The 71,860-nt window shown below is 44.9% G+C and overlaps 3 protein-coding genes and 1 pseudogene across 4 annotated transcripts in view; 3 read left to right on the top strand and 1 right to left on the bottom strand.

The window, feature by feature from the left end:
• Window positions 1–10,238: 10,238 nt before the first annotated feature.
• On the top strand, window positions 10,239–26,028 carry LOC127051407 (olfactory receptor 1019-like; annotated as a pseudogene).
• A 13,323-nt stretch (window positions 26,029–39,351) lies between these two features.
• Window positions 39,352–41,089, top strand: LOC127051408 (olfactory receptor 1019-like). The gene is made up of 2 exons (XM_050953668.1): window positions 39,352–40,263; window positions 41,060–41,089. Exons 1-2 carry the CDS (start codon window positions 39,352–39,354, stop codon window positions 41,087–41,089), a joined length of 942 nt encoding a protein of 313 aa, XP_050809625.1.
• A 3,019-nt stretch (window positions 41,090–44,108) lies between these two features.
• Window positions 44,109–47,888, top strand: LOC127051709 (olfactory receptor 1052-like). 2 transcript variants are annotated; one of them, XM_050954376.1, is made up of 2 exons: window positions 44,109–44,139; window positions 46,972–47,888. In XM_050954376.1, the coding sequence occupies exons 1-2, from the start codon at window positions 44,109–44,111 to the stop codon at window positions 47,886–47,888; spliced, it is 948 nt and encodes a 315-aa protein (XP_050810333.1). The 2 variants fall into 2 exon arrangements, with proteins under 2 accessions (XP_050810333.1, XP_050810334.1); XM_050954377.1 differs by lacking the exon at window positions 44,109–44,139 and adding an exon at window positions 45,390–45,431 and having other exon boundaries at window positions 46,962–47,888.
• Window positions 47,889–71,689: 23,801 nt separating this feature from the next.
• LOC127051409 (olfactory receptor 4S2-like) overlaps window positions 71,690–71,860 on the bottom strand; it is a 933-nt gene continuing 762 nt past the window's right edge. Inside the window, exon 1 of the mRNA XM_050953670.1 lies at window positions 71,690–71,860. This exon is cut by the window's right edge and continues 762 nt beyond it. Within this exon, the coding sequence (XP_050809627.1) occupies window positions 71,690–71,860 (171 nt within the window).

Raw genomic sequence — 71,860 nt, forward strand, 5'->3', positions numbered from 1 at the left:
AAAGACGTGGAACAAAACCAGTCCCAATCAAAACAAACTGGCCTTATGTTCCCAGAAATCAAACCCTTTATCATGTATTGACTGCCTTGTCTATACAATGGGTCAGATTCTCAGATGGTCTTAACTGGTGTTGCTTCATTGATGTCAGTGTTTACATGCAGAATTAAGTCAACCAAGGATTTGGCCCTAGGCTATTTCTTTTGCTATTTATTAAGTATAAGCATAGTTATTAAGAACATAAGCATGGCCATGCTGGGCCAGACCAATGACCCATCTAGCCCAGTATCCTAGACAGTGACTGGTGCCAAATGTATCAGAGGGAATGAATAGGGCAATTATTGAGTGATCCATCCCTTGTTGTTCAGTCTCAGCTTCCGGCAGTCAGAGGCTTAGGGACACCCAGCGCATGGGCTTGTGTCCCTGATTATCATGGCTATTAGCCATTGATGGACCTATTTTCCGTGTACTTCTCTCATTCTTTTTTTAACCCAGTTATACTTTTGTCCTTCACAACATGCCGTGGCAACACCTTCCACAGGCTGACTGTGCATTGTGAAGAAATACTTCCTTTTGTTTGTTTTAAACCGACTGTCTATTAGTTTAATTGGGTGACCCCTGGTTCTTGTGTTATGTGGAAGGGTAAAATAACACTTCCATATTCACTTTCTCCACAACGTTCACAATTTTATAGATTTCTAATATATCCCTCCTCAGTCATCTCTTTTCTAAGATAAGCAATCACAGTCTTTTAAATATCTCCTCGTATGGAAGCTGTTCCATACCCTTAATCATTTTTGTTGCCCTTCTGTGCACCTTTTCCAATTCAAGGTCTGGGGTTGGAGTCAGGGCTGCCCCCCTGGCTCCACACAGCGGGGGTTAGTGTTGGCGGCGGGGTTGGATCAGGGCTGCTGCCCAACCCCACACAACAGGGTCTGGGGTCCCTGCTGCTCGGCCCTGCCACTGGGGCTCTGCTCCCAGCCCTACTGTGTGGAGGGGTCTATTGGCTGGAGGAGATGGGAATAGGGGTGTGGGGGGGAGGGGTAGGGGGTAATGTGGTTCTCAACCTGTGGCCCAGGTAACACACTGTGCCCACAGTGATTAACAGATTGAGAACCCTTACACCAAAAATCACAACAGTATTTAAGTTCACACCTCAACTGCTAGAAGAGGGCCTCATCCTCCCTGATTGAACTAACCTTGTTATCTCTAGACTGATTCTTGCTTGCATATTAAATCTGCCTATGGAAATTTCAACCACATACATCTGACAAAGTGCGTATTCACCCATGAAAACTCATGTTCCAATACGTCTGTTAGTCTATAAGGTCCCATAGGACTCTTTGTCACTTTTTACAGAGCCAGACTAACATGGCTACCCCGCTGATACTTAACAGTATTTCAGTTACTCCAAGACCCAAAGGACCAGTCCCTTACCCCAGGATAATCGCACTTTAGATCTTACTCCAAGGACCATGCTTGTAGCCAATCCTATACTAACCTAAGTAAATATGTATTAACTAAGCAAAAGAAGTGAGAATTATTTACAAGGTTAAAGCAGGTAAACATACACACAGAAATGAATTACAGTCTTATACCACAAAAGGTGTTAGAAGCTTCTGTAATATGCAAGCTCTGTATGTCCTTTAGGGCTATCCAAGCCAAGCACTGGGGATCTTTTGTTTAATTTCAGTAATCCTTGCCCCTCAGAGTCCATGCAGCATATAGATACAATTTTTTATTGTCAGGGATTTTTATTCTCTTCACCCAGAGATCAAGCTGATAGGACGAGTCCACATGTCTGTTTCCTCTTCATGTGTGTTGCGGGGGAGCAATCAACAAAGTGTTTTGTCCTCTGATGTTCCAGAATGGTTTGTCTGGTGTCTCTGGGCCTTCCTTTGTTGGGCAGGAGATAACACTTCCTGTGGCCACTTGGTAATACTTCTCTCCTGACCTGCGGTTTGCGGTTTCAGAGAAAATACATAAATATTACCTTATAACATAGGCTACAGGTATTATAAGTGAGATTAATGCACATAGCAGCTTACAAACATTTCATAAAGTCTAAACACATTTTTATAAACCTAATATTTATTTTAACAATGCTCACACAAACAGGTGAGCCAGACTTGTTTGTCAGTGGTCAGTTGAGGCCTATGGGCCTTGGCATGAGCTGGCACCTGGTCTGCCAAGTTAATACTCACCATTTGTCTATCTTGTCTATAAGGATTGTTAGCTCTTAGAGTCAGGGACCTTCTCTTTCTTTATGTTTGCCAAGCAACTAGCAGAAGGGGTATTTGACCTCATTTGGGACTCTTGCAAAATTCAAATATAACAATAATAATTAGAAAAAAACAATGAAGAGTACTAGTAGCACCTTAGAAACTAATAAATCTATTTGGGCATAAGCTTTTGTGGACTAAAACCCATTTCATCATGGAAAATACAGTAGGAGGATATATATAATAGTACATGAGAAGATGGGTAATAATTAGTTAGTCAAAACTAAAAAGGTACTTTTGGAATCTTTTGCAATTTTTTTCATCAAAATTTCAAAGTTTTGAAAAAAGCAAAGCCTTCCATTTATGTGTTGACAAACAGCAAAAGCTTCTGGTGAAAGTATTTCAAAACTTCTCATAAAAATTGTTGAAATTACAAAAATGTCAGTGAGCTCCAATTATATAGTATATTAATGATTATGTGTCTCCTAATATACTATGAAAATGAGGGATCGTTATGGAGATTAGAGATAGATAGATAGAGCTCTACTAAACTTCATTTCTTTCTTGCTTATTTTGGCAGACAAATTGACTCCACAGTTTTAAAAGCTTTAAAACACTTATGTGTTTTTCCCAAAAAGAGAAGTTAAAATTATTATCTCTTGAATAGTCTATGAGACACAGACTAAAAACTCTTAGCCCCACAGAGCTCATGCAAGTTGTGCAGCACCAGCAAAAGATGGAGATTTCCCTCTGATGCATCCATATGTGTCACTTACTTTAGTGTCCCAACAAAGTGATAAAACCATTCCAACCACCAGACAAAGGTGGGAGCTGGACTAAACGATCCACTCCCAACTTCCTTGCTAACATCCTACATGCATCTGTAATGCCATGATTCTTCATCTTCCTATGCACAGTAGAAGCTTCCTATGCACAATAGAAGCACATGTGCAACAATACCTGGGTTGGGTCATCAGTAGAGCTGGTTGGAAATGTTTAAAAAAATGAAATGTTGATGAAGCTTTCATTAATAAACAAAGAAATAATAATAATTAATAAATAAAACTCTAAAACATTTTTTTCTGTGCTTGTTTTTTTGCATTTTTTAAACTACCTTGTCTGTCTAAAGTTCACATATGGCCCCCCCGTCACCATCATATCTGAGCACCTCACAATATTTAATGTATTTATCCTCACAACACCCCCGTGAGGTATGGTTACCTCCCAGATGGGACAATGAGACATAGAGAGACACTAAGTGACTTCCTCCACACGGGAAAAGTCTGTGGTGGAGCAGGGAAGTGAATTCAGATATCTGAAGTCCATGTTTCATTCCTAAACACTGGCCTATCCTGCAGCTCTAAAGGTCTGTAACGACTGAATTGAGAACTGAGTTCCAAAGCACTCTCTAGATGAGGAGCTACCTCTGATTGAGATAGCTGCAAAGTACAGACCTCAACCCTATTAGCCAAAGGACTAGTCCCGCTAGTTGGCAGCAATAGTGACCAGTATTACTCTGTGGATCAGCCACATAGTGTAATCCAGACTCACTAGACCAATGTGTTACACATACAGTAAACATATGCATTCTAAGGTCTCCTTTAGACCCCTCTCAGACAATGTCTTTCATTGCTCAATGGTCTCAGTTCCCATCACAGCAGTCCTTGTAGGCACATTAGACATTTATTCATTGGTGTTGGGTTCACAGAAGATTAATCAAAATGCAGAACCAGTATGTATCAGTGAACACACGATGCCCTATGTATAGGATCTAGCTACCAGCAGGAGAGAGAGCTTCCTGGACATAACAACCATATAAAGCAATGGATGACAGATGGCCACATATTGGTCATACACCATCGCTGCCAAGAGAAAGGACTCTGTGACTACAAAGATGAGGAAAAGTTACATTTGTGCTGCACAGCAAAGTAGGAAATGCCTTTAATCTCAGATAAGAAGTTCACTAGCATTTTGGGTGTGATGGAGGAAGAATAGCAGATGTCAACAAACGACAAATGGCTGAGGAAGAAGTACATGGGGGTGTGAAGCTGAGAATCCATCCTGGTTAACACAATCATCCCAAGATTCCCTATCAGGGTGATAATAGATCACCAGGAACACTACAAAGAGGATGATCGGCAGTTCTGTATGACCTGTAAATTCCAGAAGAATGAACTCAGTCACCACGATGTAGTTTTCCTCATCCATTTCTGTGTTACATTTGTGTTATCTTCTGCTGAAAGAACCAAGAAGACAGATAGTGAAGATGAGCTGATCTGGGTAAGTGGGTGACAGAAGGAGCTAATATTAAATCATCCCTATCAATAGGAAAAAAAGGAAGTATTAAGGAAAACCTGTGGCAGATCAATGTGTTGTTACTGCTCCATTCACCAATTAATATGTATCTTCAAGAAAGGTGTCTCTTCAAAGGCCACATTTGTAAATCTATCTTTGTAGATCCTCCTTACAAAAATAAACTTGTAGATGACAATACACTGATTGATCATGCCTCACAAACCATCACCATTGCGCCAACAGTGAGATACAGTTATGGAATTACTTTTAGTGTAGATTAAAAGGAAGGTGAAAGAACAAGGTTAAAGCAGGTAAACAAACACACACAAATGAGTTACTGTCAGGTTTTCAAAGGTAATAGAAGCTTCTATGGTGAAAAGCTCTCTATGTCCTTTAGGTTAAGGAATCTTTGCCCCTACAAGTCCAGACAGCATAGAGACCAAGTTACTCATTATCAGGGGGGTTTATTCCCTTCACCCCAGAATCCAAACTGATGGGATGAGTCCATATGCGTGTCTGAACCCTGTTTGACTAGGTAAATTCATGGAGTATAGGTCCATTGATGGCTATTAGCCAGAGTGGGCAGCAATGATGTCCCTAGCCTCTGTTTGCCAGAAGCTGGCAATAGGCAACAGGGGATGGATCACTTGATGATTACCTGTTCTGCTCATTCCCTATGGGACACCTGGCATTGGCAACTGTTGGAAAACAAGATACTGGGCTAGATGGACCTTTGGTCTGACCCAGTATAGCCATTCTTATGTTCTTATGTTCTTATGTTTCTCCTTTCTAGAGGGAGAGAGAAATGCAGTTGACAAAGTCTCTGTCCTTTGATGCTACAAAATGGTTCCTTTGCTTTCGATGTGACATCTTGGATACCAGTCGAGCACTTTACCCTAATTAAGTCTTCTTTTCCTGTCTGGTTAGTTACACAGTGTGACACATGGCTAGAAAGGGTTAAACACCCTGCAAAATAAATAACCCTCAAAAGACTGTGGAGAAATAAAGTTTGTATTTTTGTGTATTTACATATGTATGAGTAGGGTCAACAACGTAATCAAAGTTACTGTCTATGCTGTATTCTATCATTTAAATGAATTGTAAACACGGGATATCTCAGTATTCATCTGTCTTTGAAATGTACTGTGAATGGTGGAGGAACAAGCAAATGGCCTTGTGTTAATTTGTATAGCTAAGTAGAGGTGGTGGACCTCCTTCAAAGTCATTTTAATAGCCTCTTGGTCTCTGAGGAAATCCCAACTTGTCAAAGAGCACAGAAATTGTATAAAAGATCCTTGGGTCCTGATTCTGTCATCTCTGATCTTTTTAGGCTTCATCAGGGGAAGTTTGAGTCATAAGACCCAGGTCCTAGTTATGCTGGTACACCCTGAATATGAGATTTGGAAGAATTATAATCTATGAACTGTTTCTGAAAGAACTCTTTGCAACTATAAAGCTCACCGTCTCAACTATGAATCTGAACCTCAATGAATTGAACTCATGTCTGTATGTATATTGATCTTTTAACCATACTCTCTCTCATTCTTTAATTAATTTTAGTTTAGTTAATAAGAATTGTCTGTAGTGTGTATTTGGGTTAGATCTGAAATATTCAATAACCTGGGAGGTGGTGTCCGATCCTTTGGGATTGGTAGGACCTTTTCTTTTATATAATGAAATAAGAGTTAAGAAATTTTCATATTTGACATAGTACCTGTGTCATGGTACAATTCCCCACTCTGAACCTTAGCGTCCAAAAGATGGGGTACCAGCATGAATTCCTCTAAGCTCAATTACTAGCTTAGAACCTGTAGCGCTGCCACCAACCAGGAATTCCAGTGCCTGGTACACTCTGGTCCCCACAAAACCTTGCCCGGGGGGCCCCAAGACCCAGACCCTCTGGATCTTAACACAAGGAAAGTAAACCCTTTCCCTCACCGTTGCCTCTCCCAGGCTTCCCCTCCCTGGGTTACCCTGGAAGATCACTGTGATTCAAACTCCTTGAATCTTTAAACAGAGAGGACAATTCACCTTCCTCCCTCCTTCTCTTTCCACCTCCCAGACTCTTCCTGAGAGAGAAAGTAATCCTGGCACAGCCTCTCTCTCCCCCTTCCCTCCTTTCTCCCCACCAATTCCCTGGTGAATCCAGACCCAGTCCCCTGGAGTCTCACCAGAATAAAAAAACAATGAGATTCTTAAACAAGAAACTTTTAATTAAAGAAAGAAAAAACAGTAAAAATTATCTTTGTAAATTTAAAAAAATGGAATAGGTACAGGGTCTTTCAGCTATAGACACTGGGAATACCCTCCCAGCCTAAATATACTAGTACAAATTAAAATCTTTTCAGCCAAATACACATTTGGAAATAAAGAAAACAACCATAAGCCTAATTCGCTTTATCTACCTAATACTCACTAGTCTAAACTTATAAGAGCTTGTATTGGAGAGAAACCTGGTTGCACATCTGATCCCTCTGAGCCCCCAGAGTGAACAACAACCAAAACTAACAGCACACACAAAAACTTCCCTCCCTCAAGATTTGAAAGTATCCTGTCCTCTGATTGGTCCTCTGGTCAGGTGACAGCCAGGCTTACTGAACTTGTTAACTCTTTACAATCAAAGAGATATAAAGTACTTCTGTGCTATTAACTTTTCTTATCTGTTTATGACAACCTGGATGGAGACTTGAGGCTGGATCACTTTAAGGGAACTGTGTTGTTTGGATTTCTGAGTAACCAGTAAAGTAACAAAGAAGCTGTTTTATGCTGGCTTGGTAAATCTAAGTATTGGAATATACACCAGTTTTTTGGGGTTTGGCTGACCCATTCTATTCAGTTCACCCTAATTGAGTGACCATAGCTGGCTCCCCACTAAGACGCTGGTCACACAGAGTTGCAGAGGTTTACCATGCAAACACTCTATATAACTTTATATCATAGAATACGCATATTATAAGTAGGACTAATACTTCTAGCACCCTACAAGCAGTCCATAAAGTCTAAACAGTAAGCACATTCCTATAGTATTAATATCTATTATAACAATACTAACAAACTTGTTCTGGGTTATTTCCGTTCACAGATAAGTCCTATGTGACTTAGGCTTTTATTTTACAGTGGATACCAAAAGGCTAAATTTTCCACCATCTCCTTAGGTTATCCATTCCAGAGCTTCACCTCCCTCCTAGTGGAATGGTATTTTAGGGGAGGGATAGCTCAGTGGTATGAGCATTGACCTACTAAACCCAAGGTTGAGAGTTCAGCCCTTGAGGGGGCCATTATAGGGATCTAGGGCAAAAATCTGTCTGGGATTGGTCCTGCTTTGAGCAGGGGGTTGGACTAGATGACCTCCTGAGGTCCCTTCCAACCCTAAAATTCTGTGAAAAGGTTGCTTGGCGAAAGGTTAACAAGCACTAATGTAGCAGATAAGGCACTAGGCTGAGACTCAGGAAACAAAGGCTCTGTTCAAAACTCTGCCATTACCATCCTATGTGATACTAGACAGGTCACTCAATGCTTCTATTTCCCCTCCCACTCTATGGGCTAAATATAGGTTGTAAGTTGGGGCCAAGACTGTTTCTTGCTATGTTTGTACAGGTTCCTGACAGAATGGGCTCTTAGCTGGCACTACAGTGTTATACATCATAGAACATGGGGCAGGAATGAGAGTGTCTGTGTAATCTTAGCTGGCATCACTTGAGTACTTGACTATGCAGCTTTGATTTATTTTGTAAAGGTAAAAGCAGCAAAGAATCCTGTGGCATCTTATAGACTAACAGACATTTTGGAGCATGAGCTTTCGTGGGTGAATACCCACTTCGTCAGATGCAATTCACCCATGAAAGCTCAGGCTCCAAAACGTCTGTTAGTCTATAAGGTGTCACAGGACTCTTTGCTGCTTTTACAGATCCAGACTAACACGGCTACCCCTCTGATACTTTGTAATGGTGTTATTAATAAATCCTCCTGAGCACAATGGAGATAATGTGCTCAGGGATGGTGGACTGCCATGAGGTCTTTCATGGAAATATGAAAAATATATGTAAAGGCTTCCATATCAAACAGCCTGGACATCCCTGCTAATTAAAAAATGGATGTGCATCCTCATAGGAAACTCAGTATCTCAATATAACCAGACAATACAAACAATATTATCCAACTCCTAGCTGGAGGCTCTCTCATCAGTCCAAAAAAGTCAAAGTCATTTGGCAGAATTCTGCTAGGCAATTGTTTTGATGGTTGCACACTTAGGATCATAAGCCACCCTGCAAGAAACAAAAATATTGGTTTGCTAAAAGTTCGTGACAAACCAAGGGTGAGCAGCTTAATATTTCTGGATGTTCATGACTGCCAAGTCCTAGACAGTTGGGGTAGATAGAATCCTTTGTATTATTTTGTGAAATTGCTGTTCATCTGGCACTGTGGATGTTTCCCCCTCTATCAGCCCAATAATGTCTTCTATGACCTGTTCTTCAAATTCTGCTGTCACCATGACACTGCCGCAGCCCAACAACTAGCTGTTGCACTGCTCAGTTGTTGAGAGGTTTAAGAACAATGTAATAATGTCTTGAGTTGTTTTTTTATTCCGCCTTCAACTTCATATTATTCCTTTTTGTCCTACCTTCTTCTGGGACTGCATGGAATTCCCTTTTTTCAAGCTAGGGAACTCCACTGAAGCCCTTTTATGTGAGCTTTCCCCTCTTTGTCTTTTCTTTTCTAGTTTATATACATTCACAATTACTACCCTCCCCTTTTGTTTCCTCCTCCAGATCTTATGCCGCTTCCCAAGATTTTATGTTGTTTCTTTAGTTCACAGCAAGGTCTTTTGGGTCACACTTAATAGTAAGTTTATAGCTGTAAACAGCTTATTGAAGTCTATAAATCTTATAAATACGCCACAGATATGAGTAGTTGTATATAGTTGGTTATATATATCCACATCAGCAGATATTATAGACGGATATAGGCCATAGTAATAAGCAATTCATTCACTTGCTGGACTGCATAAAATGTATAACACTATTAACCACTAACATCACATTTATTTGTGATTTCTTAACTCTTCATGGCCTATTTATAAATGAAGGCTAAATAGACAGAGTAAAAAATTCAATAGCTTAGGTGAGTTAGAAACCTTAGTCCCATTTTCAAGTGATGTAGGTATGAAGGGCCATTTTAAGAAGTATTTTGGCACCTAAAGCTGCAGATAGGTGCTGAATGGGATTTTTTCAAAAGCGGCCTAGGTACCTTAACCCCGCATTGATTAGGTGCCACGGGTGCTTTTGAAAATTTGGCTGAGCAGGTATCTGCATCTTTAGGTGCCTAAACTCCTTTAGAAATGTGGCTCTAAGGAATCCTAGTCCCAAGTCCTAGTCTGGATGTGGGAATGCCTTGGAGTCAAGGAAGAAAGATTTATAACAAGAATTTGAAACCAGGTAACATTACTGAAAAAAAAATAAACAGAAATCTTCCTAGCTCTGTACTCAGCCAAGGGCTGAGTGCCGGACGTGGACTTCATCTTTTTTTATTACCCCCACTGCTCCTTAGAGTCTTCTCTTAGAATCATTCCCTTGGGCAGATCTAGTGGGAACAGATGCAAAGGATTAAATTTGATTTTAAAAAAGATCACGTAGGGGTCTTTTCAGTTTGCTAGAAGACACCTTCTTCTCTTCTCTGATTATCATGTTTTCACTCTGTCCCCAGCAGGTAAATCTCAGGCAAGGAATGGCTGGGGACAATGATATTGCAGTAACAGAGTTCTTCCTCTTGGGTCTAACAGACCAGCCCAAGCTGCAGGTCACTCTTTCTGTGGTGTTTCTATCCATATAGATCTTTATCGCCCTGGTGGGAAATCTGGGGATGATCATCTTAATCAGGACAGACCCACGACTCCATTCCCCCATGTACTTCTTCCTCAGTAACTTGTCCTTCATAGATATTTGCAGCACTTCAACCATCACCCCCAAGATGCTGTCGACCTTATGCAATGAGAAGATCATTTCTCAGGGTACGTCCACACTACAGCTTAAAATCGATATTAGTAAAATCGATTTTATAAAACAGGGTTTATAAAATCGATTTTATGCGTCCACACTAGGGCACATTACGTCGGTGGTGTGCGTCCATGGTCCCAGGCGTCCATCGATTTCAGGAGCGTTGCACTGTGGGTACCTATCCCATAGTTCCTGCAGTGTTCCCTGACCCTTGGAATTATGGGTTACTACCCCAGTGCCTGATGGGGCTAAAATCACTGTCGTGGGTGGTTCTGGGTACAGCCTCACCCCCTCCCTTCCTGAAAGCAGCAGAAAGCCATTTCGCGCCTTTTTTACTGGATGAAGTGAGCAAACGGCATTTTACAGCAAGCATGGACCCTGGTCTGATCAGTACCTTGATCGTGGACGTTGTAAACAGTTCACGCATTCTCGTGCTGTCTATGCTGAACCATGAACAGCAAATGCAGGAGAGGAGGCTGCACCGACGGCAGCGCGGCGACGAGAGTGATGAGGACCTGGAGACTGAGTTCTCTGAAACCGCGGGCCCCTGCGCTTTGGAGCTCCTGATGGTAATGGGGGAGGTTCTACCCATTGCTCGCCGATTTTGGGCCCGGGAAACAAGCACAGACTGGTGGGACCGCATAGTTTTGCAGGTGTGGGACGATTCGCAGTGGCTGCGGAACTTTCGCATGCGTGAGGGCACTTTCATGGAACTTTGTGATTTGCTTTCCCCTGCCCTGAAACGCCATAATACCAAGATGAGATCAGCCTTCACAGTTGAGAAGCGAGTGGCAATAGCCCTCTGGAAGCTTGCAACGCCAGACAGCTACCGGTCAGTCGGGAATCAATTTGGAGTGGGCAAATCTACTGTGGGGGCCGCTGTGCTGGAAGTAGCCAAAGCAATCATTAAGCTGCTGCTACGAAAGGTTGTGACTCTGGGAAACGTGCAGGTCATAGTGGATGGCTTTGCTGCAATGGGATTCCCTAACTGTGGGGGGGGCCATAGATGGAACCCATATCCCTATCTTGGCACTGGAGCACCAGGGCACCCAGTACGTAAACCGAAAGGGGTACTTTTCAATGGTGCTGCAAGCACTGGTGGATCACAAGGGACGTTTCACCAACATCCACGTGGCATGGCCAGGAAGAGTTCATGACGCTCATGTCTTCAGACGCACTACTCTGTTTAAACGGCTGCAGCAAGGGACTTACTTCCCAGACCAGAAAATTACAGTTGGGGATGTTGAAATGCCTGTAGTTATCCTGTGGGACCCAGCCTACCCCTTGATGGCATGGTTCATGAAGCCATACACAGGCAGCCTGGACAGTGGTCAGGAGTTGTTTAACTACAGGCTGAGCAAGTGCAGAATGGTGGTAGAATGTGCATTTGGCCGTCTCAAAGGTCTCTGGAGAAGCTTACTTACTCGCTCAGACCTCAGCCAAACCAATGTCCCCTTTGTTATTGCTGCTGTCAAAGTTAGAATCAGGACTCACAATTTGTCAGACCACTTTGTTTTATTAGCACAGCGCTCTGCCAATAACATTCAGAATATGTGAGCAGCCATGCAAGGCCAAAACAGTCTTATTTATACAGATAAAAGAGCGGGAATCAGACAAAGGAACAAAGAAAGCAAAACTGTAAAATTCACCTGGGGCACAGCATGCATATCCTACTTCCTTACTAACTCTTTATGGATCTGAGGCTAATACTTCACCAATTGCCCTTAAATGGTGCAATTGTTCTATGTGAATGTCTGTATTCCTGACACCTGGATTGCAGCATTCCAACAGTTTTTCTTAAAGGTACAGACAGCATTTCTTTAATCCTTTCTATTTTTACAATATAATTCATTCTACTTTCACAATCCCTCCTTTTGGTCAAGCGCACGCCATGACCAACAATTACTGGGTTCCACAAATTAACCGTTTTTTATTTTTTTGTTTATTAGTGATATTTAAAATTATTATATTAGCACTTTGTTTTGGGGCAGCCATCTGGGTGACACAATTTTGGATACAACAGATTAACTGAAAGCATACAGAAATCACTAAGATTTCAAACAGGATAGTTAGGGCTTTCTGAAACAACCAGTTTTCTATGCCAGAGAAATTGAACAGGTTACTTAGCCACTTCCATAAAGAACTTAGCTCTTTATGAGGAAGATATGCGATTTGTTTTAAGTGGCTGTAGCGATTTATTACCTTATTGGTATTGTATAAACATACAACATTGTTTTCCAGTGAGAGCACAGGTCCCTCCTTTGGCCGTGAGCACTATGTCCAATGCCTGACGGTTCTGGAGGGCCACCTGTCCGATTGCCTCTGTTTTTTTGGCCAGGGCTTTTAAACTTTCTCTGGTTTTATTTGCCATTATTTAACTACTTAGGAGCCTTTTTGCCTGGTGTATTGCTCCCCCAAGTGGGGTAAAGGAGCTGCCAATAGCCTTTTTCCAGGTGTTATTACTGTTTCATATTGTGTTAAACAGACAAGGTCCTTTAGTGAGGTCTGGGGAATTGAGTGGGATAGCCAGGACAGGAACACCAGTTTAAGAGTGGGCTGGGATGTGGCTGCAGACCCAGCATTTAGAAATAATAAGGGTCTGAGCTATCCACACTTGCTGCTGGATAAAAGAATTGTTATTGTGTGCACCCCAGACCTTAAGATACCAGCAGCCGAGGAACAGGCGCTACCAGAGCTGCATGTTGGAGGCAAGGCCCTTCTGGTTCTGACAACCTCAACTGAGGGAACTGCACTCACAGTTTTATGTCCACCAGGCAGCAGGCGCTTGGCTCACTACTGCTTCTTCTTGGGCCTTGCTTTATGTAGTCATCTGCTTCTGGCAACCCTTACGAGAGCGTAGATTGTAAGGTATTGCAGGCTGTTCCTCTACGTCTTCTGCAAAGAAACCAAGAATTCTCTCTCTTTAACATGGTCCTTTTTAACATTTTCCACAAAGTTTAACTGCTTAATTTTTTTCAGCCTCTATAGTTAACTTTTTACTTTTTTTTTTTAAATTACTTGTTTATGTTTCAAAATGACACCTTTATCACCTTAGATTTTACCCTTTTAAGTATTGTTCCAGGGGTTCATGCCTGCACTTACTACTTTTTTTTTACTCCTGACACTATTCCCTTAGGGCTTTTAACCTGTTTCTTTTCTGTTGCTTGCCTGCTTGTCTGGGCCCGATCCTGCTTTTTTTTAATGAACCGTTTGTGAATGATATTGTGGTCATTTCACAATTTTGAAAGAAATGTTTAAGGAAAGGGACCAGGAAGGGTGGGGGCTAGTTGAGGAGCCCCCCCCCCCCGCCCCCAACCTTGCTGAATTGGTAGTGGGACACTATAAAGAATCAGTTTCTGAGGCAGACAACAAAGGGGAACAGAACAAGGGACTTTTTGTCCTTTTTACAATGAGATGGGAGTATGAAGGGGTTTGGATCGATCCGGGGTTTGGAGAACGGGGTAAAGGGGAGCGCTCGGTCTAGTGGTGGGAGAGGAGGCTTTTAATAAAGCTTTTAACTTATTATTTGAATAAGTGAGAGAGGCCAGTTTTGATTTTGTCCACCTATGATTTGCCTCTTCCCACCACTGCATGAAACAATTAACCTCTCCTTTAGCCAATTTAGTTTTAGGTTGGCCGAGTTTGTCCTTTAAGACGTCCACTCAGTCTTTGTTCCAAGATTTTAACAGTGGTGAGTTTTGGGATCCCCCTGAGTTAGCCTAGACCATTTTCCCAGAAATTTACAGGAGTCTTGACCCTTTTTACAGGAGTCTGGACCCATCCTAAATACATAAAATGAGCCGGCGTTCATTTAGGGAACTGTCCCGACTTAGACGTCTGGTTACCAGTACAGGAGGACTTTCACACACCAATCACACAAGAAGGAAATTCAGGTTCGTCAGAGCGATGCCTGCTGCAACACATAAAAGGAGCCCACAGGCTACTGCCTCAATTGCCCTTGCTTTCACACTAAGGGTTTTACCCAAGGTGTGGTGCAGCTGCAATTGTGCAGATTTCACTCACTCAGACCGCGGGGACAGGAACCCCTTGGTCGGCCGATCCCCAGACAGAGACAGCACCCAGACTCAAACACTCCACAAGAGGACAGATAGACACAGAGACAGGACAGTCCTCAGTCCGGACAAAACACAGAAATAATTACCTGACCAGATTCCTGATCTCAGATCCCGGGATCCCTACCAGAACAGAGTGGGAACCAACAGGTTCGATGGCGTAGACCTCACTGTGGCTGTGCGCCTTTCCGCTCTAGTGGGGGACCGCTTGGGCCAAATGCCCAGGTGCCGGCTGCCACGGTCATCCCACAAAAACAGTCAGGAATCACACAGCCCCAGTGAAGACGTTTGCCATCTCGGTGAAACCTCCAAATTGTCAAAGTTAGAATCAGGACTCACAATTTGTCAGACCACTTTGTTTTATTAGCACAGCACTCTGCCAATAACATTCAGAATATGTGAGCAGCCATGCAAGGCCAAAACAGTCTTATTTATACAGATAAAAGAGCGGGAATCAGACAAAGGAACAAAGAAAGCAAAACTGTAAAATTCACCTGGGGCACAGCATGCATATCCTACTTCCTTACTAACTCTTTATGGATCTGAGGCTAATACTTCACCAATTGCCCTTAAATGGTGCAATTGTTCTATGTGAATGTCTGTATTCCTGACACCTGGATTGCAGCATTCCAACAGTTTTTCTTAAAGGTACAGACAGCATTTCTTTAATCCTTTCTATTTTTACAATATAATTCATTCTACTTTCACACTGCTTGCTGTGTGCTCCACAATCTCTGTGAGAGTAAGGGGGAGACCTTTATGGCGGGGTGGGAGGCTGAAGCAAATCACCTGGCAGCTGATTACGCGCAGCCAGACCCAGGGCAATTAGAAGATCACACCAGGAAGCGGTGCGCATCAGAGAAGCCTTGAAAACGAGTTTCATCATGGGCCAGGGTACGGTGTGACTGCTGTGTTTCTTTCCCCTTCATGAACCTCCCCCACCATGTATTGACTCCTGCTGCAAGCAAGCTACCCTCCACCCTTCCATAACAGCTTGCTTATGGAAATAAAGTTACTATCTTTTAAAAACCTTGTATTCTTTATTAAAAGTCAGTCCCTGTAAACAACCCACCCTCCCTCTTGCTTTAAAAAGCATGTAATTAAAAATACACAAGTAGGGGTTTTGGAGGAGGATGGGAGGGAGGGAAGAAAAAGGCAATTAAGGAAGCCTTGAAAACGAGTTTCATCATGAGCAGGGTACGGTGTGACTGCTGTGTTTCTTTCCCCTTCATGAACCTCTCCCCCGCCCCATGTATTGACTCCTGCTGCAAGCAAGCTACCCTCCACCCTTCCATAACAGCTTGCTTATGGAAATAAAGTCATTCCCTGTAACCAACCCACCCTCCCACTTTCTTTGAATAGCATGTCATTATAAGAAGAGTAAGAGAAATAAAAAGGTACCCCGGGAGTGGTTTGGGAGGAGTATAGGAGGGAAGAAAAAGGCCATTAAGGGCATTTCAATGTAATGACAGCCTTTTGGTTGGACTGTCCACGGGGGTGGAGTGGGCAGGTGCAGAAAGCCTTCCCCCACGCGTTCTTACACGTCTGGGTGTGGAAGATATGGGACATGGTGAGTACTGAGGGAGGTTAAACATGGGCTGGAGTGGCACTCTGTGACCCCGCAGCTCTTCCACCAGACTTCGGAGGATGTCAGTCTGATCGCGCAGCAGCTCCAGCGTTGCATCCCGCCACCGCTGATCTTCCTACCTACACCTCTGATCTTCCTGCCGCCACATCTCATCTCGAGCGTCCCTCCTGTCCTCACGTTCACTGGCAGCGTCCCTGTACTTTGCGACCACGTCTTTCCACTCCCCCAGACGAGCTCTTTCACTGCGGGTTACTGCCATTATTTCTGTGAACATCTCCTCCCGTGTCCTCTTCTTCCTTATTCTCCTTATCTGACCTATCCGTCGGACTGGGGTAGGGAGGCTTGAAAAATGTGCAGCTGCATGAGTGGGGGAAAAGAGTGATAGAAGGATCATAAGAGATACATTTCACAGAACAATGGTTATACTCTTTCACAGTGAACTACACTATTCACCGTACGTAGCACATGTCACTTCACTACAAGGTCGCCTTTGGATTCTTTTAGTATTTAGTGCTTGCGGCTGTGGTGTCAGAGAGCAACACAGACGCAGGTCCGGGGATTACAAATCAGCTTGCAGGCAGACATGGTAAGGCATACATCTAATGGCAATTAACTGTACAACCTCTTCCTTTCCCCCGTAGCACTGGCTATTACCAGGTAACATTCATGCTTGGCAGCCAAACTGCTAAAAAGCACATCTTTTGCTTCTTTTCTTATGCCATCAGAAAGGTTAAGCACTAGAGGAAAATTGTGAATGGTTTTCCCCCCCACTCTGCATGTCTGCTGTAATGGCAGGTCACTGAAACCTTACCCCCTCCCCCTTTCCCCCTCTATGCCTTGGCAATTAGCAGCGAAAATTCCTGCTGCCCAAATGCTAAAAAGGTCAGCGCTATTAGAGACACCTCCCCGTAGAAATGGGCTGTTTTTTACCTCCCCCCCCCATGGCTAACTGCTAGGGAAGGATTTTTTTAAAGGCACATATCATACCTTAGTCCCAGATTTGGACCTTAGCGTCCAAAATATGGGGGTTAGCATGAAAACCTCCAAGCTTAGTTACCAGCTTGGACCTGGTACTTGCTGCCACCACCCAAAAAATTAGAGTGTTTTGGGGCACTCTGGTCCCCCTGAAAAACCTTCCCTGGGGACCCCAAGACCCAAATCCCTTGAGTCTCACAACAAAGGGAAATAATCCTTTTTTCCCTTCCCCCCTCCAGGTGCTCCTGGAGAGATACACAGACACAAGCTCTGTGAATCCAAACAGAGTGACTCCCCCTCTCCGTTTCCAGTCCTGGAAACAAAAGCACTTTCCTCTTCACCCAGAGGGAATGCCAAATCAGGCTAGCAAATCCAACACACACAGATCTCCCCCTGATTTCTTCCTCCCACCAATTCCCTGGTGAGTACAGACTCAATTTCCCTGAAATTTCCCAGTAAAGAAAACTTTAACAGGTTTTAAAAAGAAAGCTTTATATAAAAAAGAAAGAAAAATACATACAAATGGTCCCTCTGTATTAAGGTGACAAAATACAGGGTTAATTGCTTAAAAGAAATATGAATAAACAGCCTTATTCAAAAAGAATACAAATCAAAGCACTCCAGCACTTATATTCAGGCAAATACCAAAGAAAAGAAACCATATAACTTACTATCTGATCTCTTTGTCCTTACACTTAGAAACAGAAGATTAGAAAGCAGAAACTACTTCTCCAAAGCTCAGAGAAAACAGGCAGACAGACAACAAAGACCTCAGACACAAAATTCCCTCCACCCAAAGTTGAAAAAATCCAGTTTCCTGATTGGTCCTCTGGTCGGGTGCTTCAGGTGAAAGAGACATTAACCCTTAGCTATCTGTTTATGACACACCCCCCAAATTGCAGACAGTGGGGAAGCTCACTGGCGGCGATTTTCTTCTAGAACTTTAAAATAAACGGATTACTACAACACATGCACCTTTACATATACTACTAAGTATATAACTAACAGACTTTTACATTTTAAGAACACTTTTTAACTACTGAATTTTGGGAAACTTTTACGGGAGAGAGCATCAGCAACTTTGTTAGAAGCTTCTGTGATGTGTTGAATTTTAAAATTAAAATTTTGGAGAGCTAAACTTCAACCAAGAAGTTTCTTGTTGTTTCCTTTGGCAGTATGAAGCCACTTTAGTGCAGCATGGTCAGTTTGTAGTTGGAACCGCCGTCCCCAAACATATGGGCGTAGCTTTTTTAGGGCGTACACAATGGCATAGCATTTTTTTTTACTGACTGACCAGTGACTTTTTTTCTTAGACAGTTTTTTGCTGAGAAACACTACAGGATGGAAGTTGTGATTTGTTGCTTTTTGCATGAGCACTGCTTTTATACCACGCTTAGATGCATCTGTGGTTACTAGGAATGGCTTGTCAAAGTCCGGGGCCCTGAGCACAGGGTCAGACATGAGCATCGCCTTAAGCTGGGTAAAGGCCTTTTGACACTCATCAGTCCACTTAACTGCATTTGGCTGGGTCTTTTTGGTCAGGTTGGTCAGTGGGGCAGCGATTTGGCTGTAGTGTGGTACAAATTGCCTGTAGTATCCGGCCAAGCCTAAGAAGGATTGGACCTGCTTTTTGGACCGTGGGACAGGCCACTTTTGGATAGCATTCACCTTGGCCTGTAGGGGGTTTATGGTTCCTCGACCCACCTGGTGCCCCAGGTAAGTCACTTTGTTTTGGCCTATTTGACACTTTTTGGCCTTAACAGTTAGTTTGGCCTGCCTGATGCGCTCAAAGACCTTTTTCAGGTGTAGTAGGTGTTTGGGCCAGGAGTCTGAAAAAATGGCCACATCATCGAGGTAGGCTACTGCAAATTTTCCCATTCCAGCTAGTAGACCATCTACCAGCCTTTGGAAGGTGGCGGGTGCATTTCGAAGGCCGAAAGGAAGGACATTGAATTCATACACCCCCGCATGGGTGACGAATGCTGACCTTTCCTTGGCAGGTTCATCTAGTGGTACTTGCCAGTACCCCTTGGTTAAGTTTATTGTAGAGATGAACTGGGCATGTTCCAACTTTTTCAATAGCTTATCGGTGCGTGGCATTGGATAGTTGTCCGGACAAGTTACCGCATTTAGCTTACGGTAGTTCACGCAAAAGCGTATTTCCCCATCTGGTTTGGGTACCAGAACCACTGGAGATGCCCATGCACTGGTAGATGAGCGGATAATACCCATTTGTAGCATGTTTTGGATCTTCCGTTTTATAGCAGCTTGGGCATGAGGAGACACCCGGTAGGGTGGGGTTCTGATTGGGTGAGCATTACCTGTATCAATGGAGTGGTATGCCCGTTCAGTCCGTCCTGGGGTGGCTGAGAACAATGGGGCGAAGCTAGTGCACAGCTCCTTGATTTGTTGCCGCTGCAGACGTTCCAGGGTGGTTGAGAGGTTCACCTCTTCCACGCCATCGTCTTTTTTTCCGTCGTAGTAGACACCATCAGGCCACTCAGCATTATCTCCCTGGACTGTAAACTGACAAACCTGTAAGTCTTTGGAATAGAAAGGCTTGAGAGAATTAACATGGTACACTTTAGGCTTTAGTGAGGAATTGGGAAATGCTATGAGGTAGTTTACAGTTCCCAGGCGCTCTTAGACCGTGAATGGCCCTTCCCATGATGCTTCCATTTTATGGGCCTGTTGCGCCTTTAAGATCATAACCTGGTCTCCTACCTTGAAGGAACGTTTTCTGGCATGTCTGTCATACCAGGCCTTTTGCTCTTTCTGAGCATCCTTTAGTTTCTCTTTAGCAAGGGCTAAGGAGTGTCGGAGGGTGTTTTGTAGGTTGCTTACAAAGTCCAGAATGTTAGTTCCTGGAGAAGGCGTAAACCCCTCCCATTGCTGCTTCACCAACTGTAATGGCCCCTTAACCTCGTGACCATACACAAGCTTAAATGGTGAAAACCCTAAACTGGGATGTGGTACAGCCCTGTAGGCAAACAGCAACTGCTGCAACACTAGGTCCCAATTATTGGAGAATTCGTTGATGAATTTTTGTATCATGGCCCCCAAAGTTCCATTGAACCTTTTCACCAGGCCATTGGTTTGATGGTGGTACGGGGTGGCAACCAAGTGATTTACCCCATGAGTTTCCCACAGTTTTTCCATGGTCCCCGCCAGGAAATTAGACCCTGAATCTGTAAGGATGTCGGAGGGCCAACCTACCCTGGCAAAGATGTCTGTGAGGGCAAGGCACACAGTGTTAGCCCTGGTGTTGCCTAGAGCTACTGCTTCCGGCCATCGGGTAGCAAAGTCCACTAAAGTCAGTACGTACTGCTTTCCTCTGGGCATCTTTTTTGGGAAAGGGCCCAGAATATTCACAGCTACCCGCTGAAATGGGACCTCAATTATGGGGAGTGGCTGGAGAGGGGCCTTGACCTGGTCTTGAGGCTTTTCCACTCTTTGGCATACCTCACAAGACTGGACATAGTTGGCAACGTCCTTGCCCATCCCCTTCCAGTGGAAGGACTTTCCCAACCGGTCCTTGGTTCTGTTCACCCCAGCATGGCCACTGGGATGATCATGGGCTAAGCTTAAGAGCTTCCCCCGGTACTTTGTTGGAACCACCAACTGTTTTTGCGGCTGCCATTCTTCCCGGTGTCCACCAGAAAGAATTTTCTTGTATAAAAGTCCTTGGTCTATAACAAACCGGGATCGATTAGAAGAGGTGAGAGGCGGTGGGGTGCTTCGTGCCGCCGCCCACGCTTTTTGAAGGCTGTCATTTGCTTCCTGCTCAGTCTGGAACTGTTCCCTTGAGGCTGGGGTCACCAGTTCTTCCTTAGACTGTGGACTTGGGCTTGGTCCCTCTGGAAGTAATGTAGGTGATGGGGTTGTTTCCGTTGCTGGTGAACCGCTCTCCGCTGGTGCACCTGAGGTTATTTCAGGCTCTGGCTGAGCCTTTTGGGTATGGCTGTCTGTTGCTTCTGCCAGTTCTGGCTCGCTGGCGCCCTTTGGCGTTGAGTTTGAAGATGGGGTTGCAATTGCTGGTGCTGGTTGCTGTTCCAGTTCCGGGCCTGGGACTGGAGGTGCTGTGGCTGTTTCAGTGGTTGGCATGGAATCTGGATTCACTACCTCTGTCTGGGTCTCTGGTAACACAGACGGGGCCTCTGTGGATGGCTCAGGAACAGGAATGGGTCTGGAAGCTTGCCTGGTTTGGCTACGTGTAACCATTCCCACTCTCTTGGCCCGCTTCACCTGGTTGGCCAAGTCTTCTCCCAGTAGCATGGGGATAGGATAATTGTCATGGACTGCAAAAGTCCACATTCCTGACCAGCCTTTGTACTGGACAGGCAGTTGAGCTGTAGGCAAGTCTACAGCTTGTGACATGAAGGGGTAAATTGTAACTTTGGCCTTTGGGTTGATGAATTTGGGGTCAACGAAGGATTGGTGGATAGCTGACACTTGTGCCCCCGTGTCTCTCCACGCAGTAACCTTTCTTCCGCCCACTCTCAAATTTTCCCTTCGCTCCAAGGGTATTTGAGAGGCATCTGGGCCTGGGGATCTTTGGTGTGATGGTGGTGCAATGAATTGCACTTGCATGGTGTTCTTTGGACAGTTGGCCTTGATATGTCCCAGTTTATTACACTTAAAGCATCTTCCATCTGATGGGTCACTGGGCCGAGGTGAGTTACTGGAGACTGGTGAGGTGGAAGAGTAGGGTGTCTGTAGCTTTACTTGGGTGGTATGCGGGGTCTTTGGCTGTCCTCGGTTGTAGGGTTTATGGTCGGTGTGCCCCCTGGGGTAATCGTTTCCCTTGACAGTAGCTTTTTTGCTTTCTGCCACTTTCATCCATCTGGCTTCAATCTTCCCCGCCTCAGCGAGATCTTTGGGTTTTCCATTTTGTATGTACCGTGTGATGTCTTCAGGAACACCATTTAAGAACTGCTCCATTTGTATGAGGAGGTGCAGTTCTTCCAAGGTTTTAACATTGTGTCCTGATATCCAGGCCTCATAATTTTTTGCAACGTAGTAGGCGTGTTTGGGAAATGACACATCTGGTTTCCACTTTTGGGTTCTGAAGCGCCGACGGGCATGATCTGGGGTTATCCCCATTCTGTATTTGGCCTTGGTTTGAAAAAGTTTATAGTCATTCATTTGCTGCTTAGGCATTTCAGCTGCCACCTCTGCTAAAGGTCCACTGACTGTGACCTCAATTCTACCATGTACTGGTCTTCGGGGATGCTGTACCCAAGACAGGCTCTTTCAAAATTTTCCAAGAAGGGCTCAGTGTCATCACCTGCCTTGTAGGTGGGAAATTTTCTGTGCTGTGGAGCAATAATTGGTGATGGGTTGTTAGGATTGGCTGGAGTCTGTTGCTTAGCCTTTTCTAATTCCATGGCCTGTTGGTGGGCTTTCCTCTGGAGTTCTATCTGTCTTCTGTGGGCTGCCTCTTCTTCTCTTAGTTTTCTTTTGTGTGCTGCCTGTTTGATTTGTTCTTTTCTTTCTTTCATTTCCATCTTTTTTTGTTTTATTTCCAGTTGTCACCTGTGTTTAGCTTTTTTGATTTGTTCTTTGGCCTTCATTTTTGTCTTGGTAGACATGGTTTCTGTTTTCTTGTGTTGGGGTGCCCTCCGGTGTTTATCTTCTGAACTGCAGGCTCTGTTGCCTCCTAGAGTCTGCCTAGCAACAGTGCCTTTAGCTAATCTTCAATGTTAAGTAAACCTGAAAAACCACTTTATTTGCATGTATATAGTGCTGGTAATGACTTTTAATGGGAGAGCTATTGTCACAAAAGATTTTTTGTCACAGCTTAATGGTCTTTTGCCTATTATGCAAGCCACAAACTGCCAGAGAGAGCAGAAAAAAAAATTCTCTTTTAAACCCAAACTGTTTCTCTCTGCTAAAAAGCCCTTAGCAGAGAAGAGAAAAAAATAATATTCCTACTGGCTTCTGGATTTTGTCTATCCCACCGCTGCCACCATATCATACCTTAGTCCCAGATTTGGACCTTAGCGTCCAAAATATGGGGGTTAGCATGAAAACCTCCAAGCTTAGTTACCAGCTTGGACCTGGTACTTGCTGCCACCACCCAAAAAATTAGAGTGTTTTGGGGCACTCTGGTCCCCCTGAAAAACCTTCCCTGGGGACCCCAAGACCCAAATCCCTTGAGTCTCACAACAAAGGGAAATAATCCTTTTTTCCCTTCCCAACTCCAGGTACTCCTGGAGAGATACACAGACACAAGCTCTGTGAATCCAAACAGAGTGACTCCCCCTCTCCGTTTCCAGTCCTGGAAACAAAAGCACTTTCCTCTTCACCCAGAGGGAATGCCAAATCAGGCTAGCAAATCCAACACACACAGATCTCCCCCTGATTTCTTCCTCCCACCAATTCCCTGGTGAGTACAGACTCAATTTCCCTGAAATTTCCCAGTAAAGAAAACTTTAACAGGTTTTAAAAAGAAAGCTTTATATAAAAAAGAAAGAAAAATACATACAAATGGTCCCTCTGTATTAAGGTGACAAAATACAGGGTTAATTGCTTAAAAGAAATATGAATAAACAGCCTTATTCAAAAAGAATACAAATCAAAGCACTCCAGCACTTATATTCAGGCAAATACCAAAGAAAAGAAACCATATAACTTACTATCTGATCTCTTTGTCCTTACACTTAGAAACAGAAGATTAGAAAGCAGAAACTACTTCTCCAAAGCTCAGAGAAAACAGGCAGACAGACAACAAAGACCTCAGACACAAAATTCCCTCCACCCAAAGTTGAAAAAATCCAGTTTCCTGATTGGTCCTCTGGTCAGGTGCTTCAGGTGAAAGAGACATTAACCCTTAGCTATCTGTTTATGACAGCACAGGAAAGCAGCAACGAAGGAATGGTCATCTCTGTCCCCTTAATAAACTACATTACTTTTTACCAGGTGACCATGAACGATATCACTCTCCTGAGGATTACAGACAGAGAAAAAGAAATTATGCTTCTTGAATGCCAGCAATCCCCGGGACCATACGCAGCTAGGCTTTGTCATGCAATGATACCCGATTACGTGCTCCAGGCATGGCGTGGTAAAGTTTCGTACCATGGTGGACGGAATAAGGCTGCCCTGCCAAGAAACCTTCTGAAAAGGCTTTTGGGGTACCTACAGGAGTGCTTCATAGAGATGTCCCTGGAGGATTTCCGCTCCATCCCCAGACATGTTAACAGACTTTTCCAGTAACTTTAATGCCAGCTAATGCATGCAAGCCCTCATGGCAAATCAATCATTAAAACAAGCTTGCCTTTAAACTATGTTTTTTATTTAAAAAAGTACACTCACCAGAGGTCGCTTCCATGGCTTCATTGTCTGGGCTAGTGGCTTGGGGGGGCTGCGAGGGTAGTTCTGTCTGGGTGAGGAAAAGCTCCTGGCTGTTGGGGAGAATGGAGTGCTGTGTGGTCTCTGCCATCTCGTCCTCCTCTTCCTCCTCCACATCTTCGCCGTCCGCAGAATCATCAGCAATGGCTGAGATTACTACCCCCACCTCTGAATCCACAGACAAGGGGGGGCTTGTCGTGGCGCAACCACCTAAAATTGCATGCAGCTCCGCGTAAAAGCGGCATGTTTTTGGCCCAGATCCGGATCTGCCATTTGCTGCTTTGGTCTTCTGGCAGGCTTGTCTGAGCTCCTTCACTTTAACTCTGCACTGCACCGAGTCCCTGCTATGGCCTCTCTGCCTCATGGCGTTAGAAATCTTTTCAAAAGTTTTCTCATTTCGTCTACTGGAACGCAGTTCTGATAGCACAGAATCTTCTCCCCATGCAGCGATCAGATCCAATAACTCCTGTGCGTTCCACGCTGGAGCTCTTTTCCTATTCTCAGGAGACTGCATTGTTACCTGTGCTGCTGAGAGCTCCACGCTGGCCAAACAGGAAATGCAATTCAAAAGTTCCCGGGGCTTTTCCTGTGTACCTGGCCAGTGCAGTAGAGTTCCTTTACCTGTCCAGAGCGGCCACTGGTGCACTGTGGGATACCTCCCGGAGGCCATTAACTTCGATTTCCGTCCACACTAGCCCTAAATCGATTTTGTAAAATCGATTTTAGGGTTACTCCTTTCGTTTAGCTGGAGTACAGAAATCGATTTTAAGACCCCTTAAAATCGATTTTAAGTGCCTTGTAGTGTGGACGGATACAGCGTTAAATCGATTTAACGCTGTTTAAATCGATTTAACGCTGTAGTGTGGACCTGGCCTCATTCTGGGTGAATGGCACAGCAGTTCTTCTATTCAGGGGTTGTATCCCTGGAAGCCATCATGTTGGCAGTAATGGCGTATGATTGCTATGTCGCAGTATGTAATCCCCTGATTTATAATACAGTGATGTCCCATGCAGTTTGCCTTTGGCTCGTCACCGGTTCATACGCTGCTGGCTTCACCACTGCTTTCGTCCAAGTCAGCTGCACCTTCAGTTTATCATTCTGCAACTCCAACAAGATCCAGCATTTCTTCTGTGACATCTACCAGCTGCTGAAACTCTCATGCACGGACGCCCCCATCAATGAGATTGTGCTCTTTACTTTCAGCTTTGTCGTTGGCTTGCCCACTTCCCTGCAAATCCTCATCTCCTACTCATACATACTCTCCACCTTCCTGTGGATCCACTCTGCTGAGAGCAGGAGCAAAGCCTTCTCCACCTGTACGTCTCATTTGACAGTCGTCACTGTGTTTTATGGGAGTTCTTTGTTTATATATTTATGCCCTACTGCCACCTATTCACTGGACAGCAACATGGTGGTCTCTGTATTCTACATCATAGTGATCCCCATGCTGAATCCCCTGATCTACAGCCTGAGGAACAAAGAGGTGAAGCGAGCCATCAGGAAAACCATCAGCAAGAGGATTTCTTTGTAAAACTCACTGTTGAAAGATTGGCGTACTTCAAAAACTAGTTAGAGTATTGAGATAATTGATATGGCTCTTGGTTCTGCCCGGAGACCAGGAGCTGAGCTTGAAAGACAGAGGTGTAGTTTTGTAGATGGGAAAGGAGCAGGGTTTAAGTTGGTTATTTCAGGGTTAGGGAGTCAGCTGTTCAAGAAGATAGTGATATGTCAGGAGTTGAGAATGTATGAGATTTTCCCAGTACTTGAACTTCTGTAAGTGCAGCTTTTTCACCTACATAAGTGGCTGACTGGTAACAAAGTAGAAGGAAGACTGGGCTCCAAACCTGTTATGGGACTTGCATGAATTCCTAGAGTATGTCTGCTAGGCAGTTAGTTTTGTAAGGTCCAGCTTCTGTACACATACTAATGGTGTAGACATTGCAGCAGAAGTGGCAGCTCAAGCTAGCTGCTTGAGTACTAGCCTATCCTAGGTATTTACTGAAGTGAATAGCCTGAGCCACCCGCCCATGCTGCTATGGCTACACTGCTATTTTTAATGCACTAGCTCATTTCAAGCTCATGTCTACACATCTACTAGAGCTGGGACCTACACCTCCAGCAGCACTGTAGACATACCCTAAAGTGGGGAATTTTCTGTTTCTTTTTCTGGTTATGGTGACTTATTTTGCTTGTTTTTTAGAAGCATTGTCCTTACTCAGGGCACCTGAATGTTTTTCTTCCATTCTTATGTTCCTTAGCAGAGCACCAATGCCATGTATCATTCCTGCTTGCCACCACTAAGTGTAACTGTATGTAGAACATTAATATTTGGGCCAAATATTGCTGCTTCTCTGGTATTGACTTTGATGAAAAATGTTTTCAGTCCTATATGTGAAGGCTAACTTCCCTAAGAGTAGCAAATATCAACACCTTTCTATGTAAACCATGCATGCCCAGACCAACCTTCTTTTAAAAGAGATGATTTTTAAATATTGTATCTAATATATATCTATATAATTGTTTAAGGTTGTCCAGTTTGGTACAATTTGAGAAAAAATGTGGGGGTAGGTGGTGGGGCACATCAAGTCCCTCCTGATTTGGTAGATTTTTATTAATTAAATGACACCTCCCTTACCTTTCTATCACTAACTTGTCTATGGCATGAGATTTTTCAGTATTGTGCTCCCAGACTGTATAGGTTGATATTTCTTAACGCACCTTCCAATTTTTAATTTATGTCCTTGTTTACACTCTGTGAAAGTACAATAAAATCTCGCTAATTAAAAATCTAATACTTTGCTTACTATTAAACCTCTCTCACTGGTCAGCTGACCATTTGCTAATGGTAATGAACAGAGCTTCACAAGCTCACTGTGAAAGGGAAGAAAATATTTTGGTTGAGGATGCTTGAATGAGGTAATACATAAAAAATGAATAGTTTATTTCACAATTAATGCACAAATTTAATAATAAATGTTGTTCAACCAGCATATCAAATAATAGGATAAATTATTTGTTAAATAATGCAGGAAGTGAAAAATGCCCAAACAGATTGATAAGCAGTTTGATTAATAATAGTCAACCAGCTCCAGCTTCAGAGAACCTAACAATTACTGGCCATTTTAGATAGATTGCTTCTCTTTACTTCTAGGCAAACAGACATGTATTGGACACCTTATTTAGATTGTGAGATCTAGAGAGTAGAGGACCATCTTTTGTTCTGTGTTTCTACAGCACCTAGCACAAAGGAATCCTGGTCTATGACTGGACCGGTAGGCGCTACTACATTACAAATAAGAAATACTAAGAATAATCTATATGCTAGCATATTTTTTAAACTAAATCAGAATTTCTTTTATAGACTTCTACTTCTTCTATGGCCTATTTTGTTTCTTAATGGGCCATTACCTTGAATAATTCCTCCAGAATGTGCTGGCTAGATGGGATGTAAACCACCTTGTGGGTGTTACCCAGGAGCAAACACATCTGAAATACTTGTACATAGTCAATATTCATAACTTCAGATACAATGACAACAAATACAATCCAACAGGATATTAATGCTTAATAGAGCAAGACTTTTAGAATGATACCTTACAAGGCATACTTTATACAAAACACATCATAGTTATATCACCATGGCAAATATGAGGGTGTTGCTTTGGGGTACAGAATGTAACCGGCCTTATACCAGGGACAGAACTACTTAAAGGTTGATCCCAGGGAGGGCTAAAGAGACACCACCGGAGGGAGACTGAGATAGACCCTGGTGGACTGTTTACCCTGGAAGGAGTCTGTTCTGGTTCACATGCAGACAGTGTGTGTGTGACTTGGCTGGAGGTCTGAGTTGCTGAAAAAACTTCCTGAGAACCACCAAGAGGGGTCAGCTTAAGTGATAGAATGCAGACACACCCAATCAGAAGGGATGCTTGCGAGAGGTGGGTGCCAACCCATTACAGTGTGTCACTCAGATATCAATGATGATACTTCAGACTGTCAGTATTTTTAACTATTTCACTGCTCAGCAAAACATGTTAGAAAGTAGATGAAATATATTATGAAGACCTAAAATATGTGGGCATCTTTAACAACACACTGCCTTTCTACCAGAAGAATTTCCCTCACTACTGTCAAACTCCTTTCTATCCAATAAATGCCTACCAATAAATGACAAATGAATGGATAAATAAAAGAGGGAATAAATAAATAAAAATATTATAAAAATCAAAAACAAAAAACCCATCACAAGCAGAGTTTGTGCCAAGATGGTGCCAGGAGGTCCATGAAATCCCCTGGGGGTTTCACTATTACAAGTGTTTTTATATGAATGGTGCTTAGATACTACAGTGATGGGGAGAAGTGTAAAATGACGAGATAGCTTGAATGGGGGCAGAATTATTTTTGGGATGTTTTTCTGAATGGAGGGAGTTTGCTTTCTAAAGTTTGGGTAATGCTACTCTAATATATGTAGTTCTCCTTGTGGACTTTCATTTTGATTATAACATAGGGCTTGTCTATATGGTGCAGTAATGCACACCAGAAGGGCGTAAGGTGTGGTGTGCTCCAACGTGGTTAGCAAGGTCTACAGGGACAGATAGTGCATGGGTGCTGGAACAATTTTTATAGTGTAGGTGCTGAGAGCCATTGAATCAAACTGTAAACCCTGTATATAAGGGAAACCAGCACCCCTAGCATCCCTAGTTCTAGCACCTATGCTTGACACATTGGAGCACTCTACAACGTATACCTCTGGCAGACAACATAGCGCCATGTAAACAAGACCCTCTTTGATGAGCCAAGGGAAACCTTAAAGGTGATCTGCAAAGAATTGTTACCAACCCCTGTGCAAGGTGTCGCTGCAAGTGCTGTGGCACACCCCTCTCTGTTAGAAGTTCAGGCAAACCATGACCTTGGAGACAAGCATAGTTGATGTTCCAAGCGCTGGGCTCTACATGCTTCTGCCAGTTGGGTTCCCATATGTGCTCATGGATTCTCAGGAACAGAGGGTTGTGTTACTAATGGAGGGAGAAATGAAGAACTGCCAAATGCCTCAGGAAAGTTACTTTAAGTTGCAGAATGATACAAGATCATCCCTGCAGTTCATAACCCAGTCCCAAGGGTCTCTTGTCTAGTACAGGTATGTCAGGGTTCCCTTCCGACTCTGAACTCTAGGGTAGAGACATGGGGACCTGCATGAAAGACTCCCTAAGTTTATTTCTACCAACTTAGGTTAAAAACTCCCCAAGGCACAAATTCTCCCTTGTACCTTGGATTAGTTAATGCTTCCACCACCAACTGATTAGACAAAACTCAGGGAAAAGACCACTTGGAGTTCCTACTTTCCCATAATATCCCTCCAAGCCCTACCCGCCCTTTCCTGGGGAGGCTTGAGAATAAACAAGATGAGGACAGACCAACCTTGAGGTGTTTTAGGACACTAAAAAAAATCAGATTCTTAAAAAAACACAGAACTTTATTAGAAAGAAAGAAGGTAAAAGAAGCACCTCTGTAAAATTAGAATGGAAGATAATCTCATAGGGCAATCAGATTCAAAACACAAAGGATTTCCCTCTGGGCAAAACTTTAAAGTTACAAAAAACTCCACCAAAAACCAGGAATACACCTTCCTCTCAGCACAGAGAAAATCACAAGTCAAAATAAAAGTAAGCTAACACATTCCCTTACTAGTACTTACTAATTCTAATGGAGTTGGATTACTTGCTTTCTTGATCTGTCTCCAGCAAGCACACAGAGCAGACAGACACAGATGGACAAAACAAAGCCTCCCCACCCCCGATCTGAAAGTATCGTGTCCCCTTATTGGTCCTTTAGGTCAGGTGTCAATTAGGTTACCTGAGCTTCTTAACCTTTTAGAGGTAAAAGGATTTTGTGCCTCTGGCCAGGAGGAATTTTATAGTACTGTATACAGAAAGGTTGTTACCTCCCCTTTATGTCCATGGTTGGGTTCCCATACATGCTCATGGATTCTCAGGAACAGAGGGTTATGTTACTAAGGGAAGGAGAAATGAAGAACTTCCAATTCCCTCAGGAAAGTTACTTTAAGTTGAAGAACGATATAAGATCATCCCTGCAGTTCATAACCCAGTCCCAAGGGTCTCTCGTCCAGTACAGGTATACAAAGATACAGTAATCAGGGGTACTCCTCAGGCCTTGTGTCATGGACACATCCTCCTGCCCAACCTCTTTCAGAGGCACTGGTGTCTTGGACTGTCCAGCCACCAGCCAGAGCTCAGTTCTTGACCATGGTCTTGTTGGGGCCTGACCATGCTGTTCTCCTGCTGTGACACAGGCAGTTGCTCCCACATCCCCTATTTGCTGGCTGCTGTGATGTAACCTCCTGCTATTCTGGCTTCCTACCAGCAACACCCTATTTTCCTGCCCACCTCTCAGCATTGCAGTCCTGGCTTCAACTTTGCAGCCAACTTCCAGGACACTGTCATCTGCCTGCTTCTCCCGGTCCAGTGTAGCCTCTAGCTCTCTTCGTATTAGAACTGAATGAAATTTTAGCACAAATAGTTTATTCATCTAAAAATGCAATTTTGGTTAACCTGAAACTATTTTGGCAAATAGTTTCAGGCAATCTCCTCCAGGACTTTGATGCCATTCACAAAATGGCAGGGAGGATATGGTGGGAAAGAGAAGAGGAGATGGTGTCTGTGAATTAAAGAATTGCTACTATGAATGATAATGAATGGTCACTGTGCCAGAAAGAGAGACTGAGAATGGCTCCTTAGTTTGGTGGTTAGGGCATTCACCTAAGATATATGAGACCCAAAGCAGAGTCCCTGCTCCAATGATAGTTTAATGATTCATACATCACAGTACAGCTTCCACAAGACAGATTAAGAATGATTCATGCCAGAATAACATATTCTGGTGTGGCTAGTGCACTTTCCTGAAACGTACGAGATTCAAGTTCAAAATCTCTTTCCCACCTCAGACATAGGGATAATTGAACTGAGATTGTTTAAAAAAAGACTCCAAATGTAATCCTGACAATTATAAGCTGGTACGCCTATCTTTAGTACCAGGTCAACTGGCTGAACTATAGTAAAGAACAGAATTATCAGACACATAGATGAACACAATATGTTGGAGGAGAGTCAACATGACATTTGTAAAGGGAAATCAGGTCTCACCAATCTATTAGAATTCTTAGAGGATGTAAACAAGCATGCGGACAAGGGGGATCCAGTGGATATAGTGTATTTAGATTTTCAGAAAGCCTTTGACAAGGTCCCTCACCAAAGGTTCTAAGCAAAGTAAGCTGTCATGGGATAAGAGGGAAGGACCTCTCATGCATCAATATCTGGTTAAAAGATAAGAAACAAAGAGAGGAATAAATGGGCAATTTTCACAATAGAGAGAGGTAAATAGCAGAGTACCCCAAGGATCTGCACTGGGACCTGTGCTGTTCAAAATATTCTTAAATGATCTGGAAAAGCAAGGTGGCAAAATTTGCAAATGATAGACAATTACTCAAGATAGTTACATTTAAAGCTGATAGTGAAGAGTTATAAAGGGATGTCTCAAAACTGGGTGACTGGGCAGATGAAATTGAATTGATAAGTATAAAGTAATGCACATTGGAAAACACAATCCCAACTATACATACAAAATGATAGGATCTAAATTAGCTGTTACCACTCAAGAAAGAGATCTTGGAGTCATCATGGATAGTTCTCTGAAAACATTTGGTCAAGGTCAACTGGCAGTCAAAAAAGCTAACATAATGTTGAGAACCATTAGGAAAGGGATAGATGATAAAACAGAAAACATCATATTGTCACTATATAAATCCATGGTATGTGCACACCTAGAATACTGCATGCACTTCTGGTCACCTCATCTCAAAAAAAAACCACGATATTAGAACTGGAAAAAATACAAAGAAGGACAACAAAAATGATTAGGTGGATGAAACATCTTCCATATGAGGAGAGAGAAAAAAGGGTGGGACTGTTAAACTTAGAAAAGAACTAGAGATCTATAAAATCATGATGGTGTGGAGAAAATGTATAGGAAAATGTTATTTAGCCCTTCACATAGCACAAAAACCAGCGGTCATACAATGAAATTCATAGGCCACAGGTTTAAAATAAACATAAGGAGGTACTTCTTCATACCACGCACAGTCAATCTGTGCAACTCATTGCCACTGGAGGTTGTAAAGGCTAGAAGTATAACTTGGTTCTAAAAAGAATTAGATAAGTTCGGGGAGGATAGGTCCAAAAATGGCTATTAGCCAAGAGGGTAAGGGATGCAAACCTATGATTGCCAGAAGCTGGGACTGGATGACAGGGGATGGATCACTTGATAATTTCCCTATTTTGTTCATTCCCTCTGAAGCACAGTAAAGACTCACTTAATGTTGTCCCAGTTAACATTGTTTCATTGTTACATCGCTGATCAATTAGAGAACATGCTCATTTAAAGTTGCGCAATGCTCCCTTATAACGCTGTTTGGCAGCTGCCTGCTTTGTCCACTGCTTGCAGGAAGAACAGCCTGTTGGAGTTAGCTGGTGGGAGCTTGGAACCAGAGTGGATTGGTAGCCTCCCATCAGCTTCCCTAAATTCCCTGTGCAGCAGCCGCCCAGCAGGCTATCAATTTCCAGGCAGTTCAGCTGTCCCTCCCCTCACTGCTGTATGCTGCTTCTGCCCTCTGCCTTGGAGCTGGTCCTGCAGGGTTCGGGGGAAGAGAGGTGCTGATGTCAGGGTGTCCCTCTTTCCTGCTTCTGCCCCCTGCTGCTATACCCCATCTTCACAGAGCGGGGGATGGGGTGGTGGGGCAGGGAGACAGGACAGGGCTCAGGATAATGAGAACTTGCTGGCTGCAGCTGCTGTCTCAACTTGCTGATCTACTTAAAAAGGCAATGTACTTAGAGTGGGTTCACCATACTTAAAGGGGCAACGCACTTCTCTCTCACACACATGATGTGTGTCTCTGTCTCTCTTTCTCACACATACCACACACTCTCTCTCTCTCTCATACACACACACACACACACACACACACACACACATGAGGTGTGTGTCTGTCTCACACACACATGCACATCCCCCCCAGCCCTTTGGAAAGTGGAGGGAGTGGGGTGCTCCAGTGGGATAGCGTGGGTTCATCATCACATTCAGTTTCCACAGGTAATGTTTGCAGCCACTACCATGCTGTGTCTCTGCCCTCCATTTGGCTGCCTTGTAGAGTGTGAGGCTATATTAACAACAATGTGTTAATCCTTGAGGGCTCAACTGAGTGCTAGTTCATCATTTAGCAGTAAGGCATTGCCTGGGAAATATCCCACCTTCTGACTTCACCACCTCAACCAAGATTCACAATCATCATTGCTGTGTACAGCATTAAATTGTTTGTTTAGAACTTATACTATATATATAGTCTTAACCCCCTATTTACATTAATTCTTATGGGGAAATTGGATTTGCTTAACATCATTTAGCTTAAAGTAGCATTTTTCAGGAACGTAACTACAATGTTAAGCATCTCTCCAGAACTCCTTTTCCCCTTAGGATTTCTTCCCATGGGACCTTACCTACCAGTTCTCTGAATTTGTTAACATTTGCTTTATTGAAGTCAATTGTCCTTATTCTGCTGCCTTCATTTTCTTCCCTTAGAACAGTGAAATCTATCATTTCATAGTCACTTCCACCCGAATTGTGGATGGTCTTTTTAAAAAATAGCAGATGGGCTTTAAAACCACCATAAATCAGTTCATAGTCAAAGGGAAAATAAAAAACCGCAACTCTGTGACAGCTCACATTTCATCATGCATATTTACCCCCTACAGAAATGACAAGAAGAACATTTTAATTGTTTGTTCTACTCCCCCACCTCATGAGATCAACAGCCTAAAAATGCTTTAGGGACTGTGTCCCAGATGTCATAAATGTGATTATGAAATCTCCTGCATGCCACACAGCAACAGCTTCTGCACTGAGGGAAAGCAAGTAAGTTTGAATAAATATAGATGAAAAACTATTCACTTCCATTTGATGGGCTAAGCAGAAATGGCTCCAAGTGGGATGAGCTATTAACTGGCCATAATCCAGGTGAGCTTGGAGTGAAACAGTTTATTTGATGAAATACAGATAATGAAAGGAAATGTTTAGAAGTTAAGTTTCAAAATGAAAGCTGGGTTTGAGCTACAAAAGAGCCTAATTTGGGCCCCGATTTCCTTTACATACCCTAGTTAATTTCAGGCAAAAATTCCAATGAGATTTAGGGGATGTTTGATTCTTGATGGAATGGGTTACCTAGGGAGGTGGTGGAATCTCCAACCTTAGAGGTTTTTAAGGCCTAGCTTGAGAAAGCCCTGGCTGGGATGATTTAGTTGGCGTTGGTCCTGCTTTGAGCAGGGGGTTGGAGTATATGACCTCCTGAGATCTAGTCCAACCCTAATCTTCTATGATTCTGTTGTGACTTATCTTATGCTACCTGTCAACCCAGCTACAGATAGGAGAAAGCCACCTGATTTTGCATAATTGCTCTGGGTTTTGTAGGACAAAATCATTCTCTTTTCACCTTCAGATGCAGTGAAAGATGTATTTTAAGCACAGTTATGGTTTAAAAAAATTACTAGGTATTCATGGTATCTTTTGTACTCTCTCAGGTTCTGCTCCCTCTGTATAACAGAGTGAGATCAGCTGACTTCAATGACAGCTAAAACTCGTACTGTTTTCATACATGCTAGCCTTACAGAGCCAATGCTTCAATCGGTCAGAGAGCTAGTTTCTCTTCATGAATCATCAATGGTTTGCTGGCTAACTTACATCTATTGCTGGGTGCTTTTATATGAGTGAGAAAATAACACAGGTGTGACAAGGCAGAATTTGCAGAGCAGACAGCATGGGCCAGATCCTTAGCTGGTGTAAACTGGTGCAGTTGCTTTGAAAGCAAGAGGTCGATGCCTATTTGCTCCAGTGGAGGATCTGATCCTTTATCTATCGATCAGCCAATGCAATATGGAAATATTGTACCCTAGAATGACAATTTTGCATAGTCACATTTCAGACTATAGTCCTAGTCCAGCAAAACTATAGTCCAAATCCAGCCTGTGCTTAACTCTAAGTATGTAAGTAGTCCCGCTGACCTCATTGGAACTATTCATATGTTTGAAGTTAAGCCTAGGCTTATGATCTTTGCTGAATTTAACACAAATTTGCCAAATAGTTTCAAATATTGTCAAGTTTCCATGATGACTCTTCCTCCTTTTAAAAAGTGGCACAAAGCAATATTTTTTCCCCATTTGCTCCTGGAATCCAATGTATGTATCATTGTTCTGGCAATACAACCCCAATAGCAATTTAGAAGCCCACAACATACCTCGCTCGGTTGAATAAGGAAGCAAGTTCCCCAGCCTGTAGTCTTGTGAGTAAAGTGTTATTTTTGTTGCATGAGTGCTCCCTTTATGAAATAACTTCCACTGAAATCATTGGGAGTTAGGCACCTAAAAACCGTTAAAAATCTGGGCCTAGATCCTAATTTCAAAAGTGGCTTAATATTTTATATGCCTAAATCTCATTGAAAGTAACCTTGAAAATGTGACTTAGGCTCCTAAGAAACCTAGGCACTTTTGAAAATTACAACCCAATTTTCCCAACGTAACATAGGGTATTGGCAGCATAGCCAGGAAGTGGGCCCCGACTTTCTGAATCTGAAGATACCGCCATAACCAGTCACTGGAACATCCTTCCTGCCCTTAAATAATTAATTTTTGTTGTGCAGGGTGTACAGAACATCATTGCTCCATGATCATCGTTATCTGCTTAGAACAGAGGTGGTCAACCTGAGCCTGTGAAGGAGCCAGACTTTACCCACGTACATTGCCAGAGAGCCACAGTAATACATCCTTGACTTTAGCAAAGCTTTTGATATGGTTTCCCACAGTATTCTTGCCAGCAAGTTAAAGAAGTATGGGCTGGATGAATGGACCATAAGGTGGATAGAAAGCTGGCTAGATCGTCGGGCTCAATGGGTAGTGATCAATGGCTCTATGTCTAGTTGGCAGCTGGTTTCAAGCGGAGTGCCCCAAGGGTCGGTCCTGGGGCTGGTTTTGTTCAATATCTTCATTAATGATCTGGAGGATGGTATGGACTGCACTCTCAGCAAGTTTGCAGATGACATTAAACTGGGAGGAGTGGTAGATATGCTGGAAGGTAGGGATAGGATACAGAGGGACCTAGACAAATTAGAGGATTGGGCCAAAAGAAAGCTGATGAGGTTCAACAAGGACAAGTGCAGAGTCCTGCACTTAGGATGGAAGAATCCCATCCACTGTTACAAACTAGGGACCGAATGGCTAGGAAGCAGTTCTGCAGAAAAAGACCTACAGGTTACAGTGGATGAGAAGCTGGATATGAGTCAACAGTGTGCCCTTGTTGCCAAGAAGGTTAATGGCATTTTGGGCTGTATAAGTAGGGGCATTGCCAGCAGATCGAGGGACGAGATCATTCCCCTCTGTTCAACATTGGTGAGGCCTCATCTGGAGTACTGTGTCCAGTTTTGGGCCCCACACTACAAGAAGGCTGTGGAAAGATTGGAAAGAGTCCAGCAGAGGGCAACAAAAATGATTAGGGGGCTGGAGCACACCACTTATGAGGAGAGGCTGAGGGAACTGGGATTGTTTAATCTGCAGAAGAGAAGAATGAGGGGGGATTTGATAGCTGCTTTCAACTATCTGAAAGTGGTTCCAAAGAGGATGGCTCTAGATTGTTCTCAGTGGTACCTGATGACAGAATAAGGAGTAATGGTCTCAAGTTGCAGTGGGGGAGATTTAGGTTGGATATTAAGAAAAACTTTTTCACTAGGAGGGTGGTGAAGCACTGGAATGGGTTACCTAGGGAAATGGTGGAATCTTCTTCCTTAGAGGTTTTTAAGGTCAGGCTTGACAAAGTCCTAGCTGGGCTGATTTAGTTGGGAATTGGTCCTGCTTTGAGCAGGGGGTGGGACTAGATGACCTCCTGAGGTCCCTTCCAACCCTGATATTCTATGATTCGATGATAAGCAGCCCCCATCAGTTCCATCGCCCTGGCTCCCAGCACTGTCCACCCCCAGGAGCCCTGCCAGTCAGCGCATCCCCCTCCCTCCCTGCACCTCTCGATCAGCTGGTTTGTGGCATGCAGGAGGCTCTGGGGGGAGGTGGAGGAGCGAGGGCATGGCAGGCTCAGGGGCGGGAATGGGTGGAGTGGGGGCAGGGCCTGTGGCGGAGCCATGGGTTGAGCAGTGAGCACCCCTCGGCACATTGGAAAGTTGGCACCTGTAGCTCCCGCCCCAGAGTTGGTGTCTATACAAGGAGCCACATATTAACTTCTGAAGAGCCACAGGCTGGCCACCCCTGGCTTAGAATTTTTGAGTGGAACTCAAGATGTTGTTTAAAACCAATTACACCTTCGTTGTAATCACTTCAGATATGTTTTCACAGGGCTTGGGACAATGGATCTCTAATTTGATTGGGGATACAAGGCACTACTGCAATTTTAATAATAACATCATTCGTTCTCTATGCAGCAATCAGTAGATGGAAATATTTTGATTCAAATTGAGGGCTAGGGACAGGGCATCTCCCACGACCTAGGTGGCTGTCCTAACTTTCTGTGGGGGCTTTTTCTCTTTCTTGCTTTGCTTTTCATCTCAAAACTTTAAAAGGTCTTGTTTTTATTCTGCACCAAAGTGAAAACAAATTTTGAAACCTTGAAATATTTCATAAAATGGAATTGTTGTTTTCCAGCCAGCCCTATTAATATATGCCTAGATTGGCTATAAAAGAAGAAAATCTTTGGCATGCGCTGGCTTCCTCACAATTTTCTGGTGTTGTAAAGCAGCCAGAAACTTATAAATTATGTTTATGAATGCTTTCCAGTTAATCTGGCCCTAGGTCTGAGATTTAAGCATGGTGCATTAATGATCTCTGCCTTGTGGTTCACATTTCCAAACAAGGGTGCAATGTTTCTGTAGATTTGTCAGACTGTTACTAATTTTCAATTAATAGAATCTACTAGCTTCTATGATTTCAATAATTTGCATTGTTGCAAAGTCGGATGTCTTCATTAATAGATGCGGGAAAATAATTGTACTTTAATATATGAAACTACCTTTATGAGTGAAAGAGGCTGATTAATGAACCTAATTAAAAGCTCTGTGTTAATGGAGTAGCATCTTCCTTGTATTTATTGATGTCTTTTCCATTTGTCGAAGAAGATAGACATTTGAAGGATTACTTTCCTGGATAGTATCTACCTTTCCTGTATTAGATGACTTTAGCTCAGGGGTGAGCAAGATGTATCTATGTTCTGGGGGGGGGTGCATATCTATCTGATGCAATGGTGCTGTTTTTAGGAAAATGTGTCTGAGTTCTATACTCTAGACTGAATTAGTGGGATATGTAAGGGCCAGCTTTTATATGGTAAGTGGCATGGCTTTCAGAGTGATATGACATATGTGGGTCAAAGATAGACATTTCAATTCTGTTACCATTCCTGCTGCTTTTTGAAAAAAAGCCCCATGAGGCCACATTTAATTCAGGTATCATTTTATATGTCTGTTTGAGGAAGAGGAACTCTACATCTTGAATTACATTCATACCATCGATCTTTGAAAGCCCTCCCAAGCTTTCCTTATGCACAGACATGAGCTAGGTCTTCATATTTCGTTCTGTGAGCAGTGATATCTGGTGAGATGCTAATGCCTATGGTAACTTTGTCTTTATTGTGTTTATAGGAGACGGATGAAATTTGTTCTTGTTTCACTCATCCACCAAGATCATCCTATCTCCCTGATTTTCCTTGTGTTGAGCTGGCAACAGACAATGCATGTGCTGAGGCAATGTCCAGGGGAAACCACACTACAGTGACCGAGTTCATCCTCCTTGGCCTCACCCATTGTCCAGAGGTGGAAGTGGTCCTGTTCGTTCTGTTTCTAGCCATCTATGTCACCACTTTGGTGGGGAACATTGGCATCATCATGCTAATTCATATCAATTCCTGCCTTCACACCCCCATGTACTTTTTTCTCAGCAACCTGGCCTTCCTAGACCTTAGCTACTCCTCTACCATTGCTCCCAAAATGCTGGTGAACTTCCTAGCACAAAGCAAGACCATTTCCTTCACTTGCTGTGCAATGCAAATGTATCTCTTTGCTGCTTTTGCAGAAGCCGAGTGCCTCATATTGGCTGCAATGGCATATGACCGTTATGTGGCCATCTGTAACCCGCTGCTCTATATGCCCATCATGTCCCGTAGGGTCTGTGTTTCTCTAATAGCAGGGGCATATATCAGTGGCAGTGTGAGCTCACTGATCCATACTTCTTTGACATTCAGTCTGTCATTCTGTGGCTCCAATGTCATCAATCATTTCTTCTGTGACATCCCCCCACTGCTAGCGCTCTCCTGCTCTGACACTCACATCAATGAACTCCTCCTCTTCGCCCTGTGTGGCTTTATCCAAACTAGCACCTTTTTGGTCATCCTCATCTCCTACGCCTATGTCCTTGCCGCCATCCTGAGGATCCACTCCACCGAGGGCAGGCACAAAGCCTTCAACACCTGCACCTCTCACCTGATCGCTGTTGCCTTATTCTACGGGACTCTTCTATTCGTGTATTTACGGCCCAGCTCCAGTTATTCGCTGGATGCAGACAAAGTGGTTTCTGTGTTTTACACTGTGGTCTTTCCAATGCTGAACCCCCTGATCTACAGCCTGAGGAACAAGGAAGTGAAGGAAGCGCTGATAAGAATTGTAGAAAAAAAAACAGTTTTCCCAGTGACATGACTGGGAAGGACAAGGGACAGTGGTGTCCCTGGTGCATCACACAGCAAAGTCACAAGAGGTTTTAAAGATGAACCCAAGCCACATATCTTGTCTGTGTATAGAAACTGTGATGACATATATTTAAATATGCAGGACTATGGCTCATATGGGTTGGGAAGGACACCAGTGGGATGGTCAGTTCCTTATATTGTGTCAGGATTTATTTAATTTCCTTGATCCGCATCCCAAGCATGAGATGGCCTTGGTTCCCCTTTTTGATAGTGGTGTAATCAGTGTGTGAGACCAAAGGAGCAGATCCAGTGCTCTTTGAAATAAATGGAAAGTCTCTCATTGATGGACATTGGATCAGGCCTATAATGAAGGTCTCCAGAAATTTCTTTGCTTATATGTACATATATTTGGAAAAAACTGGATGAAATTATATGCCTTTGTTATACAGGAGGTCGCATTACATGATTAAATGGCCCCTTCTGATCTTAAAATCTATGAATCTATGCATTTATTTACTAATTTATTGGACAATAGAAAAATATAACCACAGGAGGAATCACAGCACCACGCCCAATAAGCAAGAATTCGAGGGGCAGGGGGGTAAGTGGAAATAGTTTAACAAACTAAAGGGATAAATATTATTCAGTTTCATAAACCACATTCTCAATAATTGTGTGAAATTAAATGAATGCACCATGCAGTGGTGCATAGCAAAGAGCAATAATTGCAAGCTGGTATGGAAACCAACTTAAACTGGTCGAAAATTTTCCAGCAGAACATTTTCTCTGTTGGGAAATGCTGATTTTTTTAAAAATTTTAGCATTCCTTGTGAATATTTCAATTTCAATGACATTTGGTTTTGGGAAAGAGAATGAAATAAAGTGTTTAAATAAGATCAACCTTACTGAAATTAAATGTTTCATTTTTTTATTTCAAAATGACTTTTGGCTTCAGAATTTGTTTTAGATGATATGATCTCACAGTAGTGAGACTACAGATGAGGTAGCGTCTTTTACATTTCACGACCAACAAGCAGAGAAGTTAGAGAAAAACATAAAATAGTCTTCCTGGAAGTTTGCAATATCACACTACTTTATTTCTTAAGTTCAAGATCAATAGCACACAAGAACCCAAAAAACAGAGGGAGAGAAAGCAGGCTGCTCTCTATAACAGAAAGTTACAACTTACCCCAACTTACTCTAGGCTATGTGCCTGCTCACTGATTGCTGCTAGGCCCCTATTGTGTGCTTCCATACTGAGCCCTCTAGCATGCAAACAGGTCCAGTAACTCCCCCTGAAATTTAAAGTCCAATCTTACAATTTTAACATAATCTCAAATAGACCAGGGCAGCAGAATTTTCTGTTTTACAAGGTCTCACCTATTTGGAACCCATTTTTTCTAAACATGCCATGAGGAATTTGAACCAAATTTCACCTACTAATTAATATGTGTGAGGAATGGCCACTAATGTATATTCTGCGTTGGTATGTTGTTGGTTTCTTCAGGAAACTTGGGAAAACAGGAACACTGGGAAAGGTGGATTTCTTTTCAACACAATGCACATTTGCTGACCCCTCAAGTTGCCCAGTCAGCTCTAGTTGCTAAGAAGGCATACCTGAACTGGGATCAGCTGATTCCCTTACTGAGCAGCAGAGAGCAGAAGAGTATCCTTAATCTGCAGCAAGGGAGATTTAAGTTGGAAAAAAACTTTCTAACTATAAGGATAAGATTACCAAGGGATGCCTGTCACTGGAGGTTTTTTTAAGAACTGATAAGACAAGCTTCTGTCCGGGATAGTCTAGGTTTATTTGTTCCTGCGTCAGCATGGGAGATGGACCAGATGACCACTTCAAGCCCAATTCTGCGGCAAGGGGTCCTTCTGTGCTCTGGTTCTTCGGCGGCAATTCTGCAGCGGGTCCTTCACTCGCTCTGGGACCTGTCGCCGACGTGCCCCGAAGACCAGGAGTGCGGAGGGACGCCCCCGCCGCAGAATTGCCGCCAACAACCAGGAGCATGGAAGGACCCCAACCTAGGGAGCCAAAAACCCTGGCGCCGTTCCTGCCATCCCCATCCAATCAGGACCCCAGGGGTAGGGCCAGCGCCCACAGAGCCACAGCTGACCTATGGAATTGTGGCTCCCCACCACCACTGGTGGAAGCACTCATGTGGGTGCCCTCCCTGGGATTGGGCCCTCCAAGGAGAGAAAAGTCCTCGGCAACATCAGCTAATGTTTGGTGTGAGGTGTGTGCACAGTGGGGTTGGGTGCTTATGAGTGAAGCCTGAGATTGTAGATGAAGCTGGGTACCAATTTTCAACTGAACATTTTTTTAGCCAAAAAATTAAAATAAAAATGCAGATTTGGCAACACCAAACCATTTGTGAATTTGTGCTGATTTCACCTAATTTTTTTTAGTCAAAATGTAACCTAAAGAAAATGAAAATGTTTAATTTTGACATTTTAAAAATGAAACATTTTGATTTGTCACTTTGAAATGACTTTTTATTGGCTTCTAGTATTATGGCTGGGTGACTTTGGGCAAGCATTTTGTTTTCGGAGGAGTGGATTGGGGTTTTTTTTTCTCCCGGTGCCTCAGTTTCCCCATTTGTAAAATGGGATAATGATACTGACCTTCTTTATAAAGCACTTTGAGATCTAGGGATGAGAAGTGCTCTAAAAGAGCTGCAGATTGTTATTAAACGAGGCTCTTGCTTATAAAATTTCCTGAGTTTTTAAACATATGACATGTAAGAGGACTCAAGGGGACATACAAGATGGACAAGGATCCTCCATCATCAACTCATCTCATGGCACATGAGGATATGAAGGCAGCAGGATTTTTTGCAGTTTGATGTGGAGACAGCATGACGCAGGGAAGGTGGGAGGAAGCGATAATGATGTGTATGGTGGGGCGGAGTGAGTCCATCTCTACGCTTCTTAACTACAACACAAGGTTCCTGTATATCTGGCACGGGGGGGGCTGTAACTGCTGGATCTACACCTTGCCCTTTATTGTGGCTCGAAGGCCTTGAGTCTCCCTGATGCTCCCTGGCTGTGTGGCTGCTTAGTTTCTCCCTGCTTACAGCTCCCAAAGCCCTGGGACCAATGAGAAGTGGTAGAGCACCACCCATAGCTCAAGTCTGTGGCCACAAAAGACTTGAGGGATATATGTTTTAGGTTATAACACCATGGTTACAACTGTCCCAGCTGGGTCTCTGTGGAAAGAGTCCTCTAGCTCACTACACAATAGAAATAATGGATCAACATCGTTTCTTTTTCTCATGGCACAATTCATCTGAGGGCAATTATTCTGCAGCCAAAACAAAGATCTAGGATGGAAGTCTTAATTGCTTAGTTTGAAGAAGTTTGGGAGTAGGAGGGATGTTTGGAGATTTCAAGTGACTTGCCTTGAAAGACAAATATAAGCTATATATATATATATAAGCACTTTTTTATCTTACCATTTCTTTAATGTGGATCCTCTGGAGTCATTCAGTAAGTTGGTCTGTTTTTCCTGCAGGTAGGGTTCATAGCACTATATATGGACTAGAGACAGCCAGAGAATGTTTTGTGACAATCTTCAAGGTTTCAAAATTTGTCTTCGTTCCATATTGGAATGAAAATACAACCTTTTGAAAGGCTTCACAAAATGGAATTGCGTCAAAATGTCCGTTTGATGATCAGAAAAGTCAGGTTTTCAATTCTCCCTTCTCTTTCCTTCTCTCTCTGGAATTGATCAAAAAGTGCACCTTAAATCTCAGAAAACTTCTGGCTGAAAACTCCACCAGAATCAACACATCTCCATGAAACATTTCTGTGTCAATGACATTCTCTGGTGAACAAAAATATTTAGGTGAAAAACATTCTTACTAGCCCTAGTATGGACTAAACTGGGATATATAATGAGAAAAATATCTATTTTCCTCAGGTGGAAATATTTAGGGCCAGATTCTTAGCTGATTTTTTCCAGTGGTGCAGTGCCGACTTACACTGGCTGGATCACTGGCCTGAAGTATCTTAATTTTATATTTTATTTTAGTTTGGAAGAAAGAATGTGAAAAGTAATTATTGTCATTGTGATCCAAGAAGTTTGAAGTAAGTAGTGCTACATTAGGATAAAAAAATTCATTTTAAATGATCGTGTAAAACTGGTGACGTGGGAGAAATATTTTTACAGAATAATGTATCCATGGATCTTCCACCTGTAATATTTAGCCTCAGAAAATAACAACTACTGTCTCATTGTTGCCTTGTTCTCTTCCATTTCTCTGTCTGTATCCACTTGCTACCTCTTTTCTTGTATTATTTGATAAGCATTTTGCTCTGTGTTTGTACATTGCCTGCCACAATTTGGGCCTAATCCATGACTGGGATCTTGGTGCTAGAATAACACAAAAAATAAATAATATAATAATAGTGGGTTACATAGTGGCACACTTTTTTAAATTTGAATGATACTTTACTGTGATCCTGGAGCTAAGCACCTGAATAATCTCATTAATTTGGGACTATGCATGTGTTTAAAGTAAGGCACATGCTTTAAGTATCTTCCTGATCTGGGGTCTTTCTGAATAATTCCATTGACGCTAAAAGGACTTTTTCATAAAGTGCTACTCAAAGTGAATAAAAAGAGTACAAAGTGACCCTATGTAAGTAAATGAGCTCTCTAGGCCTTTTACAACCCCTTGCTTTTGGATACTGTGAGACCTGTGTGATGTTTTGATGATACAATATGATTATAAGAGACACATCACAGCATTAGCTCTTGAGTAATGTATCCATTTAACCTCAACTAAATGATGGTGCTGCTTTCCCTACCGAGATGGCTGGTGACTGGGATGATCCAGTGATTTAGGGACAGTATCCCACACAGCTGATGAAGCTGGCTTGGGTTTGACAGCTAATACCAACCTCTCTCTCCCAGGGGTTTGCAGCAGTTAGGATTGTGCTGTAGAGGCAAATCTTCAGCTCTTGGTGAGCTTGGAGATCAATATGACAATCTAGGTTTTCAAAAGTTATTTTAAATGTCTCCAGTTTGGGGCGCACACCTTGAAACACCTTAAAGAAATCTGATATTCAAAGTGCAGATGCTCGGCACTTTCTGAATATCCCTCCCTTTTAAATTGTCATAAGTTAAAGTTGCACATAACAGTCAAGGCACCTAAATCATTACTCAATTTTGCAAGCCGTGGCCACCTTTCCCTGGAATGACCAAACAAGAGCTTAGTGGCAGAATGCTTTCGTGGGCATCCCATTCAACTCTGCTTGGTTAATGACAAGGGCAAGGACAGATAGCTATCGGAAGAATGATGCTGGAAGAAGATAAAATGCAACTGGAAGGATGCAACAAGAAAACCAACAGAGAGAAAAAACAGATGGTCTAGCAGTTAAGGTGCATGGAAGAGGAGAGGACTTCATAAATTGCATGGAATTGGATGGATTCCCCCACTCCATTTTTTTCTTTTTAAAATTCTGGGAAGTTTCATTTAAAAAGAACATAGTAAATGAATATTGATGTTGGGCATAGTTAAGCACTCAGTTGTCAGGAAATGCCAATGCTAGGTTGCACACACAACTTTAACTCTGCCTCTTTTCACAAGAGTGTTACAATAATATTTTTAATTCATAGACTCATAGATTTTAAGACCAGAAGGGACCTTAATGATCACCTAGTTAGTCTGACTTCCTGGGGAAATCACAGATCACAGAACCTCCCCCGCATCCACTCCTATAATAGACCTATAACCTCTGGCTGAGTTACTGAAGTCCTCAAATCATTATTTAAGGACTTCACATTACAGAGAATCCACCATTTACACTAGTTTAAACCAGCAAGTGACCTCATGCTGCAAAGGAAGGCAAAAAAACCCCAGGGTCTCTGCCAATCTGACCCCAAATATGGCAGTCAATTGGACCCTGAGCATGTTAACAATACCCACCAGCCAGTCACATAAGAAATAATTCTCTGTTGTAACCCAGAGCCCTCCCCATCTAATGTCCTGTCACCAGCCATTGGAGATATTTGTTGCTAGCAATCACAGTTTGGCTACTTGCCATTGTAGGCAGCTCCATTGTACCATCTCCTCCATAAACTTATCAAGTGCAGTCTTGAAGATAGTTAGATTTTTTGCCCCCACCTAACAAACGGGCACAGCTGAAGGACACCTGGGCTGTTTACAGATGATGTGGGTAAGTGATGCACTGTTGAGTGCATGGAACTTAAAAAGACAGACACCAGTTTTAATCTGTATTTTGTTCCTTTAATAAATGCCCAGAAGTTATTCTACACTCGGTGCAGCTGCTGACTCAGTTGTGAAGGCATTGCCAACTACTAGAGAGAGGTCACCAGCTGAATGGAGTTTGCCACCAGCCTATAGTACTACGTAAACAAACATCAGTTATTGTAAGGTCAGGAGGGTGACATACTGTGTCCACTGCCTATCATGCAGACCAATATAATCTCCTTGTTTGCTTGTGCTCCCCTGATCTATCTTTTTGTAAACATTTGTTGTCTCTTGTCTTATAAATACATTGTAACTCTTCAGGACTGTCCTTTTGTTCTGTTTTTGTACAGCACCTAACACCATCAGGTCCTAGGTGCTAATGCAATACAAATAATACATAATATTTATTATCTCGGCAGCTAAGAATCAAGCTAAGCCAATGACTGGAAACAATGACACAGCGGTGACTAGGTTCATTCTCATCGGACTAACAGATCATCCAGAGCTTCAGGTCCCACTTTTTGTAGTGTTTTCATTAATCTATTTCATCACCCTGCTGGGGAATTTAGGGATGATCTTGGTCATTCAGATCAACCTCCAACTCCACACGCCCATGTACTTCTTCCTCAGCAACTTGTCCTTCTTAGACGCCTGCTATTCCTCCACCATTGCTCCCAATATGCTGGTCAATTTCTTAGTGGAGCGCAAAGCCATTTCTTATAGCGGGTGTATTATGCAATATTGCTTTTTTGCCGCATTTGCCACCACTGAGATTTTCCTCCTAGCCACTATGGCATATGATCGCTATGTGGCCATCTGTAACCCACTACTCTACACAGTCACTATGACTAAGAAGGTCTGCCTGCTGCTGGTCATTGGGTCGTATTTCTGGGGCTTTGTGAACTCTTTGATACACACAAGTGGGTTGTTGAGATTATCCTTTTGTGACTCCAATATCATTAACCACTTTTTCTGCGATCTCACCCCTCTCCTGAAGCTCTCCTGCAGCAACATCCATATGAATGTGATGCTGGTTTTCATCTTTGGCAGTTTGTTTGAAATAAGCACTTTTCTGATCATCATTGTCTCATACATTCTCATCATCATAGCCGTGCTGAGGATCCACTCTGCCGAGGGCAGGCGCAAAGCCTTCTCCACCTGCGCCTCCCACCTAACAGCTGTCGCCATATTCCACGGGACAATTCTCTTCATGTATTTCCGACCCAGTTCCAGCTACTCGCTGGATACAGATAAAATGGCCTCAGTGTTCTACACAGTGGTGATCCCCATGCTGAACCCCTTGATCTACAGCCTGAGAAACAAGGAGGTGAAAGGTGCTGTAAGGAAAATGATAGAGAGAAAAATGTTTACTCCATGAATTCCTATCATAATGTAATTCAGAGTAACCAGTGGAGAAGGGTGGTTGGAAAGAGGAATCCCACTGTAGCTATGGAATGTGAAACCAGGGTATTTCCACAAAGAGGTGAAAAGTATCACCCAGGGTATATATTTTGTGGATGTCCCTATTCAGTGCCCTAGGTAGATTGAATTATGTAAGTTCCTAGATGTCAGTCATGTTACTAAAACCCCGACTCATCAGGAGATCTTTGTTCAACATAACATTTAAGCAGGTGCCTAACTTTGTGTTTCTGTTTTCGTTTCCATTGAAGTCATGTCATTAGAAACAGGGCTCTAAATTTTTGAAATATCGCCTGTGCCTCTTGTTATTATCATCCAAGTAAGCCCATGTAAGTAAACCCAAGAATATTGCAAGGTAGGAGTAAATATTCCAGTCACCATTTCTATTAGTCAGAGGTAGAAAGAACAAACAAGGGATGATTTTGGATGCACTCCTAGGATATGTCTACACTGTAATTAAAAACCTATGGCAATCCCATGCCAGCTGACTTAAGTTTGCAGGGCTTGGGCTAAGCAGACATTTAATTACAGGGTAGACGTTCAGGCTTGAGCTGGAGCCTGGGTTCTAGGACCCTGGCAAGTGGGAGGATCCCAGACCTCAGGCTGCAGCCCTGCAAGGGCAAGCACCAGGAGCTAGAAGTGTCTAACTGAAGTGTAGACATACCCTTAATGCACATCCAGCAGAGGCATGTATTTGTGCGTGAGTCTACATGTGTGAGAGAGAGTGAAAGAAAGAAAATGGGGTGAGGGGGACAGAGAGCAAGAGAAATCCCACTTTCACTTCCCCCAGTGTAAATCTGAAGTACTTGCAGTGAAGTCAATGTAATTACTCAAGATTTGTGGTATAACTGAATTGCACTTAGCTGAGAATGTGTGTGCTTTAATGTCAATGATCATGATTCCTCTGTTGCTTATGATTATTTCAATCAGGAGTCAAATTTTCCTTGTGGCATGAAATCAGAGCTTCACTGTGAGAAAAAGCTGGTTTTGGTTGATAATAGGTTTGCCAGCTGAATCGTACAAGTTCAGTGCCAGCATTTGGAGTAAGCCAGTTACAGGTTCAGCTGCAGGTTCGATGTTATACACTGATTAGAGCTGCAGGTTAATGTTATACATTGATTAGAGCAAAACACTATACTGTTTGCACTGTTGTGGTAGTCTGTTTGTCCCAGAATAGTAGAGACACAAAGTGAGTGAGGTAATATTTTTTACTGGACCAACTTTTGAAGCTCTTCTTCTTCTAAAAAATTCTATGTAGCTTGAAATCTTGTCTCTGTCACCTACAGAAGTTGGTCCAGTAAAAGATATTATCACACCCGTCTTGCCTTGCTAACACTATATACTGATTCCAGCTATATATTCGTTGTTACTGTAAATTGTTTACAGATCTTCTCTTCAGCAACATAACCTAATTAGAGTTATATTCTCACCAATTCTATATACTGATTATGGCCCTTCTGTTAGACAACAAAGATACTTAATGACAAAAATGTATGTTAATGACCAACAAAATATATATGAAAATGGTTATGAATGGTTTAAAAAGCTCATATTAGCACATTAATACATATTAACATGTATTTTCTTTTTATGTATTTGCATTTTAGTAAAGAAATATGCTTGACAAAACTCTAGCTCTATGTTGCAAAAACAATCAACTTACTTCAAAAATTTACATATTTATAGATCTCATTTAAATGTAAAAATCCATTTGCCTCTATACTGGGCTGTCACTTTCTGGGTGGACAATAAAATGCATGTTGCATAAGAAGCTCCATTTTGCATTGTAGTTTTAAGTGGCACATATTTTATAAGTATATAAAGCAAGACCACATTTTAAGTCAAAGGCCGAAGTTCCAAACTTTGGATTTATGACTTTGAAATGCTTGATTTCTTTGTCTTAACTTTGCATTAATGCATCAGTTTTTGTGTCCATTTTTCTTTCGGTGTTTGTTTTAAGATGTTTTTGGTTTGGGATTTATTTTATTTTATCATTTTTTCTAAGTGAGAGAGAATTTAGTTAGAAATAGATTCCATAATCTGGATGCTTTTTTGAGTGATGCCGATCTTGTGCAAGGCCACTGGCATTCCAGTGCTATTGACCAAATTCTCAGAATCTCTTGATCTATGCCACTCTACCTAACAGTAAGGGCACCAGAATTTCCTTGTTCTGGGCCATGGTCACCAATTGTCATTTCTCCTCGATTGATACCTCATGAGTATCCAGGAAATCAGAGCTGCCGTCTTTGTCAAAGTATATCTGTTGACCATATCTTCAGAGATTGAACTCGGTCTGCATGAAAGACTATTACTTAGGCTAAAGCACCAAGTCCAGTAGCTTGAAGTTGGTAACAGAGCCCTATAATTCATGATTTGGTCCACCCACTCAAAAGGTACATCTGCACACAAACGAAGATGTGACTGCAGTGGAGCTAGGGAGTCCCATGTTAGCTTTAAATTAGCTAGTGCGGGTAACATTGGTAGTAAGGGCTTAATGGTGTAACATTCTGCAAGAGTTGGCTGCCCCAGTACAAGATCACTGGGGACTGCTGGCTACAAACTTAGCTTGCTGGCCCTACGAGGATCCATGCTGCCACACCTTCACTGTTATAATTATCTACACTAGCTATATTAAAGTTAGGGGAGGTATGCCTTGCCTACCAATGCTACAATTACATCTTTATTTAATGTGTAGACATACCCCAAACCATACCAGGTATTAATGTAGGTTACACAGATATGTCATTCATATATGCATCCAATACCCATTGATTTCACTGGAAAACAACCAGACCTTGAAAGACAACAGGAAAGAATTTCACAACTTTTTTTTCTACAATAGAATTGATTAAAATTTACTTTATACCAAAACGTGGACTTTTTTGAAAAGAAGATTTTTTTTTCCAAATTTTGAAATCTGATTTTTTTTTTTGTTTGGCTTTGGTTTCCAAAAGCCAAAATATCTTAAGTTTTCATTAAAATCAGTGAAAAAATATAATGGAAACAAAATAAAACAAAACAAAAACAACAAAATAAGAGTGTGGGGGAATAACACTTAAGAAATTCTCATGGGAAATACTTAATATCTTATGATCCGCTTTAGTTTACAGTACACAGCACCTCTCCGTTGGGACTACTTAATCAATGACAGAGTATAAAAGCAGCACCACTGAACTGTAACATTTTCTGGAGTAGAGGATAGTGAATGCATGTGAGATCCCTTGCTTATTACTATATTTTCCTGTAAGTTGCTTTATAATGGCAGCCGGACTACTGTATCTCCATAATGGACCAAAACTGATTTGATCAGATCTAAACAACCTAAACTTTGGGCTATTTGCCTTTGGCCCACTAGTGAAATTGATTCAAGCTGTGTGAAGGTCTGGAGGCTCCTTGCTGGAGGCATCATGGCTCTGCCTCACCCTGCCCCAGAAAAGAGCAGAGGAGAAGTCTTTTAGGCAGCCTAGAGTGGCTTCAGGGTAGCAGCCAATCAGAGGGGCTACTGGAGCAAACAATCAATGGCCAGAAGGGCCATATAAAAGGAAGCAGCAGAAGCAGAGCAGTCAGTTGCTGCCTGGAGCTTGAAGAGGAAACTCTGGCAGAGAGGCAGTCAGACCAGCAGTACCATGGGCAGCTCACTGTAGGCAGGACAGGGCCCAGAGGACTGAGCCCAGAACCTAGCCAGACTGGGCAAGGGTACCATGATGGGCCCTACTGGTGTGGCTGAAGGCTGAGCCCATGGAGGCTGCCAAAAAGGACATACCAACCTAGAGTACTGAGATGGGCCCCTGTTGGAGTGTTAAAGAAGGCTGTGTCTCCAGGAAGGAAGCCTTGGTGCTACAGCCCCGTACCAGAGCCATGAGAAAGAGCTAGAGACTGTATAGCATGGAAGAGGAGACTGTGTGTGTGACTTCGCCAGAAGGCTGAGTCACGGAAGGCCTGGCAAAAGAACCATCCACTGGGGGGTGCTTATGAGATGCGGGTGCTACTCCATTGTAGGAACTGAAAGAAAAGCAGGCTCACACCCAACCAGAAAGGGGACACTCATGACAGGCGGCTGCAGACGCCATTACACGGAAAAACGATGTTAGATTTGATTCAGGACTCACTTAAACTGCTATAAACAGATGAAAATCAGGAGTAACTGCATTGAAGTCCCATGGAGTCCCATCTATGTAAAAATTGTGTAAATCAGATCATAATAATAATAAAAACTTTTAGAAAAACAATATACTCCACTGCACACACATTTCTCCATGGGGTACTCCTGGTGGAAATCTGCACCAAAAAAATTAAAAATTCTGCACACAATATTTTAAAATTCTGCATATTTTATTTGTCAGAATAACACTATATAATCATACTACTTTCAATTATTTTGGTCACTTTTCAAAATACCTGCCAGACACATGACAAAACCACCCTCGCCCACCAGCCCAGACTCTCGTACCCCTATCATTTCCAGAATCCAAGGATCCAGAAGGAGAAACAGCCTGGTGTTGGGTTCTGGGTTTGTATGGAGTTTCCTACATGTCACCTCCTTCTTTCAGGGTATGCCAGGAACTGGAACTGACAGGAACCATCCTGCTCTTCTCTTTGTGACCTGGGGATCTGGGCTCTGCCAGGCCCAGCAGCCTGCAGTGGTGGCCAGTGGATCTACAGTGCAATTCTGTGGAGGGGGGAGAAAACTCTGCGTAGAACATTAATTCTGTGAAAATTCTGTATTGCGCAATGGTGCAAAATTGCCCCAGGAGCAATGGGGAGTAGAGGAGAGAATAACCAGTCCTGTCACTTAGTGCACTGCTGGATGGTGCTCAGATACTATTGTGATATAAGTTTATGTAGGATAGAATAGAATCAGAAATAGGGCTTTTATTTTGGCCCTCCTTCAATACAAAATTGGAAAAGCAATGATTTTTGTGAAAGAAAACAGGACTGAAACTACTGGGCATAGGAGTAAAAATTTCTTCTCCCACCCCCACCTCCAACAGAACAATACGCCTGAGGGGAATTATTCTGCACCCAAAATGCCACATAGGTCTTAATCACTTAATCGTGCACATCTGGCAACAATAACCACTGTCAATGGCGCAGTAAAGGGGGTTGCATAATAAGTAGACAGGAGGAAGTTCTAAGCAAATGGACCACAGGCGCTCCAGGCCTTCCACCCACCCACTCCAGCATTGCCTCCTCCTCCAGGATCCTTATCAGACAGAATAACAAGGGTGATGCTGCAGCTGGGAACAGGGAAGATCCTGCCAATGTCCCTAAAGGCCAGGATGTGACCTCACATTAGATCAGGAGGACCAGTTTGGAGAACATAGCAGTGAAAACTCTGGAGAGGGGGATGTGGCTGGCCAGAGACCGGAAGTCCAGGTGGTTACTGCAACTCTCTAACCCCTTCCTCCCCTTGTTTTCTAGAGAAATTGGACTTTCAGCACTGAGGATTTTGTAGGTTATGGCCAAATCATTTACTGTCCTGGATATTATGCCCTGCATTGCTGTGTGTGTGTCTGTGGGGTAGTGCAGACGCCACAACATTTGCATGGCCTCATCTCCCTTCCCCTCCCCTCCACCAGCCCCTGCTGGGCACAATCGCAAGTGGATGCAGAGCACTGGGGGGAAAGGTTTCGGAAAAGCCAGCTTTGCTGTTTATCCAAGAGTTCAGAGTATGGGCTGTACGGCTTGTGCTGAAGCCCACGGTCTGTAGCAAGTTCACATCTAGAAATCAGTGCCCCTCTGTCCGTTTCACCGCAGGTAGGCAGGTGGGGGTGGAGGGGTTCAAACACGGCTTGGATCAATGCTCTTCAACCTAGCTCAGGCTTTGGTTGGTTTCCTTCATTTCCCCCTAGTCCTGGTAGCTTATTCTGGGAAGTTTCTCGGGCAGCAGGAATTCTCCATGGCCTTTTAGGAGAACTGGGAGTGCAAACCTGCTTGGGCCTCCATAATAGCCAGGTCTCTACCAAATTCAGGACTCACTTTGACTAATTTACAAACCCACTGGTCTTGAAATTGACCTAGGTCACCATTTCAGCTGTTTCCACCTGACATTTCATGGTATTGTAACCATGAGGGTCCCGACCAAACTGGGAGAATGGGGGAGTTCAGAGGTTGTTGGGGGGGGGTCACAGCATTGCCACCCTCACTTCTGTGCTGCCTTCAGACCTGGGCTCCAAGGGCAGCAGCCAGCAACCTTTCTGAAGCTGGAGGAGGTTCCCAGATGTGCAGGTGGGTCCCTGCTGTTGTCAGCACCTCAGCTCCTACCAACTACTTGGAAGCACCTCGGCTCCTACCATTTTCGGGGCATCCAGAGAAATGGACCCCTGAGCCCCAGAAGGAACTGCAAGGGAAGCCCCGAGCTCTCGCTTCAGATGCCAGGCGGAAGCCCTGAGCCCAGGCACCCAGAGCACCAGCAAGAGTGGGGAGGGGCATGAAAGTCCTGAGCCCAGTGCCCCAGCACTGGCTGACCCCACAGGGGGCCAGAACCTCTGAGTCGGGGTACCCAGAGATGTGATTGGAGCAGAAGCTGCCAAGGCCAAAGCCCTGAGCCCAACACCGGGCTGATGCAACGCACGCACTTCTGCACTGCCTCTGCAGGTGCATCTGATATCCCCACGGAGAGGAAGTCCTGTCACCAGTCAGGCAGAGAAACAGCTAGGAGGCCTCTACTGGGTTCTCCTGGCTGGGGGGTCCCAGCAGAACAGGGAGATCAGATTTCACGGGGCAGGACTAATTCGATCTAGCCAAAAAAGGCACAAGAAGAATCAGCAGCTGCCAGCTGAAGCCAGAGAAATTCAAATGAGACGTAGGCCTGGTCTACACTACGTGTTTAAACCTATTTTAGCAGCTTTAAACCGATTTAACGCTGTACCCGTCCACACAACGAGCCCCTTTATATCGATATAAACGGCTGTTTAAATCGGTTTCTGTACTCCTCCCCGACGAGAGGAGTAGCGCTAAAATCAGTATTACCATATCAGATTAGGGTTAGTGTGGCCGCAAATCAACGGTATTGGCCTCCGGGCAGTATCCCACAGTGCACCATTGTGACCTCTCTGGACAGCAATCCAAACTCAGATGCACTGGCCAGATAAACAGGAAAAGTGCCGCGAACTTTTGAATTGCATTTCCTGTTTGCCCAGCATGGAGCTCTGATCAGCACGGGTGGCCATGAAGTCCCAAATCCAAAAAGAGCTCCAGCATGGACTGTATGGAAGATACTGGATCTGATCGCTGTATGGGTAGACAAATCTGTTCTATCAGAGCTCCGTTACAGAAGATGAAATGCCAAAGCATTTGAAAAAAATCTCCAGGCCATGCTACAGAGTCCACAACACAGTGCTGTATGACAAGCGTAACGGAAAGCCAAAGAATTAAATGGACGCTCATGGAGGGAGAGAGTGGGTACTGAGGACTCCAGCTATCCCACAGTCCACAGCAGTCTCCAAAAAGTATTTGCATTCTTGGCTGAGCTCCCAATGCCTGTAGGGTCAAACACATTGTCCAGGGTGGTTCAGGGTATAGCTCATCAATGTACCCCCTCCCTTCCCCCCGTGAAAGAAAAGGGAAAAAAATTGTTTCTGGACTTTTTTCAATGTCATCCTATGTCTACTGAATGCTGCTGGTAGACGCGATGCTGTGGCAGTGAAGAGCAGTATCCACTCCCCTCCCCTCCCCGATGGCAGACAGTACAATATGACTGCTATCCGTTGTCATCATCAGCCAGTGAGTGCTCCTGGCTTGCCTCAGGTAAGGCTGGCCAGGGGCACCTGGGTAAAAATAGGAATGATTCCTGGTCATTCCCAGTAGATGGTACAGAACGGCTGGTAAGAGTCCTCATCATAGCAACTGGGGGCTGAGCTCCATCAGCCCCCTCCCTTTCATGTGTAAAGAAAAGATTCTGTAGTGCCTGGACTATCATAGCAGCGGGATGCTGGGCTCCTCTCCCCCGCACAGCTTAATGTCCTGCCTGGACTATCATAGCAGCTGGAGGCTGCCTCCCCCCCCCATTTTATCTCAGTAACAAGTCAGTGTTTCTTATTCCTGCATTCTTTATTTCTTCATCACACAAATGGAGGGGGGGACACTGCCACTGTAGCCCAGGAAGGTTTGGGGAGGAGGGAAGCAATGGGTGGGGTTGCTGCAGGGACACCCCCTAGAATGCCATGCAGCTTATCATTTCTGCGGGATCTGACACAGAGCAGCTGTGCTCTCTGGTTCTCTGATACACGGGTTCCCTAGTACACTTGCACCGTATTCTAGGCAGGACTAACTCTATTTTTAGACACTATAAAGGAGAAAATGACCCGGGGGGGGTCATTCCCATTTTTGTCTTTGCGCCCCCGGTCGATCTCAGCCAGGGGCACCTATGACAGCAGCAGACGGTACAGAATGACAGATAACCATCATCTCATTGCCAATTTACAATGGCGCAGCAGACTGTACAGAACAACTGATAACCGTCTCTGCTGTCATGCAAAGGCAAATGAATGCTGCTGTGTAGCACTGCAGTATCACCTCTGTCAGCGGCATCCAGTACACATATGGTGACAGTAAAAAAAAGCTGAATGTTCTCCTTGGTTGCCGTGCTATGGCGTCTGCCAGGGCAATCCAGGGAAAAAGGGCATGAAATGATTGTCTGCCGTTGCTTTCCTGGAGGAAGGAATGACTAATGACATTTACCCAGAATCACCCGCGACAATGGTTTTTGCCCCTCAGGCACTGGGATCTCAACCCAGAATTCCAAGGGCAGGGGAGACTGCAGGAACTATGGGATAGCTACGGAATAGCTACCCACAGTGCAACGCTCCAGAAATCGACACTAGCCTTGGACCATGGATGCACACCGCCGAATTAATGTGCTTAGTGTGGCCACGTGCACTCGACTTCATACAATCTGTTTTACAAAACCGGTTTATGTAAAATCGGAATAATCCCGTAGTGCAGACGTACCCGTAGGCACACATTTTTGACTGTGAAGGAGACTAGCCACTGGAACAAATTACCCAGGGGAGAGGTAGAGTCTCTGTTTCCTGGTGTCTTCATGTCACAACTGCCTGTCATTCTGGAAGGTGTCTTTTAGTGAATTACAAGCAATTGGGCTTAATATGGTGCACAGTGTGTGAAATTTCATAGCCTGTGAAATAGAGGCCAGATTAGGAGATCGAATTGTTTCATAACCTCTATGAAAAGCTCAGTGTGGGGCGAGGAACAGACCCTGCTGTTTTACTGGGTAGCCTGCTTGCTCCCCAGAATCAATAATGAGCAAGTGGGGTGATCCGGGATGCAGCTCAAACATCCAGCTGGACTGGCCAGGGGCAGACATCAGGCTTGCCAGGGAAAGGTGGGTGCGGCAATGACTTCACAAAGGCCTTTGGCAGGAACTCAGCTTATTGGGCAAAGATGATGAGGTATCTGTGACCTCACAGAGCTCCCTTGACAACAGCCAGGCAGGACAGGGATGCGGGCAGGGGGAACCACGGAGAGCCCTGTAGCCTTGCTGCAGCAAGCCTCCATCTCGTGGTCTCTCACTGAGGACCAAGAGACTTTGGTGGGCAGGAGATTCAGTGTGTGTGTTTGTCATTCCCATGTGGATTTTTTTCAAAGACGTTGCCATCTGTGTAGAAGGTAAGAAAAACTATAGGCTCCAGATAGAGATACAAGATCAGGGACTCTATCCTAGCAGATTCAAAGGCATCACCACTCTCCTAGTGAAAAAGTTTTTCCTAATATCCAAGCCTTCCACACTGCAACTTGCGAGCATTGATCCTTGTTCTGTCTTCTGCCAACTCTAAGATTTCATGAGAATCGATCTTTCATTAGGAAAATAATTCAAAAATGCAAAAAAAAAAAACTTTGAGTGAAGTCAATCCATCATGATCTTTAGTGTCTGGGAGTGTGGGCCTTGGGAAGCCAAGAAGCCAGTAGAATAATTCCAGTTCTCTTAGCATCCAAGCCTCCCTAATCCAAGGAACACCTGAGGGCTACGGGAGACAGAGAGGTGCTGAGAATGTCTAACTCATGATTGAAAACACAGAGATGTGTTCTTGGCTTTGGTTGGGGGACAAGTAACAAATCAGTTGGGATTCTTGCCCCAAACAACAATCTCCCATTGTCCTTTAGAGCACGAGGGCCCTAACATGCCTGACTTGCTCAAATCTCTCTCCTGCTAGGACTGAGAGATTTTTCTCCATCCCCCATGATACCGAGGGAAAGAGAAAAGAAGTGACCTCTCTTTGGTCACATAGCAAGTCATGCCAGAGCTAGAAAGAGAATCATAAGAAAGAAGTTGTATCAAAATGTTTTGCATTTCAAACTAACTGATTTCCTAAACAAAGGCAATTTGATGTGTGGTTAGTGAACTGAAATGATACATTCTTGTCTCCACGTGTTTCTAGATTGATGAACCAGTAGATCTATTCCCTAGTTTTTATCCAATGATTGAGGGAGGAAAACAAGTTTGCCTGTTTTGTGAATTCCCAAAGGCTTTCTTGAATTTCAACAAACTAGTCGACTGAACTGAATGATTTGAATAAACTGAAAGGAAGACAAGATTTTCTGCACCTTTCAAGGAAGCTACTGCTGCTCAGAGCTGGGTTAGCATTTCAGCTAACTTTGCTTCCAGGGCCTTAGCTATCACATCAGTGGTGCGACTGTCTGAAACACTTGGCAGTGAACATGTTCTACTGAATGTTATTTTTTCTCTTTTATTTAAATTATTTAAAAGATTGTCATAAATTTGGCCCTTCTCAGAGGTTGTCAATTTCAAATGTAATTATGACAGTGATGGAGACTAGCCACTGGAACAAATTACCCAGGGGAGAAGTGGAGTCTCTGTTTCCTGGTGTCCTACCATCATAACTGGTTGGGAAGGTGCCTTTTAGTGAATTACAAGCAATTGGGCTTAATAGGGTGCTAAGAGTATGAAATGTCATAGCCCGTGAAATAGAGGCCAGATTAGGAGACTGAATTGTTTCACAACCGATGCCTCTATGAAAAGCTCAGTGTGGGGTTAAGAACAGACCCTGCTGTTTTACTGGGTAGCCTGCTTGCTCCCCAGAATCAATAATGAGCAAGTGGGGTGATCCAGGGTGCAGCTCAAACATCCAGCTGGGCTGGCCAGGGGCAGACATCAGGCCTGTCAGGGAAAGGTGGGTCTGGCAGTGACTTCACAAAAGCTTTTGGCAGGGACTCAGCCCATTGAGCAAAGACAATTAGTTGGGAATTGGTCCTGCTTTGAGCAGGGGGTTGGGCTAGATGACCTCCTGAGGTCCCTTCCAACCCTGATATTCTATGAATGAGGCGTCTGTGACCTCACAGAGCTCCCTTGACAACAGCCAGGCAGGACAGAGGGAACCTCGGAGAGCCCTGTAGTCTTGCTGCAGCAAGCCTCCATCTTCGCTTTACCAGATAAAGGTTATGAGCAGACAATGGCTGGAAGTCGAAGCTAGACCAATACACACTGGAAATAAGGCAAGGAGCATTTTGAACATCAGAGTTTGGAGCAATTCACTGAGGGTTGTGCTGGATTTTCCACAACTGGCCTATTTTAAAATCAAGCTTGGGTGTTTTACTAAAAAATCTGCTCTAATTCCTATGGGAATTATTTAGAGGCACATTCTATGGCCGAAGTGAAACAGAAAGTCAGACGACAGTGGTTTCCTCTGGGCTTGGAATTAATCTGTGACTCGCTGGGGGCGTTTGAAATTTGACCATTTTGCTTCCCTCTTCCTCCTTTTCTCTTGTCCCTTCTTCTCAGTTGGAAAACAGGCCACCAGAAAAGCCTGATTTCCACCCTGTGCCCCTTCCATTAGTGCTTTCAGCTGAAGGGCATTGTGACTTGAGACTGAATTCAGCCAGTCAGTGCTAACTCTCCACAGGTGACTTGCAGAAGTCAGTAAATGAACCTGCAGGTTTCCGTGGGAGCGATGCCCAAGGCAGGGCTCAGGCTTCGGATTTATGCTCAGGGTTAGAGGAGTCAGGAAGCGACAGGTGGCTGAGTTACCTCTGGTGTCACAATGTTACTGCTCAGGTTCCTCTGCCTGCTGCACCACCTGGGCAGTGACTGGCAAGGGGAAGGTTTTGTGGATTTGAAACTTAGAAACCAGGAAGCGCAGAAGAGGAATGGCTTAGACAGTTTGGCAGTAAAATGTAGCTTTTGTGGCAATATCCTGTGCGATTGCTACTGGATCCGGGACACAGACAGCATTCCTGCCCCTCCTACCACCTCTTAGCTGGGCCTACATAAAAGAGACCAGCTAGAGTTTTGCACACTTGTTTGTTTAAGACTGAGCAAATAAGGCCCAACAAATTACTGCTAGGATGAATTTTGCTGCCTCCTCTCCTTGACTAGAATACAAGCAGTTTCTGATTCTCTCAGATGAAGTAGTTCTTCTAAAATCAAGGGCAAGACCAATCAATGGCTTTTTCACAACTCAAACCCCCACCCCCCCAGGAGATTTTTTTTTTATTTAAACTGGGTTTTTTAAATTTATATTGACAAATTTTTATTTTAAAACCTGTCAAGTATAAAATTTGAAACAATGACAAGCGATGTTAAGGCCTATAGTTGCTCCAGCCTATTAAAGTAATTTAAATAAATACCTATATGAAGAAGTCAGTGTTTGCTGCCAAGTGTCAGAGGAAGTCAAAGCACTGAACTGTTGGAATTCATTGCCTAAGCACCTGGGGGTCCAGAAGTTATTGAAACACTCAGCCAGATTTTGGCAGCACCAGCCTCTTCTGCAGGTGCAGAAAGAATATTTTCTTCATTCCAGCTGATGCAGCTACTTCATTCAAATGTAAGAAACTGATTGGGAGTTAAAAAAGAATGAAGGCTTCTTTTCCCCTTGTAATATATGAATAAACGCTAGAGAGGCAGAGATGTGAGCTACTACTTCTAAAATCTGGAAGGACATTATGAGCAGGAACAATCAGTTCAGTGCACGAACTAGAGATACTTCTTTACCTCAGTTTGTTTGAAATGAAAACAAATGGTTCAGTCAACCTTTTTGTTTGTATATATCCTGCAAAACCAGCAAGTCAACATGTTTGAATGGATCCCTATTTCTAGAATCATAGAAGACTAGGGCTGGAACAGACCTCAGGAGGTATCTAGTCCAACCCCTTGCTGCAGGCAGGACCAACTCCAACTTCATCATCCCAGCCAGGGCTTTGTCAAGCTGACCTTTAAAAACTTGTAAGGATGGAGATTCCACCACCTCCCTAGGTAACCCATTCCAGTGCTTCACCACCCTCCTAGTGAACTAGTGTTTCCTAATAGCCAAGTTAAGCCGTCCACAGTGCAACTTGAGACCATTGCTCCCTGTTCTGTCATTGGCCACCACTAAGAATTTCATGAGAATCAATCTCTCATTAGGAAAATAACTTAAAAATACAACTACAGAACTTGTGGAATGAAATCAATCCACCCTGACCTGTAGTGTCTGGGGATGTGGGCCTCTGAGGCTAGACTGAGACCTTCATTGGCTAGAACCACCCAGTGAGCCAGTAACAATATCCAATCCTGTTACTGTCCAAGCCTCTGTAATGCAAGGAACAGCTGAGGGCTGCAGGAGACAGAGGGGTGCTGAGAACAACCCAGAGATGTGTTATTGGCTTTGGATGGGGGACAAACTGCAAATCTGTCAGTCACTACAACAGGTCACACTCGGAGCCAGGGAGACTGGGAATCGAGTCCTGCTGGCACTTCCCAGCTCTGGCTTTCTGGAGGAGGAGGAAGACACCAGCTCCCCTAGCTGACCCTGAGGCACCTTCTGGGCCAAAATGGAGGTGGCCCCCGGCACAGCTATGGAGTGTCCCAGGAGCGTTCTGCTAGTGGCATTGTATTGTTTTCACAGCCAGTTTCGATCTCTGGTTTCTACCCCTTGCCCTGCTGGCAGGGCACTGTGCGGCACCCGTTGCAGGCCACTTGGGTGCAGGAGATCGAGGAGGGTGAAGGGAGGAGCAACCCTGAGCATCTGCCATTCTGCTCCATCCGATCTAGAACAAGTAAGTGGAGTTCTCCAGAGCCATCCCCAGTGTGGTGGGAATATCCCATCACTAGGGCTCCCAGCCCGTCCCTTGTCAGGGTTTGTTCCCCAGGTTGAGGGTTCCTGTGCCCTGAGGTGGGTTGTGTCAGGAGGAGAAATTGCCTCAGCAGAGGGGAGGTGGGCAGGGGAGCAGGCAGGCTCGTTAATGAGAGGCTGCTTTGAAGCCAGACTCATGGCTGCTCCCCACTCAGTTCCAGGATGGAGCGAATTAGGCAGATGCTCAGAAGGAAGGCCGGGCAGGTGGCTCCAGAGTCAGCAGTAAACATCAGCCAGCCTTCCCAGGAGGAGAGCGGCCCCTCTGTCCCCGCGGGCGGGGAAGAGGCTTATGGCCAGGAGAAAGAGAGGAGCTGCGTCACATGCTGGAGGAGGAGGAAGATACCAGCTCCCCTAGCTGACCCTGAGGCACCTTCTGGGCCGAAATGGAGGTGGCCCTGGGTTCAGCTATGGAGGAGAGAGCCAGGAGAGGAAAGGAGCCAGGGAAGGCAGCACTGGGGCTTACTTCGCAGGAAGCCAAGGAGCCAGGACCTGCGCCCCAGGGCCCAGCAGGAGCCGTCCACCACCATGACAACTGTGGAGCCCTGTGCCAGCCCAACCCTGGCCCTCGAGGAGCCTCCCGCCAGTACCACCCTGGCCACCAAGGAGCCTTCCACCAGTACCACACTGGCCCCAGAGGAGCCTCCCACCAGCCGCACCCTGGCCCCTGAGGACCCTCCCGCCAGCCCCACCCTGGCGACCGAGGAGCCTCCTGCCAGCCCCACTCTGGCCATCGAGGAGCTTCCCGCCAGCCCAGAGCAGGAGTTGAGCGACTGCGCGTCAAACACCAGCAGCTTCGCCTACTCCTGTGGGGCCAGCAGCTCCTCCGTGGGGTCTGGCAGCCGTGAGTTTAAAGGCTCCCTCTTTGGAGGTGAGGGGAGACCCAGGAGAAAGGGAGGAGGACTGGGGCAGTGGGGGACTAGTAACACTCTGTGCTCATCGGCTCGCCAAGGCGTCGGGACTGACCCATGTGAGCCCCACTAACACCAGTGGGGGTGGCACAACCACACTCCATGGCAGGGGATGCTGGGTGGAGTCGGGGAGCTCCAGCCTCCCCTGATCATGTTGTGGTGGGGCTGACTGCCACTGGGCCCTGAGGCTGATGGGGCTGAGGGCGTCTCTGAGAGGGGCAGAGTGGGGCCCTTGCTGCCATGGGGCTCGTTACAGAGAAAAGGGAAACATGGAGCCTTCTCCGTCCACTGCATCCCCCCAGCAGCAGAAGGGATTAAACTTTCTCCTTCTCTCCCTGGTGCAGAGACCCCCAGTGCCTAGGTGGTGTGGCCTGAGGAGGAGGAAGAGGAGGAGCGCGTTGAGGAGGAGGAGGAGCAGGATTTGTCCCCTGAGGAAGATACCATCATGGTGATCCAGCAGCACCTCCAGGGCAGAGCTGAGGTACAAAAATCCCCCAGCTGCGCTGCCACCAAGTCTGTCCTGCTCCTTGTTCCATCCCCACCCAGGCAGGGGGTCTTGTACCAGAGAATCCCTCACCCCCAATGGGGGGACACATCACCTCTGTTATCTGGCACCCCAAAGTGGGGACATTTGTCCCACACAGGCCAAGGTCCCCGCAGACACTGTCCAAGTTACAACCCCTGTCTGTTTCGTGAAGGGGGTGGCTTTCCCTGTCCAACCCCATGGAGGTCCTGAGCCCTGCAGCTGGTTTGGGTCTGGGGTCCAGGGCATGTGTCTTGAACCTGATGTGCTGTTCATGGATCAGGGGTTCAGAGGGGATTGCATTACCCCTCTGTGGCTGATCCCAGCCTTCCCTCCTCTCCTCATTCTCTGATCTCCTGCCTGGACTCTCCTGGGGATCCTACCTCCCACCTATTGCAGTTTGGCTGGTCCATACTCTGCTAGGTACCAGGCCCTGCACAGAGAACTGCTAAGAGCAAGGATTGACGAGGCAGCAGGCATCTGGCCATAAACTCTTGCTAAGTGTCCCTGGAGTGATGTGAATGGGAGAGGCCAGGATGTGCCTTTTGAGTCTTGCCAGAGCTCCTGGAGGATCCTCCTAATTTTCCCCTGACTGGTGTAGCCCCATGTCCCATGACTGATGGGTGCTCCCTCTTCTTGCAGGCTCTGCACAACTGCTATTCACGGAGCCTGGACACCATCCTCAGGGGCCTGCTGACAGAGACCCCCACCATGGACAAGCTGCAGCACCTCTTGGATGGGACGGTCTGGGGTGGAATTGCCCCTGAACCCTGTGGCAAGGCAGCAGAGGAGAGACTAGAAGAGCCACGGTTCCATTGTGTCCTCCCAGCTTGGATCCAGATGGCCACACTTTCCCAGAGCTGCCAGTGCAGGGGGAAGGATCTGGGACTGTCAGTCAGAGCTGTGCACGGTTGCATTAAGCACTAACAGAGAGCACCAGGCCCAGCTGGGGACTGAGAGACTGAAACCTCTGTGAGATGCAGGACATGGACCACTGAGAAAAGTCACTGGCTTCTCACTAGGGAGAGACCCTGAGATACAGGAGGAGCCTCAAGGAATCAGCACTTGTGTCCTAGGGACACTGCAGTTCCCGGAGGGATTGTCCTCAGGGCCGTTCCATCCATCCTACCAAGGCCTTTGAGGCTGGGGTCTGGGGTCCAGGGCACGTGCCTTGATCCTGACGTGTTGTTCATGGATCAGGGGTTCAGAGCAAATAGACCAGCCCCAAAACTGACCATTGTCCCAGCCTGGAGAGACAAGGAGCTTCTGCCCAGCAAGATGTGGGCAGTGTCATGAACCCCCTTTTCAAGCTCTGCGACCAGGGTTCGGCTACTCCACCCTGAGCACAAAGTCTGAGCCCCTTGGGGAGGGGGAGATGCTGGTTTGTACAGCATGTACGCCTGCCCGCTGACCCTGCCTGCCTCCTTCTCCCGTAGCACATCCATCTCTCTCTCCATTCAAAAAACACCCAGGAGAGAGCCAGGGCCATACAGACCAGCGCAGCCCTGCTCCAATTTGCCACCTCCCTGCCTGGATTTGACGTAAGTGACCTCTGACCCCAGCATCCTATAGAGTCATGTTCCTCATCCCCTGGGTAATTGGCCCTCCCTGGGTCTGTAAAGGATTGTGTTCCATAGGCCGCTGGTTGGCAGGATCGTGCCTGGCCTCACGACCCTTGTTATTCTGGAGCAGCGAGGCAGCGAGTGCTCAGAGAGGGCCCTTGCCCTGCTCCCTTTGCTCCAAGCTCCCTTGGGGGCAGGGAGGAAGAAGGCTCTCACTCCTCTCCCACAGCACCTCCTACAGAGGGGTGGGAGCAGAGCTCAGGTCCAGGGGCACTGGGGAGCTGAAGGAAGAATGGTGATGGATTCCCCTCTTGTCCTCCTTCCATCAGATCTCCTCTGACTTCTCCAAGGCAGGCAAATTAGTGCTGCAGCTGGGTCTCTACATATCCCACCCAGCCAGTGACATCAGTCGGCAAGCCAAGGATGGGATATATTGGCTGCAGAGGCTCCTGCTCCGAAAGAGGGGTAAGAAACCCAGCTGGGCAATGGGACCCCATGGAAATGAGCCTCTGGGAGACAAGCTCCAGCTGGCCATTGGGTCGCCTCTAGAACTAACTTAGACCTGCTGTAGCGGGGAAGAGGAACCCCAATAGAAACAAGGCCCCTCCTTTGAGACTCCCTCTGCCGGGCAGTGGGACCCTACAGAAAGAAGCCCCCTCCTCTGAGACCGACCCCAGCTTACATGATGACTCTTTCTCTCCCCTTCTCTCTGAAGTAGGGAGATGAGTGTGAAAGTGCCAGGGAAATTGGCTGCTTTATCTCAGAGCCCGGCTCTGTCCCCCAGCCCAGGGAAATCAGCCCACCCCCCTACGGGGCAGCCAGCTCGTGAGGGGACAGGAACGGAGCTATTGAGACACATGGAGGGAAAGAGCCCATCATGAGGGCAGGGGCAGGAGCAGGCACCACAGGGGAAGGACACAAAGCTTGTAGGATGTCCCCAGTCGGGTAGCCAGGGCCAGATCCTGACTTCAGTGGGTGTGGGGGGTTCTCAGTATTAGACACCCCCATGAACAGGCACCCACTCCCAGAGCACAATGACCGTAAGGGTCACATGATTACTGTGATGGCTGAAACAAATCCCCCTTCTGGTACTAACCGACCTGGCACGGACCATGCGATTCCATTGGGCCGTGGATGCCACGAGGAGCCTGGCCAGTGTGCACCCAGAAGGAAACAGGCACTGAAAACAGAAGGCCAAACCTCCCCAATGGGTGTGTCTTTCTCCCCCAGGGCTCAACACCAGAGAGGCACCAGACCTGTGGTGCCGGCACGGGCTCCAGGACCCCGAGCGCCTGGGGTATAGAAACCTGGCCAGGGTGGGAGAGGTAAGGACTCTCCTCTGGTGCATTGCAGCAGCTCAGGTGTGGAGCTGTCTCCCACTGCAGTGAGTGTGTCATGGACACAGGGCAAGAGCTCCCGGGAATGTGCATGGGGTGAGGTGTGGGAATGAACCCGATCTAAAAGACCCAGAACCTCTAGCAGGTGAGCTGCAGGAGCTATCGCTGCTGGGAGCAGTAGGGGTCCTGTGTTGTCTGTGTGAGCTGGGTTCCAGAGCATGCAGACACATTCCCAGCATCTCATGGCACCTGTTGTGAATCCTGCTCCATTAGAGCTATTTGAGGCCTCAGTACCTGCAGCCTCTTACTGAAGGGAGTTCCTGGTCCATGTTTCCCTCCATGTGTCTCAATAGCTCCACCTCACCCTGTGCTTTCCTCCACTCCCACCCCTCCCTGGCTACTTTGACAGTTATCCCTCTATTTGTGTGATGAATTAACAAAGAATGCATGAATGTGAAGCAACAATGACTTTACTGCCTCTGCAAGTGGTGATCGAAGGGGGGATGGGAGGATGTTTAGCTTACAGGGAAGTAGAGTGAACCAGGCCGGGGGGGTGTTCATCATGGAGAAACAAACAGAACTTTCACACTGGAGCCTGGCCAGTCATTAAACTGGTTTTCAAAGCTTCTCTGATGCACAGCACATCCTGCTGTGTTCTTCTAACCACTCTGGTGTCTGGCTGCACGTAATCAGTGGCCAGGCGATTTGCCTCATCCTCCCACCCCACCATAAACATCTCCTCTTACTTTCACAGATATTGTGGAGCGCACAGCAAGCAGTAATAACAATGGGAAGTTTGGTTTCTCTTGAGGTCTATCTGAGTCACTAAACTGCACCAGCGCGCTTTTAAATGTCCAAATGCACAGTCTACCACCATTCTGCACTTGCTCAGCCTATAGTTGAACAGCTCCTGACCACTGTCCTGGCTGCCTATGTATGGCTTCATGAGCCATGGCATTAAGGGGTAGGCTGGGTCCCCAAGGATAATTATAGACATTTGAACATCCTCAATGGTTATTTTCTGGTCTGGGAAGAAAGTCCCTTCCTGCAGCTTTTGAAACAGACCAGAGTTCCTGAAGACGTGAGTGTCATGTACCTTTCCCGGCCATCCCACATTGATGTTGTGACACGTCCCTTGTGATCCACCAGTGCTTGCAGCACCATTGGTTTATGTACTCACTCACTTGGTGCTCCAGTGCCAAGAAAAGGATATGGGCTCAGTCTATTTCCCCACCACAGTTAGGCAATCCCATTGCAGCAAAGCCATCCACTATGACCTGGACATTTCCCAGAGTCACTACCCTTGATATCAGCAACTCTTATTGCATGGGCTACTTGGATGATAGCAGTCCCCACAGTAGACTTGCCCACTCCAAATTGATGCCCAACTGACCAGTAGCAGACAGGCATTGCAAGCTTCCACAGGGCTATCACCACTTGCTTCTCAACTGTCAGGACAGGTCTCATCTTGGTATTCCTGTGCTTCGCGGGGGGTGGGGGGGAAGCAACTTGCAAAGTTCAAGGAAAGTGCCCTTACACATGCTAAAGTTTCTCAGCCTCTGTGAATCACCCCACACCTGCAACACTATGCAGTCCCACCAGTCTGTGCTTGTTTGCTGGGCCCAGAATTGGCATTCCACTGTACCAACAAGCTCCCTGCCACCATGATGTCCCAACTGCCACAGCCCATGCTTTCAGGAATATCTGTGACCATGTCCTCATCACAATCGTCCTCGTGCCGGTGTCTCTTAGCCAGGTTCTGCGCATACTCCAGAATACTCCTGTGCGAGGTGTTTACAATGCTCACAACAGCAGCGGTGAGCTGAGCGGGCTCCAGGCTTGCTGTGGTATGGTGTCTGTATAGGTAACCCAGGAAAAAAGGCACAAAATGATTGTCTGCCATTGCGTTCACAGAGGGAGGGAGGGAAGGAGGGGCAACTGACACCATGCACCCAAAACCACCCGTAACAATGTTTTTGCCCCATCAGGCATTGGGCGCTTAACCCAGAATTCCAATGGGCAGCAGAGACTGTGGGAACTGTGGGATAGCTACCTACAGTGCAACGCTCCATAAGCTGATGCTAGCCACAGTAGCGAGGACGCACTCCGCTGACTTAATGCACTTAGTGGGGACATACACAAGCAACTGTATAAAATCAGTTTCTAAAAATCAACTTCTATAAAATCAACCTAATTTCATAGTGTAGATATACCCTCAGGCCAGTGGTTCCCAAATTGGTGTTCAAGAACCCCTGGGGGTTCGCACAATGTTAGGGGGGGCGTCACCAGAAAAATTTCCTTAATGGCATCCAGAGGATCCCATGCATGGGAGGCAGCAAGTGTGACTCAGTTGCAGAGCAGACAACCCGAGCCCTGTGGAGCACTGAGTGGGCAGCTGAGCACCAATCAGCATGGGACCAGCAGCCAAACCCGGCAGAGCACGCAGACAAGCCCTGGTCCATGGAGGCGCCGGTAGCCTGAGTCCCATGCAGCATGGGGCCAGGCAGTTGGGGCCTGCAGCCCAAGCCCCAGCAGTCAGCAGGTGCCAGCAGCCTGAGCCCCTGGAATGCAGAGCCAGGAGTCCAGACCCCGGCATGGGGCCAGCAGCCTGAGCCTCATCGCAGGCAGAGAGGCAGCTGGGACCCCTGTCCGTGGCAGATGGAAAGTTGGGTGGCATGAGGGGCAGAATGAGCAGGGGCCATGCTGTATGTGGGGAGTGGTTCAGGCTAATTTGTCCCTTGTGGGGCACCCTCCTAGGGATGGCCCTGGTGGTGGAAGAAAAGGTGCTTGCATGCCAAACCAGCTGGAACCAGGTAGTAGTCAATGTAGCAGCATTCAGGTGCTTCAAAAATTTGATCCTAAGTCATTTTCTCTGGAGTGCTGTTTTGCTTCAGTGAGAGGTGAGTGAATGTTAGCATCACACTGAGCAGATTTAAACTTAAATCCCCGGAAATATTCATTTTTAGGAGGGGGTTCATGAGACTTCACATTTTTGTGAAAGTGGTTCGTGGGTTGTTAAAGTTTGGGAACCACTGCCTTAGGCCAAAGTCTACCACTATTTACACTTCTGCAGCCAATTAACTTCTGTACCATTGCATGGGTGTGATTTATGAATAATTTGGCATGGTAACTTTAGCCCTGACTACCAATAGTGAGAGTTGATCTCCAATGATGGAATAGATAGAGATGGGTCATGTCTTGCAGGACGGTGACCCAGACAATTTGTAGATCACAGCAGACACATTGAATTGAAGTTTGTAGTCCATTTCTTTGGCTTCATCCTCATGGTGACGGTGCATGATCATTATATTGCAGTCCACAAACACTGCTGTCATCCAAGTAGCCAATGCAATCACTAACATTCTGTTATCAAGGGTAGTGACTCTGGGAAACGTGCAGGTCATAGTGGGTGAACTTTGCTGCAATGGGGTTCCCTAACTGTGGTGGGGCGATAGACAGACTGCATATCTCTATCTTGGCACCAGACCACCTTGCCAACCAATATGTAAACCACAAGAGGTACTTCTCAATGGTGCTGCAAGCACTGGTGGATGACAAGGGATGTTTCACCGACATCAGTGTGGGATGCATGACGCTCACATGAAAGGTGCATGACTCTCTCATCTTTAGGAACTCCGGGCTTTTCAAGCAGCTACAAGAAGGGACTTACTTCTCAGACCAGAAAATTACCATTGGGGATGTTGAAATGCCAATAATTAACCTTGGGGACCCAGCCTACTGCTTGCTCCCATGGCTCATGAAGCCGTACACAGGCAGCCTGGACAGTAGTAAGGAGCAGTTCAACTATAGGCTGAGCAAATGCAGAATGGTGGTAGAATGTGCCTTTGGACATTTAAAAGCTCGCTGGCGCAGTTTACTGACTAGGTTAGACCTCACTGCAACCAACATTACCATTGTTATCATTGAATATCAGGGTTGGAAGGGACCTCAGGAGGTCATCTAGTCCAAACCCCTGCTCAAAGCAGAACCATTATTGCTGCTTGCTGTGTGCTCCATAATATTTGTGAGAGTAAGGGGGAGACGTTTATGGCGGGATGGGAGGTTGAGGCAAATCGCCTGGCGTTCAATTTTGAGCAACCAGACACCAGGGCTATTAGAAGAGCACGGCTAGGCATGCTGCGCATCAGCGAGGCTTTGAAAACCAGTTTCATGACTGGTCAGGCTTCGGTGTGACAGCTGTGTGTGTTCCTCCTTGATGCAAACCCGCCCGCTTTGTTGATTTTAATTTCCTGTAAGCCAGCCACCCTCTCCCCTTCGAAATAAAGTAACTATTGTTTTGAAACCATGCATTCTTTCTTTATTAATTAAAAAAAAAGTGACATAACTGACAAGGTGGAGTGGGGTGGAGGAGGATGGAAGGATAAGGCCACATTGCTTATCGTAGCCACACTACAAATCAAAACTGTTTGAATGATAACTTTCTGTTGCTTGGGCCATCCTCTGGAGTGGAGTTGCTGGGTGCCCAGAGCCTTTAGAAAAAAAATTTTTTTAATGAAACATTTTATTTTGAAACGTTCAGATTTGAATATTTTAATTTTTTAATTAAAGTGATTTTTAGTTTTGAAATTTCCTTTAATTTTATTTTAAATAATTAAACCATTTAAATACTCAAAAATTAAACAAAACTTTTTCTTCAACTTTTCAACCAATTCACTGACAATTTTGAAAAATTTCAATTTTGATTCAACCCAAAAGGAAGGCATTTTTTAAAAAAAATTGAATTGACATTAAACTGAAAAATCAGTGATTCCCTGACTCATGTAGTGGTATGCTAGCTCTCATCGAGCTATCATGGTAGAAATAGTAGCATAGCCATGGGTAGCATGGGCAAAGAAAAGCAGCAGCATGGGATAGCCATGCAGAATACAAATCCACCTAAACCCTTTGGGTATATACACAGCTTGGCTAGTCCATGCCACCATTCCCCATGCTACCTTGGCTATACTGCTATTTTTAGCACAGTAATTCAATGATACCTAATGCGGCTATGTCTATACAAGTTAAGAAATCACATTCCTAACTTCTAGTGTAGACATACTTTTAAGGTTGTGAAAGGTTCCAGAATGGCAGCCCTGCAGTCCAATGTTTAACCCCAGAACAGGTAGAGCACAGGCAGTGAAAGAGACAACTTCCCAAACACACATAGCATTTCTGCCAATGCGCCTCTGTCCTGCCATGGAATCTCACCTCCAAGCCTAGTCTCTGGTCTCTCTACCATGGCTGCCTGCCTGGGGTCCACTGAGTACCAGCTACGATTGTGCTTTGGTTGGGTTTAATATTGCCACCTGTCCCAACAGACCCTCCCAACCCACATCACTCCATTTATCTTGCTTGCCAAGCACTCTCTTTTCTGCTCCATAGCTTCGTCATGGCGCTTTTCATTTCGGCATTCCTCAGGGTGTAGATGATAGGGTTTAGCATTGGGGTGATAATGGTGTAAAACAAGGCAAAGACCTTGTCAACCGCTAATGTGGTGGAAGGGCGGATGTAGAT

This window comes from Gopherus flavomarginatus, chromosome 5 (assembly GCF_025201925.1).
Source record: "Gopherus flavomarginatus isolate rGopFla2 chromosome 5, rGopFla2.mat.asm, whole genome shotgun sequence".
NCBI classification, from domain to species: Eukaryota; Metazoa; Chordata; order Testudines; family Testudinidae; genus Gopherus; species Gopherus flavomarginatus.

Excerpts from the sequence above, each read along its gene's own strand:
- LOC127051408 (XM_050953668.1), top strand. The coding sequence starts at position 39,352 with ATGTCCAGGGGAAACCACACTACAGTGACCGAGTTCATCCTCCTTGGC. Across the intron at positions 40,264-41,059 it reads AGGAAGCGCTGATAAGAATT|CAGAACATTTTCTCTGTTGG; the intron begins GTAGAAAAAAAA and ends AAAATTTTCCAG.
- LOC127051709 (XM_050954376.1), top strand. The coding sequence starts at position 44,109 with ATGACATTCTCTGGTGAACAAAAATATTTAG. Across the intron at positions 44,140-46,971 it reads TGGTGAACAAAAATATTTAG|CGGTGACTAGGTTCATTCTC; the intron begins GTGAAAAACATT and ends ACAATGACACAG.